The sequence below is a fragment of the Anguilla rostrata genome, chromosome 4 (genome assembly GCF_018555375.3).
Source record: "Anguilla rostrata isolate EN2019 chromosome 4, ASM1855537v3, whole genome shotgun sequence".
Taxonomy (NCBI): domain Eukaryota; kingdom Metazoa; phylum Chordata; class Actinopteri; order Anguilliformes; family Anguillidae; genus Anguilla; species Anguilla rostrata.
In genome coordinates, this window is record NC_057936.1 from 4,583,222 (window position 1) to 4,636,477 (window position 53,256).

The 53,256-nt window shown below is 45.6% G+C and overlaps 1 long non-coding RNA gene across 1 annotated transcript; it reads left to right on the forward strand.

Moving 5' to 3' along the window:
* Positions 1-8,064: 8,064 nt before the first annotated feature.
* LOC135252268 (uncharacterized) lies at positions 8,065-49,515 on the forward strand. The gene is made up of 2 exons (XR_010329378.1): positions 8,065-8,355; positions 48,763-49,515. It is a non-coding gene; the product is annotated as an uncharacterized LOC135252268 (long non-coding RNA).
* The last annotated feature ends 3,741 nt before the right edge of the window (positions 49,516-53,256 follow it).

A 53,256-nucleotide genomic window follows, 5' to 3' on the forward strand; every position in this document is an offset into this window, starting at 1 on the left:
TATATATATATCCGTATGTGTACGCATGTGTATGTGTGAGCATATGCGTGTGTGTCAAAATCTCTGTAGTCAAGATCCTTTTGAAAATTGATCAGTGCACGACGACGTCACTGATGGCATTCAGATTGATGGCGCTCACTGCAGTCCAAATGCCTACCCTGTTCTCCGTTACACAGATAAACCTGCTTGTGTTTGCTCTGACATTTGAGTGCTCTAGCAATCCATTTACCTGACGGGCTCCGAGAGACCAGGGGCTATTTGTCCTGTTAATTGGACTCTTTGGCTTTTTATTGATGGCATGGAGGGGGTTAACAAATGGCACTACAAACTAATTAAATGGCCAAGGCTGCAAATGAACGAGCACCTCTTAATGAATTCCTGAAGACAACAACTCCCAGCAGCTTAAACAAACACAAAAAAGTAATGCCGTGTGCATTCTTCGGTTTCTATTGTACGCATCACAACTGCGAGTACGTTGTTTTTTCTGATGTTCAGCCAAGCGAGGAACCTGAAGCCCCCCCCCCACTTCACGTGCCAAATTATGAAAGACTTGTGACTTGTGCCACCCGTTGAAAGTGAGTCAACTATGGACCCCAAATCTGACTGGTTAGTGGAACGTTTCGAAAAAAACCCCCCAAAAAACTATGTTTCAAGAAGGCCATAGATAAAGACAGGTGTAATTGGGACCAGGGGGAGCAGAGGTGGAAGATGTCCATATATTCCACATCGCTGGCTCCACCCCCTTTCACAATTGAAAATGGCCGCCACATCCTCACTGGGTACACCGGTCTGTCCAGGATTACCGCTCGTCAACGGACCATAAGAGAAGCTGGGAGGTGTGACAGTAAGGAGCTGCTTTTTCGCTTAATGAGAGCTTGGAGAGTTGGAGCTTTTTGGAGTGACCATTGTTTGACACACTGCCCGATGCCAAGCCTACTGTATTGCCAGTGTGAGTAGCCCCTTTGAGCCCTGACCATGGCCTGCCTCCTGCCCACTCTTTTCCCTTGATTACATTTTTACATTTTTTTTTTACAATACATTACATTACAGAGACATTTACATTATCCAGAGAGACTTACACAACGTTTTTACACAGCTTTTAAATTGCATCCATTTATACAGCTGTATATATATACCGAAGCAATGCAAGTTAAGTACCTTGCTCACGGCAGTGTCCTACCCGGGAATAGAACCTGTGACCTTTCGGTTACAAGCCCAGTTCCTTACCCATTATACTACACCGCCGCAAGTTCAGTCCCTCTCAGTATGCTTTGTTTCCGTTTGTTTGTTTTTATTTTTCCGTTCGCTGCTCCAGAGCCCTTGAATTCCCCCACTGGGAATGGGGATTTTCTGTGCGCTTCTCAGAAATATCGCGCATGTCACACTCTCCCCCAGCTGGCCATCCTCTTGCTGCGTTACAACACACACACACACATGCGCAGACACACACACACACATGCATACACACATGCGCAGACACACATACATATGCACACGCACACAACCGAGCACACAGCACACGCACACACTGCTATTTCATGCAAGCCAGTAACATCCCAGGAATTACTTGTTTGAAGGCTTTATCAAACACACTCTCGGGCCTTCCATTGTATTTTAAGGTCATAGCTCTGCTGCTTGATTTGTAAATAGCATCCGACCGGTAGCTCACTCAAACTCCTAGGTTTCCAACCCTCTGTACCTCTCCAATAGAAACCTAAAAGCTTATCAGTGCTAACCTACCGGCAGTGGCAGACAGAGAGGGGGGGGGGAGGGGAGAGAAAAATGTTTTACTTTTTCACTTACCTTCATTATTAATAATAATAATAATAATAATAATAAGAAAGATTCCACAAATCCCCAATACTGATGCACAAAAAAAGTAAAATGAAGGGAGGGGAAAGAGTGAGAGAGAGAGAGAGGGAGGGAGGGAGGGAGGGAGGGAGGGAGGAGGAAAGCCCTTCCTGTACTGCAAAGACAAACATTAAAAGGGGCCCTCCTCTCTCTCTCTCTCTCTCTCTCTCTCTCATTGCATTTCAAACCTTCCATTTTCTTCCTGCTACTTTCAAAAAAAAAAAAAAAAAAAGAAACCAGCCTCCCTCCTCCGTTTCTCTCTTTCCCTCAACCAAGACCATGTATGGTATTGGGACCGAGAAAAGGGAGGGGCTGCAGGGAGCTGTCCGACGCCCCACAGTGGCAACAACAAAAAAATTAACTTGGGAATAACTGTTTACTCTAAGGAGGTGACTAATGGCCAGTGGGGGGGGAGGGCTGAGGGGGGGGAACCGGGCCAAAATGAAAGAGAAAAATAAAAACTGCTTTTCCACCTACTCATCTCAATCAGCGCTGGGTTGGGTCCTCGACCAGAAATCCCCGCTTGCCCCCCCCCCCCCGCCCCGACACAGCCGTTATTTATAGAAGCTAGCTTCCACCAATGGGACGTGACGTGATGCGGCGGTTATTTTTAATATCACAATAGGTGGAAAGCGTTTGCTGGCAGTTACCCTGAATGCCTTGCAGCAACAGGAGTTGGAGGCCATACGTGCTGTGGGCACATACCCGGCACCAAGAAAAATCATGTAGAAGCTACGTTCTGTCAACATCTGCCGAAATCAGGCATATTCTGTGTTTCTCCGGGTACAGATGAGGGCTTTGTTAGCCCGGAGGAAATGCCAAGGTGCACAGGTGCAGTTTAGTCGAATAACTGAAATCTAAACGCGACTTTGGCATTCGGTACAAGAGAGATGAAAATGTATGGTTTGAAGCGAGTCATGATTAATGAGTCTCTTAACATAGTTTGGTTACGACAATAACCTTCACAGTTTTTGGGCGGGTATTCCCCAGTCGTTTTATGGGATATATTTTATATTGTCCTGCAGGCACTTTAAAATAGGCAGTCTACCGCATTCAGGAGAATAGTCCATTTAGTAGTACTAATGAAATGTTTTAGTGATATGAACCGAGCAGTATCACAGTATTAGTTTTTTGTTACCGTTATCAGATTAAGAGCCATTTCCTGTTTTGAACAGACACGGGACAGACAGCCTTACGTCGCACTCGCTTGCAAAAATTAACAAACGACATCGACCAATCGTGGTTAGACTTAAAGAAACTTCGATTGGACTGGATTGCGTGAGGACAACGGGTTTCTCCACGCGAGAAAAACCGCGCGTTTCACACGCGAAGAGAAACCGTTCGCCGGAAAAAAGACCAGAGGGAAGGAGCCTCCCCTGGATTTACGGAAAGCTCACATTTTTAGGAAAGTCTGGAATGCCGAATTTCTTGGGAAAGCGCGAGGAACAGGACTTGTATGGACATGAGCCGGACCACAACTTTCATTTGCATTCCTAGTCCTCCCACTCTCCACCGTCTGCAAGCCCAGAACTAGGCCTTGGGTTGGCTTAGCCTACGCTGTTAAGTTTTTTTTTATTTTTTTATGGGCGTCTCCCTTTAGTTTCCTTCCCAGCTAACAGCTAAAATGTTCTCTCAGTGTTACTGGAACGTTTGGTCAGCGTTTTTTTAAAACTCTACATTGCCACTACATTGCAGCAGCATTGTGAGGACAATTTTTTTGCGTGTGTGTTAGCTGTGTCGCTATCTCCCTTCTCTCTCTCTCTGTCCCTTCTGTAATCCGCAAATCTTGTCGTAAAAATAACGTTCAACCTAACGGGCCCCACAGCAGGGAGACCGGCCGCCTCTCCTGTCCTACGGCAGGGTGTCAACACCAACCCAGTTTTCCCTCCAAAAAAAAAAAAATGGCTAAAAGGGCTAATGGTACACGAAGCTCAGGGAGTATGTATAACACGATAATGCCTCTGGTTTGTCTAGTACCAGGTAGGACCCCCTTTTTGCCTCTAGAATAGCCTGAATTTGTGGCATGGATTCAACAAGGGTGCTGGAGATATTCTTTATGAATTTTGATCAACGCTGACGCTGTAGCATCACACAGTTCCTGCAAGATTTTCTGGCGACACGTTTATACCGCGAACCTCCTGAGCGCCCCCTCATCCCAAAGGTGCTCTACTGGATTGAGACCTGTGGACTGCGCAGGCCATTGGAGTAAACTGAAGTCAGTGTCATGTTCATGGAACCAGCTTAACGATGATGCGTGCTTTGTGACGTGGCGCATTGTCCTGCTGGAAGTGTCGATTTGAAAAAGGATAGACTGAGGCCATAAAGGGATGCACACGATCGGCAACAATGCTTAGGTATGCTGTGCCAGTCACATGATGCCCAAACTGGTAGTAAGCGGCCTGAGGTGTGCCAAGAAAACATTCCCCGTGCCATTACACCACCAGCAACAGCACCGTTGACACAAGGCAGGATGTACCCACGGATTCGTGCTGTTTACGACCAGCTCTGACCCAACCGTCTGCCTGTCGCGGCACAAACTGAGATTCGCCAGACCGGGCCATGTTTTTCCAGTCTTCGTCGAGTCTTCGAGTTCTGGTGATCAAGTGCCGACACGCTTGTTCTTAGCCGACAGGCGTGAAACGCGGCATTGGTCTTCTGCCGCTGTGGCCCAATCCGCTTCAACGTTTTAGAGGCCCCCCGTGCTTTCAGAGATGCCCTTCTGCACACCACTGCTGTAAACATCAGTCATTTCAGCATCTGTGGCCTTCCGTGTTAGCTTGAACAAGTCTGCCCGTCCTCCCCTCCGAGCTCTCTCTTTAACAAGGTGTTCTTTTCACCCACAGAACTGCTGCGCACTGGATACTTTTTTTGTTTTTCTTTTTTCGTTTATCGCACCATTCTCTGTGAACTCTACAGATATGTAGTGACCGAGAGTAAGGTCAGCTGTTGATGAGATGCTGGAACCACCACACCTGGCATCAACAATCAATCATACCATGGTTAAAGTTGCTGTACAATTGCCAATTAACACACCACACTGCCATAAACACAAATTGTTATGAACCTGTTAATATCAAAACAAACTCCAGTCATTCCACGCATGCTCTATCTTTCGAGTTGCAGGCAGATGTCTTGAGGAGCATGCTATTTGCGTTATAAAGCCGATGTACCTAATAAAATGGCCACTTAAGTGTATATATTTATTTAAGCAGCTCCCGAGTCGTATGTCGAGGGTGGTCAAAACATTGCAGAAAAAATGGACCAGCAAGAAAACTATTCGGGAACCGCACAAGACACAGTCAAAGCTCTCGTCTAACCAGCAGCAGTCCCGATCCAGTTCTGGATGGCGTTCCGCGTCTTAGCTTTAGCTTTGAGGCTGCAACAAACGCGCAGTGTCAGATTTCACTGCCCTTGTCTCCACCTCGGTCCGCCATTTCACAATGCTGAGAAGTCGTCTTTCGCATGTCCTGTCATGGAGGAACAACAAACTGTCTTTGTTACACTGTTGCAGCCGAGAGGGGCATGGTGGAAATGGACGCGCGGCGCTTTCAGGCGGTGGCGCCATCAGTGATTAATGAAATGGCTGAAACTCCATTTTGTGCCTCCGCTCTACCCCCTTTCTTCCTTTACCTCAATCTCTGTATGACTGCTTTTACGACAAATTTATTTTTACTTTATTTTTTAACGACCGAATATTGTTCAGATTTTTGTCGTTGTTGCGCATGTCTAAATTATTAAACGCATATATGAACGGATATTTTACATAAGACACGGATAGTCTAAGTGCAATTTTGGGTTGACAGCGAATTTAACAACATTGTTCACAACTGTTTCTCCAACCGAATACGGCTTTTTGATGTAGCTAATGCGCTTAGCCTATCACTTTTCACATCGACTCCGACTGGTTTCCTGCATTACACCACTATAGCCTATTCATCGTCCGTGTCGTTTCCAGTTTAATATTTGTATGTAGGCTAGCCGATTTAACGTTCTATCTACAATAGAAACACGGATACCAAATTACTTGTTTATTAGTGCAATTAGTAACTAGCACCAGCCCTTTCTCACAAAACATTTTACAAGATATCAAAGCTTTTATGCAGTATATCAACAATGACACGAGAATTGTTTCCACAAGTGTCAAATTTCATTTTCGACAAGTTCTGCCTTGAATTGCCTTTGGTGAGCTACTCCACAAAGAAAAAACTGCAGATTCAAAAAACACCGCCTTTTCCGTCCCAGGGTCCTCGTTATTTGGGGAACGTTGGCACCGGGTTTGTGGTAGACTCAATGCACTACTTTATAAAATAAAAGTCATCATGCATTCACCCTAAGTAAAATAATACCTTACTTTATCGAAGAAAAGAAATGTAGGTATGAAGCGGTTGTTTTCCGACCAGCCATTGCTTCTGGGGTTTTTTACGCACTCATGAATTCTGGAAGTTTTATTAAATCTATACAGAAAAGTCCGCGTCAAATTTGGTCGGTGAAGTCGTACATAAACGTAGCTGTAACATGAAAGTTCGAGAAATGATTTCATACTCTTCAAAGCAGTCCAATTAGTAATACGTACTGAATATGATCGTGTATAGCCTACGTGTATGGCTGCAATTTTGATCGCGTAAAGTTGCAATCCATTCCTTGAAATATTCGTAGCCTATATCATTCATTTGCAATCTCATTCAAATGGGTTAATTTCCCTTAACTGCGTTTCAATGTCTGTTAAAGCTACAATGTGCACTTTATCATAAAGTTCAATTGGATAAAACAATCTGAAGGAGATTTAGCTCATTTGTTCCCAGACGTGTTGGTTAAAAGCTCTGTAAATTCTGACGCTAGACCACAGACGTGTTGCGAACACTGCAGCATACTGCAGTATTCTTTTCTTTCCAGAAAGAAATGTGTGCGGGGGGGGGGGGGGGGATCAGCGAGTGAGCCGCAAATACACCCACACGTTACAGAAATAACGCTAACGTTTGAAGTGGATGCGGCTTCTGACTACAGTGCGGAACTGCCCGCCCGTGTTTTTTTCCACAAGAAACGATTACATTTTATTCATAATATAATGAATCAAACGGCGTGTATGTTCGATCTCAGTCCCAGAGATGAGAGTGCTGATTATATTTTTAGCACAATGAAGTAACTACGGGGTCGAAGCGATTGTGTAGCCTATCGCTGTGTATTTGTAGGGTTTATTGCAGAGTTCCACCACCAAGCCACTGTTGTCAAACAGGTGAAGTGTAATGGTGCTAAAAGTGGATACAATTTGACGCGTCCTTGGGTGGTGCGTAATTATGTACGCCACATAGGTAGGGTTTGATACGCCAAAAAAAAAAAAAAAGAGAAAAAATCGTGCAAGAGAGGAAACGAGCCCGCTGGAAACAATACGAGTGATGTTCACGGAAGTGCTCGCCCGTTTCCAAAAGTTTTTTTTCTTTTTCTTTTTCATAGCAATCTAAGACCGCCGCCCACAAGTCGCGGGGTAAACAGATTAGTGAAACTGGACGAGGTCATTTGCTTGCTCATTTAGACTGCTGGTTACAGACGTTATGGAAAATCCTGCAAAACAAAGTCCTACTGTACGTAAGGTTTGTGCCTTTAAAGTCCGGGTCGGAAAAAAGGACTGCGCCGTTAGGTACGAGGCAGGTACACCATTTTTATTTGGCGCCCAACTTCATCATGAACAAATCCTTCAAAACAGTTGGATTTCCCGAAACCACACCGTACTGAAAATGCATCTCAAGAAAAACCATAGTTTATTAATGCACAGTAAAAAGCGTATAAATTGAAATAACCATACTATTTAGTGGTAACCAATTTTCTGTTTTCACCCTTGGTTATCCAGTGCAACAAAGCTATTCACCAGTTGCCGAAATCACGATACATCATATGTGCTGTTTGTTAACCGCTCGGGTCAGTAGTCCAGTTTCGTGATTACAGCCTTTCATATTAATTTTGACAGGTAAATGCAAACTAGTGTTTTTTTATACGATGGAACCCTGGTAACCTCATCTGCTACCAGTGTGAAATCAGAGGGTCCCATTAAATATTTGATATTAATTATGAGGTCTGTTTTGACTTTATGGGGGCCTGCAGCCCTCATCCCGAAGAGCTGTCGACTCTGCTCGTGTTCACCGCTCCTCGGCCTTTAATTGGTTAATTAATGCAGTTGATCACGCAGCAAACTCGCCTCACCTGGTTTGAAAGGTGAAAACGAAATCAAGCAGACACCGCACCATTCAGGACCCAGAGTTAAGCACTTCCCCTTCTTTAGATTGGAGCGGACACGAATGCTCTTCATTGTTTGATAATGCATGTCGTTTATGAGTGCCCCTTTCGTTAACACGGTTCCAAAAAGGGCTATACAACGAACGGAGGAAACTGTGCGTGATAAAACAGGCGACGGTGAAAGTGTACTACGTGTTTAAGCACTGTTCATAAACACACGGAAGACAAACAAGCGCGTCGCATATCTTCTGCTGCCGAAGGCCAAATGGAGATGAGGTACGCGTTTACGCCAGTCTTAAATGATGTGAGAGGCTGGAACGGTTTCATGTGATCTCAGGAAGTGCGTTTCACAGACTGGGAACAGAATACATTCTCCCTTTTGAGTGCAGCCTGGTCCTGTGATTGGGTCCGAAGGCTATGTAGTTGGGGTGGAGACATTTTACGCACCTTTGACTTTCCATCAATATTCAGTAACATCTTATGATGGAAGCTGGTCAGTTTTATATGTACGCGCCCTCAGTGTTTAAAAATTATGAAATTAAAACAAATTCCAACAGGTGTAAGAAACCTAATTTCATCAAGCTAATCGGTGCAATGAGAGCATCGGTCTAGCTAGTCTGGCATCTTGTGTTGGCCTATATCATAGATCTGTGGGATTTCTCGAAACCGCAATTTGTTTTCAGTTCTGTCTGGCAAAGTTTGCCGATATTCAGCAGTCTAGCAGTCTGACCTAAAATAATGACACTCTCGTCCAGACAGCCTGTATGCAGTTTTTCGAGCTGAAGTTGTTCAATAATTTTCAAGCTAACCTGAAGTCTGAGAGGAAAGCAATGTGTTTATCTATTTGGAATGTGAGCTGACGACACCATATATTGTTCATTTTGCATATTGGACAGGAAAGGGTACTTTGGTACAAATGTATGTTCATCAGAAATCATTTCAAAACTAAGCCTGCATTAGCTAGCCAGTGTATTACTCTAATAGCACTTTAGATCTCCTGATTGTATGTGTTTCCCCCACCTCTTCATTTACATTGAAAGCAAATGTGACTTCCCGAAAACAAGTGAGCTCAAAGACCCAACCTCTTCATTTCTCTCTGTCTATATATATATGATAGTGTGCAGTATATAAACTTTATACTGGCCAAATTGACGTTAAGGGAGAGGGGTTAAAATAGCTCGGAACGTATGTGTGTAATCTGATTTGTGAACAGTAGAGGGCGCTAATGGTGCAGAGTCTGCTGGGAACGTGAGCCGGCGTTGTCCTACAGGAGGTTCAGGGCCACACTTGTATTTCCCAAGGTTCGCAGCTCCTGGGTAATTTCTCGTTGATCTAAATATTTTGTCGCTGTGGTGTGGCGTGACCATTTATTTACATGAATCTTTTCAGAAACTATCCAGTCAAACTAAGCTCATTTTACTGTGAAGTGCATGCTGCAAATTAGGCCTATACATGGTTTTGGGCACGTGAAACCTTTATTCAGAATGCTTTGGCATTGCATTCGAGTTGCAGGAACAACCTTACGTTCCATCATCGGGCAAATTTGCCCAAGTAATGAACAACATTAATAAAGCTTTCAATGTAAGCAGCTATGGCTAAGAGTTTGTATTTGTACCTGCTTACCACAGACTTAATTTGTGATGGCAGTGTTATCATGTATGTTATTTCATGGATTCAGGTCAATTGCAGGTCTTAGTGGAGTCTTATGTGGTTATCGTACCTTGAAACATACACCCCTTTGACTCTGGCTTATTCAAGTAAATCAAGAATTGATCATGGATCAAAATATATTGAGCAGAATTTACAATCCATACACGCGTATCACTGGAGAAACTTAAATGACCCTCTCAACGTACTAAAATAAAAAATCAAGCTCCTTCGTCAAATATATCAATATGCACCAAACCATTTCAAATATGTTTAATGGAGGATGTTCTGAATACTAATATCCGCAAATGAATTGATGAAAATGTTCATTTTACGGCACTTCTGGGACCCTGGTCTTTCTAATACAAGGCCAAATTCCTCCATTACTTCGGCAATCTGCAAGACGTTATCGATTACGTAAAACGATGAGATTAGAGGATTGCCGATATCCTCGTGATAAAGCAGTAAATTATGGGGAAATGGTCCTTTTACCTTGGCCAAACAACACTAATTGGGCATTAGTCGAGTCCATATTAAGTGTTTATTGCAATGTAGCCTGTGAAACACTAGGTGGCAGCATGTGACTGTATCAACTGTTTTTGTTTGTTTTTTTCCCCCCGCAAGGTTTCAACCTGGCCAATTCATCTTGAACTTCTTTTCCTCGCGGACACAAGGGTGTTTTGTTTTAGTTTTGCAATATTAATGTTTAACAGAAGGGGGAGGAAGGGGAGGGGAGGTGGTGACAATGGTCGTTTTCAGTGTTCGGCTTGGTCATCTCAATAAGAAAATCCAAACCGTTATGCAAGTATTTGCAGTAACAGCGTTGCAATGTCTGTTTTGAATATTTGTATTTCTTCCGCCTTGTTTACACGTTACATGTACATACCCTATTCTGACCAATGACACTATAATTGTTCAGGAAGATGTTTTGCTATCGTAGTGGAATCCATTACGGCGTCCTGTTTCATGTTTGATCTTCTGTTTAAAGATGGCAGCGAACATATCTCTGTGGTAGATAATTAATCGGAATATTCGCATTGCTGTATTTTAAATAGCTGCATTTACAGTTTACATTTTTGCCCACTCTATAGTAGGGTACACTGCAAGCATATCCCTTTGTGAACGTGACTGAAAAGCTGGCTCGTGCAATTTGTCAGTGAAGCGGAGCCTGTTGTAACGATAGCAACTTAAAGAGCATCAAAACCCTGACAGCTGCCTCGCTGAGAAACGACTTTTAAAACCGACGTTAGACAGCGTACCCATTCTGTCTTGTATTTATATACGTGTCCGTACGCATTTATGTACTTAATAAATCTATACGCACGTACGTATGTTACATATTTGCCATCATAATATGACTTGAAAGGAAGAAGCAAGGAGGTTTTGTTCAGTTGCGCTGTCTGCATTAATAGTAGATTGAACGTGTAACTTATTTATTCATGAGTCGTTGCCAGAGTGGTTGCCATGACGGTCTGCAGTATCTCGATGACAACCATCTATGCCAGAGGATTAAAGTGTCTCGTTACCCACATATGACAGACACCTGTGAGTAATCTGATCATTACGGTACAGCGGTCTGACTAACGGGGGAATTAGTCCTGTCGTCTCCTTCCATTGCAGAGCATTGCGGTTTCAAAATATTCACGGAGTGTTATTCCTGGAGAGTTATGTGGCGTGTCTGCTTCTTCATTTACTGAGCTCATGTTAGAAGGCGGGTAATAAAATAACATAATAAAATAAAATCGCTGTTTGAGGCCCAGTCTATGAAATGCCGGGTTTTATTGACCCTCATTGAATATTCTTAAACTGGCTGAATTCTATTGTGAGGAAGTAGCATTTTGGACAAAGAAATTTAACATTTTAAACCTGGCAATATATTTGGAAGTAATATAAAAGAAAGTGTATGACAAAATGGCTGCAAACATTCTGACAAAAGTGTCCATTATGTGGGTGCCTATCACTTGTAAGTAGCAAGTTTTCGCTTGAATTTGAAAGCACAAGCATCTTGATGAATGTCTAATAGCCCACCATATTGGCTGCAGTTTTATGGCAGTCCAATTCATGTAGCCATTCAGACTGTCATCTTTTCATTCGGTGAGAACAAGTATTGGTCGCACCTGCTGACTCTTGAGACTGTTTGTTAAATTCCCATCTGTTTGTCTGAATATATATTTAGGCTTCTGTTGAAGCAATGCACCTTTCTCTGGGGAATTTGTGTACCTGTTCATATAAAATGTTCCTGTTCATATAAATGTTTGTTATAATTACCAGGTAGTTCAGAAACCATGGGCATTTCATGGGTAATTTGCAGTAACGGAGATTCACTCATTCAGGGTTTTCTGGCCTGCCATGTTTCATCTCATATGTTGCAAAAACTTCTGTGTAAACTGAATCTTTTTTTCAGTTCTAATAGTTTAGAAATGTGGTCCCTGTTGGACTCCTAGGCTCTGTCATACTAACTCAGACCCATGAATAGGCATGCTGTGTGTGTTCATTTTGGCAACTTGGAAAGGCGGCCATACTGGCAATGGTCACTAGAGCATTTCTTAAAGATCCGCTTATCTGTAACATTCTGGAACACTCTTGGTCCTCCTCATCCCCTTGAATATTTTTTTGACTGGTCATTTTGGGGGGGGGGGGTGATGGGTATTAGTTTGTGGGTGCAAGGAGTGTGCCCTGCTATGGAAGGACAAACAGTCCACAGCATATGCCTGCCTCGCGCCCAGTGCATGCTGGGATAGGCTCCAGCCCCACCCACCACCTCCACCCCCATGACCCTGGACATGAATTAGTGGGTTTAGATAAAGATAATGGATGGATGGATGGGTCAATTTGTGATATCTGGTATTTTTTTTAATTTATTTTTTTTAATGACGTTCCTGTAAAAATACGTATTAACCTGTTGACATTAGTCTTTCTCATGCTGCTAGATTCGATGATTGGTGTCTTTGCAATAAAATGCAATCCATTTGCTGCCAGGGGTGAAATTTTGGTCAGGGAGTACAGTGTGTGCTCAACACAGATGGTTCTTTCTATGAAAAAATGGCAGCATTTAATCGGACTGACTCGGTTGGTTAATGATCTTTAAGGCCCACTTGAAGCTTCGAGTTGACCTTTCTTCTGTTGTAAAATGTTTAATTTAAGTGATCATTGTTGAATCCAGCAAGAAAGATATTGACTGCTCAACACAGATGGTTCTTTCTATGAAAAAATAGCAGCATTTAATCGGACTGACTCGGTTGGTTAATGATCTTTAAGGCCCACTTGAAGCTTCGAGTTGACCTTTCTTCTGTTGTAAAATGTTTAAGTGATCATTGTTGAATCCAGCAAGAAAGATATTGACTGCTCGAAAAGCTGCTCGTTTGCCTGCTCGGTGCAGGGTTTTGACTGTTTTGTGTGTTTTAAGATTGAGGATGACACCATAAATAATTATTATTTTTTAATTGTTCTGTCAGTCTTCGGGTCGACTTAGCAGTGTAACGGGGTGGAATAATCACACACAGAATCCTGATGAGACATAGCTCAGGAGGTAAGACCGATTGTCTGGCAGTCGGAGGGTTGCCGGTTCAAACCCCGCCCTGGGCGTGTCGAAGTGTCCTTGAGCAAGACACCTCATCCCTAACTGCTCTGGCGAATGAGAGGCATCAATTGTAAAGCGCTTTGGATAAAAGCGCTATATAAATGCAGTCCATTTGATGACTGACTGTTGATATCTTTACAGATATTTTCATACATTATGCAGACAATGATTGACACTTTGGTATGAATCAGTGGTCAGTCTTTTTTTGCCAAATCCATGTACGAGGATTGTAATTGTGGGCAGGGCTGAGGTGTCCTGGTTTAATTTTAAAACCAGGCCCACGTCATAAATGTAGTTGGGGAAAGGCCACCTTTGAAATACGTCATCTTTTTTCTCTAGTATATCATACTCTCTGTCTCTCGTTCTGTCTCATTCACACTCACCCACACACACACGCTCTCTCACACACTCACACCTACACACACTCTCACACGCTCTTACACACATGCATACACACTCTCTCTCTTGTGCACACACACACACACACTCACACGCTCTCACACACAAGCATACACACACACTCTCTCTCGTGCGCACGCACACACAGTGTATTTTTAGTGCCTGAGTAATCACAGTTCAGGTGCCCGTGTTCCTCAGGTGCTGCATTAGCGGCTGGTATTCCTCCTCCCCCATTAGAGCGAGTCTCTAGCGCTCTGCGGCACCGTGACTCGCGTACGGCTCCGCGGTTGGCTGACGGCGGGCGAGGGGGGGGGATTGGGCGCTGGGCGCTGGAGGATGAGAGTGGGGGGAGGGGGGGCCCCTGTCACGCTGCTCTCGCCACTAGAGGACGTCAGAGAGTTGAGAATAAGGGCTCTTGCATCGGGGGCCTGGGGCAGAGCCAGTGTTACCACGACCACTCTGACAAGGCGACCGTGACTGACTGCATGCTGTGCTCGTCTAGAGCCCCAGGCGAAAATGACCCCAACCGCTCTCACAGAACCCTGTTACCATAACCATCACCACTCTCCAGAACCCTGTTACCATGCCCACCACCACTCTCACAGAACCCTGTTACCATGACCCCAACCACTCTCACAGAACCCTGTTACCATGACCCCAACCACTCTCACAGAACCCTGTTACCATGACCCCAACCACTCTCACAGAACCCTGTTACCATAACCACCACCTCTCCCACAGAACCCTGTTACCATGCCCACCACCTCTCCCACAGAACCCTGTTACCATAACCACCACCACTCTCACAGAACCTTGTTACCATGCCCACCACCACTCTCACAGAACCTTGTTACCATAACCACCACCACTCTCCAGAACCCTGTTACCATAACCGCCACCACTCTCACAGAACCGTGTTACCATGCCCACCACCACTCTCACAGAACCTTGTTACCATAACCACCACCACTCTCACAGAACCCTGTTACCATGCCCACCACCACTCTTATATATTCAGGAAGACAACCCCAGTAGAGGCATTTTGTCTGCTAAATTTGTTCATTTGTGCCAAATTTATATTAAAAAAAAAAAAAACAGTGCCAATTCCCTCCAAGATTTGGAATGTCCAGTTTGTCCAGAAGCCTCCCTGCTTCTCTTCATACCGCAGCCAAAGTGCAGTTTAGGCAAGCAGACCCTGGAGCACCTGATCGGCCAGCAGGGGTCGCTAGAGAAGGATTTAACACAGACCCCCTAAGCGAAGGAACCTTCCTGTCCCGGGGCAATGAAAATTACCAAGTGCACGTTGCGGCCACAGTCCGCTCTGGCACTGTCCGCTTGTCATCTGTGACCGTGTGATGTCATGCATTTCTAAAAACCGAGCGGTTACTCTTGGGGGAGACATAGCTCAGGAGGTAAGAGCGTTTGTCTAGCAGTCGGAGGGTTGCCGGTTCGTTCCCCGCCCCTGGGCGTGTCGAAGTGTCCCTGAGCAAGACACCTAACCCCTAACTGCTGTGGTGAATGAGAGGCATCAACTGTAAAGCGCTTTGGATAAAAGCGCTATATAAATGCAGTCCATTTACCATTGTTGGTTCTTTTCGGTTGGGCACGTTAAGACGTTGGGTTACGGACGTCTCAGTCTTGCGCGTTTCTGGCGGGTGGCGTGTACTTGCGTGACATGTCTGTCGGCTCGGAAAGCTTGCAAGCTTGGATCTGCTGCCATCGTAGCGTTGGCGTACACCAACCAACCAACCAGAGCGGAATTGGTGTTCTCCCAATCTCCCCCCCCCCCCCCTCCAACCTTTTACCTGCCCCCTTCTCTCTGTTCTCCCTGTGATCTGTAGGGCAGCCCCCGCCTCCTCAGAACCTCAGAGCAGCGTCTGGGGGGCAGGTGAGACGGAAGGCGCTTTGCACTCTCCGATCCTTTGAAGGGGGGGACGGAACAGGCCTGAAACGGCAAATTAAATTTAGTGCCTGCACAAAGGAAGGCCGTGGAGAAAAGGCGTCGGTTTTAATCTGTCTGCACACCGCGGTGGAATCGCCGGTCTCTGAGAGCCGTTTTCTGCCGTGCGAGGGGTGGCTGGTGGCTGCTGTTTGAATGCTAGCCAGCGCTCTGGAAAGATCTCGTCATTGTCCTTGACACATTGCGATACCCTGAACATCCAAAAAAAAAAATTTTTTTTTTTTTTTTTTTTTGGCGGGCGTACCATTAAATGCAGTTATGGTTACTGTGGAAGGAAGGAACTCATCATGGCTTCTGTGATGACATTACAGGACTTTGAGTGAGTTTCCTGTGCATTGTTCGCCTGCTGCTCTTTGCCTCCACGTTCCCGTTTTTCAACTGCAGGAGATGCTTGGATGATTCTTAAAAACAAAAACAAAAAAAATTTATTTGGAGGTGCAGAAGTAAAAAAAAAAAAAAAAAAAAAAAAAACATTTAAAGGACTCTGTGTCTTCAGGTTACAGTGCACTTGTTGTTGTTGTTGTTTGCTGTATATTTCCCCTCCATAACATTCCACTAATATTGCATTTGGGGAATGTCTTGAAGCGACATACAGTACTGCCAGAGACAGAGGCATGCTGGGATACGTACGCTGAGCCTGCTAAGAACCGTTCGGCGTCAGGCGTGACCCTTTATTACTATTCCTAGCTGTCCTGCCACCCGTCTCTGCATCTCACTGAATTTAAATAAGGTGGCAGGGTGGTACAAGGGTTCAGGAATGGGACTTTTAATGCCAAAGTTGCAGCCATTTTGTCTTTCAGCAAAGCACTGGACCTGAAATGCTGCAGAAGATATTCTCCTGTATAAATGAATTGCCGGGGGGTGGCGTGGGCGGGCGGGGGCAGGGTGCAAGCTGTGTACTGTAGGTCCCTCTGGATAAGTCTAGTACATGCCTAAAATGTAGGCCTGAAATGTCAATAAATGTAGGATTTATTTTTTATGAAAAAATGCTGCTGCTTATGCTTGATGTACATTTTGGCAACGCACATGGGCAGATATACTAAAATGAAGCTTGGTTAGAGCTTTTTTTTTCCTCCCCCAACAAGTTTTACTAAATATTTTGATTTGTTCATAAAGCATCATTTCTTCAACCTGGGTAACGGACAGGGGAGGTGGCATGGAGGAAATATTAAATCAATGCACAGGAAACTCTCACTCAGGCCTGTGACCTCATCACAGAAGCCACGATGAGCGTCTTCCTTCCACAGTAACCGTGACAGTTTTTAGTGGTTGGCCAGCCAAAAAAAAAAAAATATTTTTTTTGGCTGTTCGGGGTATTTCGTGTTTACCGTTTGGCCTATCTCAAGGACAATGACAAGATCTTTCCAGAGAGCTGGCGTGCAGTCAAACACCCACAAAAGATGTCAAGACCTTTGTGTGTTTGCTTTAAAAAAATAAAAAATAAAAAAAGAGCAGCAAGGTTAAAGTTCTCCTCAGTTTATTTGGCAGTGTGATGCCTGAGCGTGGTCGTTCCAGTTCGATCCGGCCTGCTTGCGTTTCCACGGAAAGGTCAAGGGTCAACTTGCTCATCTGCTTGCCAGTGCTTATTATTTTCATGTTGAAGTGAATGGAAGGTTCTAAGTTTGGGGTCACTTTGTTTCCCCCATGTTATAACATTGCAGAAACGTTGTGAGAACCGGTTTTGTGCTGACCGGGTCACCCATTGCTTATTAGACGGGGGAAGCGCACCGCCTCCAGAACTGGCTACAATACTAAATTTCATCTGCAGTCCCTGGGCAGGTTACATAAGAGACAAGATGCATACAGACATCAGCACAGTGATTAGGACACTGAGCATCTTAGTCATGCACAGTCATTACACATTATTCAAGGTTAAAAAAGCTCTTTCATATCTGCATTGCTGGTAAGACTAGGAGAATCAAAATGGTCAGCTGATTCCCGACCCTTTTTTCAGGCGGGAAATTAATTTGGGGTCATTTTGCCAGCTCCCCCTTCTCACTCTCTCTCACACTCGCTCACTCACACATGCTTGCTCACGCTCACACACTCACTCGCTCTCTCTCTCTTTTTCTCTCTCTCTCTCACACTCACAAGCGTGCGTGTACACACACACACACACACACACACACTCGCGAAAGGTAAGAAGTCAACACTGCACCTGTCTCCTTTTGTCGTGGCGGAGCTGAGGGCCTGCTTTAAAAACACTCAAAAATCAAAGTAACATCTGTACCGGTCCTCCTCTTCAGTGAAGGCCTCGATGTCCAAAGGGAAAACGCGTGTGGGATGAGGGCCATTAACACCATCTTGCACAGAGGCATGCTGGGAAGGAGCGTGATCTAACTTTCATTTCCATTTTTGGCTATTTGGCAGATACTCTCTTCTGTTCTTCAGAGCTTCCTACACAGCTTCGCGTTTTTATTTATTTAATTTTTTTCATGCAGTCCACTTATACAACTGGGTAGTTACTGAAGCAATTTAGGCTAAGTACCTTGGAACGACTAGTGCACCACCTAGGAATTGAACCTGCAATATCGGTATTAAAAGCCCAGTTTCCCAGCCGTTATGCTACGCTGAGCTAAAAGCATTTTAAACTGGTGAAATGCTGGTTTGGGACTGCTGGAAACACAAACTTTTTCTAAACTTAAGTTTGGCTTTTTTTTTTTGCTGGACGGCAACAGCGGGGACAGCCCTACAAATGCGAATGTCTGTGACTGAGTGATGAAGTCACACCATTGGTCGGCCGGATCACGTGTGCTAGGTCCAGCCATATACTAGGTTTTAACCTGGTCTTGTTAATCCCAAAATACTTCCCCACCTGGGGGTTTTCGACGAGCCAATGAGAACGTAAGGGGAGCCCGTTTCCGCCACTAGCGGTGGTTTTTGGCGAGCCGCGTTCTGTTTACTGTACGGCCGTTTGGCACGACCAAACGCCAAAAGACTAGCCTCAAGCGGCTTACAAACGTGCGTTTCACACGGTGCACAAGTGGCACCTGAGCTAGAGAAAGCAAAGCTCCAGTTGCCATTTTAGAATCACCAGACGGGAGCGTGCCTAAAGACGTGTGGGCGACATAGCTCAGGAGGTAAGAGCGATTGTCTGGCAGTCGGAGGGTTGCCGGTTCAAACCCTGCCCTGGGCATGTCGAAGTGTCCTTGAGCAAGACACCTAACCCCTAACTGCTCTGGCGAATGAGAGGCATCAATTGTAAAGCGTTTTGGATAAAAGCGCTATATAAATTCAGTCCATTTACCATTTACGTGTGAAATAAAGGGAGTTTTTTTTGTTTTGTTTGTTTCTGTTAATCTGGTTTCCTGGGGGATGAGAGCAGAGAAGGGCTGGGGGTTGTGAGAAGTAGCTGCTGGATGCTCAAAGATGGGAAAGTCGGCCGTTTCCTGTAGAACCAAAACGAGCCGTTTCCCACAGAACCCCACGGCAATCAGTTTCTCAATCAAGAAACCACAAAGATAATTTCCTGTAGGAACCGCAAGACGTTTAATGTAGAACCAAAGCAATTTCCTGCAGAACCGCAAGCCTGTTTCCTGTAGAACCAAAATGAGCTGTTTTGTGTAGAATCCAAATGATTTCGTTCAGAACCAGAACAGCAGGTTGTAAAAAGCGAGACATCATATCCGCAAGACCCAGGACCCCGAGGTGAGTAGATGCTTTTATAGACTCAAGACGGTGTGGTGACTTCACTGTGGTAGTGACAAGTGGCAACAGTGGCCATCACGGCTAACAATGAAATAACTACAAAACAAAATTTGCTGGGCGAGTTGTCTGAAATCATACACCATTATATTTGAGGAGGGGAGGAGGAGGAGGAGGGGGGGGGGCGGGCATGGTGCGAGAATGGCGGACCCCGTCTCAGTTTTCAGGGACTTTTCCAGTACAGCATTATGAGCCAGGCTGACACACGGATGTGAGAACTCCACCCACTTTTCCAGATCGACCAATGGTCAGCTCCTGCTTCTGATCAGTGGCGATCCAGTGGGCGGGGCATCAGTCAGACGAGCAGTTTCGATCGAGTTCAGACGCTGACCTGTAACACACATTCTGGCTAAATCTAGCAACAACCAGTCTGACTGCTGTATAAAAATCCAAGCATGGCCTCAGTCTAGCATTAATACAGTATTTCTTTTTGTATGTGGTGTGAGAAACTCTGCATGGGAACCTATTTTTATTTATTTTTTTAATTTTCTTCCCCCAGGGACCATGATAAAGATTTCCATTTATGATCTTTCATGTGGTTCAAGGCAGTCCTTTGTTTCTCTCTTATTAAAATTAAAAAATTTAAAAAAACCCTGACTTGCATGAATGTCATCTCCTGAAACCTAAAGATAATTACATGGCCTTAAAATATACACTGTAAAACAGGCCAATTTCACAGTATCTATCTGGAGTTTCTGACAATCTGCATCTTCTTAACTGCTTAACCGGTAACAACTACTTGCATGAATAAGGAACTGAAAATGTTATTGGCAATGGGGTAATGTAATCAGATGGTGGTTTATGCCGGTTCAATTCATAAATGTAATTCAGCAATAATTTGGAAAAATTGATATGCAGACAAGGTGTTTAACTTCCAGGCCTGCTTGAAAATGGGGAAATGAATATGAACTCATTCAAATGTGATTTTGTTTTGCTATCTTATTACTGTGGTTATACAATTAGAGTGGGCGATTTAACTAAGCGTCCTGCCATAGTTTTACTGTACGGCAGAAAGGTTTGAGAATGTATTTCATTGTGAGGGCCGCGACCTAAGGATTTTAATGATTACAGGACATTTAATGGAGTTCTTCAGAAGCGAGACACTTAAAGGTTTTTTTTTTTTTTTTTTTTTTCTCCTGGCCCAATATGCTTTGTGTGGTAATAAAATTGATCTGGTACCATTAGTACTCTGCGTGTTGGGAGGATGGTCTGATGTTTTTTTTTTTTTTTAATGTGGGTTTGAAACGGGAGTGCAACCTTGCTGCTGGATGCGCTCAGCCAAGCCGAATAAATTAATATTTAAACGGGCCTGATGGGTTCGGGACACTGGGGACGTTTAAAACCAACCCCTGGCACAGGTGGCTGAGGTCAGCTAGGGTGACTCATTGGTGTGTGCGTGCGTGCGTGCATGCACGTGCATCCACCCTGTCGGCAATGGGGTTGTTAGGGTTTGGGGTGCTGTGTGTAACTGCCCGACGATATTTAGCAAAAAAAACCGGATGGGGCGGGGGGTGGGGGGCCTCCCCCTCCCCAGGGTAGGGTCGCGAAGAGGCAAATCCTCGCGACATTACGAATCACCGCAGCGCTATCGACTCGCCGAGAATAGGAAACGAATAGGCTGAGGTGAGGAAACTGGTATCAGGTTTTTCGACATGGCAAACACCGCAACGTGATTCATCAGCTAAAAACAGCTTTCCCCTGATGCGGTCTCTGAACTCAGCAACATCGTTTACGACCGTTTTTTTGTGGGTTTCCGTACAGGTCTTAAGAACACTATCAATCCAGTTAATCCCGCCACTCCTGAAATTAAAATAGCCTACACGGACATAAACGTATTCAGATGCAGAAGATCGCGTCATTTTTCGGTTAAAAGGGGCTATAGCGATGTTTAATCATAAATCACCATTATAACGCCGGACGTGCTTAATGATTACCGTGCCCGCGAATGAACCGTCTTCAGAAGCGTTGACTTTGTCCCGACGCCGAAGCCAATGAAGAAACGCAATGGAGCAACAACCATTCCAAACCCCATCTAGACCATAATTCAGCCGGCCTAAACGGCCGCCGTAATTGCGCCAAGCAGCTTGATAACTGCGCGTGGACCAGAGCGAACAGCTGTCGAACACAAAAGCTGCGACGCCCAGTCGCGCGCACATTTCATCGCATAGCCTTCTCCTGGGAGCGAGGGAAGAGAAAATCGGTGCGCTCTGCATGACCAATACCTCTCGAGAATGTTGTGTGAATCATACTGTAGCTTGTTCGTTGCTGGAATTACAAGCTTGTTTTTTTTGTCGTCAAACAAGCACATAAACACTCACAGCATACTCGCTCACGTAGGTGTGATTGGATGAGCTGTACAAAACGTCAGTGCTTTTTTTGAGTGGGCAAAAAAATAAAATATTAAGTGTAACTCTAGGAGTCTCTGGTTCAAGTCTTGGAGGGGCCACAACATTGTCTGTGGGAGTTTGTGGCCCTTTTGATCAGAGGCCAATCTGAGCCTCGGAAAAACGAGGTGGTGTGGATTCTGGCAACCGAAATGACTCTCGTTGTTCTCCGAAAACCCGCAGGCACTTGCGCCTCCCCCACAGGCAGCGCTGGTATCTGACATTCCTGGAGTAAATGGTTATCCGGGTCTGAGTCAGTGGACCCTCCTCCTCCTTCCAGTGCACTACAGTATGGAAGCGGCGAGACCGGAATCCTGGGCACTCAACCTTCTAGAACATTTATCAGGTTCCTCCTCCACTGGCTCCGCAGCGCACCAAGTGCTTGCCCATCCCCCCCCCTTATGCCCACCAGGGTCGAAGGTCAACAGTGCACTGTGAGGTCTTTTTTTATTTATTTTTTAAGGGCCTAACTATCTTGTCATATGCTTTGCTAGGATTGTTTTCCAGTTAGGAGTTTGAAAGCTACACCATGTTGTCTCCGTTTGATTGTAACAAGTTGACAAATCATTGACGAGAAAGTCCAGGATTTGAGGAAGGTTGTCTGGATTCAAAAATCTGATCACTGCTGTCATCATTTTAAATAGAATTTTTTTCCCCTGTGATCTTGCATTGCCTGGCATGAGCATCTTCACTTTTTCATCCTCTAAGTTTTGCTAGCATGAGTCCTGTACTAATGGTAGAAGTGGGGGAGAACAACTGTAGTGAAAAAAATTGTTATGCATAACGCCTATTTCTACAACCGATGAGCTTGCACAAGTGAGCTTGCACAACCTCATGAGTGCACACAAGCTAATGCACTGCACTGCACTCTGTGTACTAACAGGCTAAGCGGTTCTTCTGTGGTTCTTCCTTGTGTCTCCAGCCTGAGTTCTGAGGTTTTAGGCAATGTCTTTATTTGGTATCTGGTGTCACAAACTGTACAGAGGTAGTCTGAGATTTTCTTTGTTTTTCAAGTGTTTGATATGGTTTTTAAAAAAAGTCACCTCAACAGGAAGTACTGTCTGTCTTTTTACATCAAAGGCATTTTTAGGCAAAAAAAAACCCAGGCAGGCGTCCCATTTCTTCAGTCCATTGAAGTGGCTATCAAAAACATTGCATGTTCGGTCACATCAGCTCGCTTGCTTTGATCCTGACAAACCCTATCAATGCCAGTGTTCACGGGTGGCCATTTTAGGATTTTTAGTGCAGAAATATTATGTTCAGTGGCTTATTTGAGTTTCAAGGTTAACAACGAGGTACTTCTAAAACTGTCATAACTTATTCTTAATGGAGTTGTTTATGAATCAGCCTATTTTATTTATTAACCTTTATTTATACAGATATATCAAGAAGATAACAATGAAGGTCATGGAGTTTCAAGAATAAGCAAGAACTGCATTAACTTTTTTGGGGGTTTTTTTACCCCATTATTTCATGTTTGTCATCCTATGGCTGAAATGTAAACTGTAAAAATCTTCATAACAATAGCACAACTGCTTACCTACCCAAATAAAATATAGAACAAAAGAGACCTTTTCAGAATTAACTGCCAACTTGGTTGCTAGGCGATAGAACACTCTCTGAATTTCATTGTTAATGAAAGGAGAACATTTTAATAAATCAAAAGGACAGAAGCACTGAGCCAGTTCTGTAGTGGTGGTAATAATATATTTTATTTGTACACTGCTTGTCTTTTAAAGTCAAGATCACAGGTTTGTAGAGGCAAGTAAATGAAGTAATAAATATAGCTAAAACAACGATCCTGTTTATCTGGAAGAAATTCAGATGGATACATCAGAACATCATGGCAGAACAACCGCGGAAAACTGGCATATAAAATATGGTGAAGCAGATTATAATAAACAGGTAGTCTTAAAACTGAGCGTTAAAAAAGTATAGGCAGAGAGTGTGAGAGGGAGAACAAGAATGTTAACCGAGTGCAATTCCCGCACTGAAGGACACGGAAAAGTTTGGAACAATTCGACTTCAAAGAGGGGTGATTTCTGAGACGGAGAGGAACTGTTCTGGACAGGAAGCTAGGGCCGCGGCTAATTGCAGCTAATTACGGTTATTTAAGCACTAAAAGTGTAACCGTTCCCACTCGTTTCTAGAATTTCGCTGCCAGCCAGCGGAACAGGGGCGACAGCCTACGCGGAAGCGTCCTGTTTTTGAAGTTGTTGCTGGAAAGGTTTGTAGGAATCTAACTGAGCTGTGCATCCGTAGCCGTCCTGGTGGAGCTTGAAAAAAAAAAACGTGGAGAAACAAAGCAGAGAGGAGGAACAAAATTTGCTCAACCTGGGCATGTTTTTATTTTATTTTTTTAAGCCAGGGGCAGCTCTGATGAATTACAATCCTATGTGGACAGGGCTCCAGGTGTAGGCAGTAATTGTAAACCAGTAAAAAAAAAAAAAAAAAATTATTGGTCCTTAAATGTGTCTAAGTAGCTATGCCTTGTCAGAACAAATCTGATTGGTTCCCACTAAAATTTCCTACTGGAATCTCACAAACTGTAACTTCCCTTTCCCAGAAGTCCCGGAGGAAGTGTCAGGGGTTGAAGCGTGTCTTTGCTGGGTCTTGATATGGCTTCCAACGAACCTTCGGTTCACAGTCCACGCAGATCGGTGCAAAAAAACAGTCCTGAGCCGCCATTTTTAAGTGTGCCGAGTGGACAGTTTTAGCATCGCTCTGATGTCCCTGCGGAAGTTTCCGGTTTATTCTGGCCTAAAATGGTCAAGCTGGCTTAAGCTGTGTTTTCAACACTTTCAGCTGGTCAACCAGCTGTTTGCCAGCTGACCAGCCCAAATAGTCAGCTATAACTTCCCCCAGTTGACCACCAGCTTACTCTACCAGTTTAATGAGCTTTCACCAGCCACAAACTAGCTACGACCAGCAAAAAAAAACACAGCTTAATCCATCTTTAACCTGTTCAGAATCCCAGCTGGTCTTAGCGGGAATTTTCAGCGGGGCTCAGCGTTCCGACCCAGTGGAGCACAAAGCTCCTAGGCTTCAAAGTCAAGTGGTTTTTCTTAGCAGAGAGGTTTTTTTTAAGCGTCTGGGCTCTTCCGGGGTGCAGGTTCACGCGCGGAGTTCAGTTCTGGGGCCCCTGTTTGCTCAGGGCCACAATGGCCCCTTTCATAAATGTAAACAGTATGATAGCTGTGCTAATCCCTTGCGGGCCCCTGAGACCCCTGCCAGCTCACTCATTGTTATTTATGGTCCATTTGCGCACGTCCATTGTGATGTCATAAAGGCCTTACTGTGGAAACAGAAATGATATTCCGGGAGAAACCCCCACCCCCCCACCCTGACCTCCCCTGCCCCAAAACAAAAGGTCCTTTCCCTCCTTTTTTTTTTTTTTTTGGTAAAATTTTTTTCTCTTTTGCGGGAAGAGAAAAGTCCGTTTGTTGTGCGTTTGTTTTTTTTTATACGAGGCCTTGCAGAACACACGAGCGTTATACACAACGTGTCTGGTTGTTCATTGACAGTCGAATCTACATCTGTACTCAAAAAACTCTGCATTAGTTGCATGGAAGCTGGGCAGTGCTTTGCGTCGTGGTGCAGTTTTAATTCAGCGTTTAGATTAAGATTTTGATGGTTTAGAAAGCGTGGAGTGTTATCTGTAACAACAGATATAGGACATGAGATTAAAAAAAAAAAAAAAAAAGACTGTTTAAAAAGATGGTTACCACAGTTACTGTTACTACACTAAACATTCAGCTGAGATTAAAAGAATCTCTCTACTTTTTAAAATATTGCTTATTAAACGCTGTTCCCCTTTGGCTGTAGAACGGTTAAACAGCCAATCAGAAGGAAGTGACTGCTCTTTCCGTGATGTCAGAGGTCTGCTATTCCAGAGTCTTCGAACTCCAGTTGTACAGAGTCCCAGTGTTCACAAGTTTATGTGAATTCCTTTCAGTTCGCAGCCAATGTAGGTCTTTCTGCAAAATTTTGCAGTGCAGTGCAGTTTTTCTGTGTAGAAGTGGTTCAGAGGAAGTGATAATAATAAACTAGTTTTTAATTTTGTGACTCTCTTTAGCCAATCAGTGAATTAACCCTTTAAGGTGCAAGGTCACACACACGTGTTTAGAATCTTCTTAAGTGAACATTCTGCTGCTGGTGAAATTATCCCTACTGAAACTGAAAACGGAATGCAATGGAGTTCTAGAACAGTGACAGAATTTTGAAATGCATTCCAATAAAACGTGCTGTTCAAAAGTTTAAAGGGAACCTGCACTGCATGGAAGGGGACATTAACTCAAAATGCAGGAAATAGTCAATTTAGTACCTCTCATTTTGTTTAAGATTTTTTAAACACAAAATTGTTTTAAAATTAATAGCCAATTTTCAAACAGAAACCTGATTAGAGGTTGTAAATTTACCTGCATTTTGAGTTAATGCATTTCCCCACCCAGTGGAGGTTGCCCTTTTTAAAATGAATCACTTGAAGTGCTGAACCACACCCAAAAAAAACAACTGAAAAATAGGTGGCAGTGATACCCTATTCTGTGTGAGCTTCCGGAAAGGTCATGACCCTGTTTTGCGTGAGTGTTCTGGGGCTCCTGTTGATTTCAGGTATATGACGACATTATGACATTTTGCAACTTACCCCAAAGCTGTGTTCCTTTTCTTTAAAAACCTCTGACTTGCAGGCCTGTCGGTTGTGGTGGGGGGTTGTGACAGAAATGTGAAACGCGGTGAGTTTTCCAGGGGAACCGGTTGCCTTGTCTGACATGTGGGCCTGTGGGTAGGAGATGGGGGGGGATGGGGGTGTTGGAGGTCTGTGTGTGTGTGTGTGTGTGTGCGCAGGGGGAGGGGGCATGGTACAGTGCAGCTGGAGGCACTGTGTATTGAGTCTAACCTGAGCATAAAGACAGGCCTGTTCGCCCCGGACTGAACCTCAGCAGCATTCATATAAACGCCTGAGCTGGGTTTATGGGTGCCCTGTGACATCACATCTGTACTCCAGCCTTCTTATTTGGGGATTGTTGCTACGGTTACTGAAAAGCACTTGCAAAGACCTGTTCACATTTTATGTTGATGGAGCGGCATAGTTTTATCCTTTCAGTAGGGGAGTTATGGAGTTATGGAGATGGTATAGCAGTCTAGGGTAATGTAGTTTCAGCCCAGGAAGGTCAGCTGAAACTACGGAGCTTTTGTTTCCCGCCTTCTGATTGGCTCCGCAAAGTTATGGGGACAGTAAGCCGGCTGCACGCAATTCACAGCACGCAATTTCACGACACACATCATGTGCATGCTGAAGGGTTCTGTGACTGCCCTCTTGACTGAGTAAATTTTGTCTTTAGGTTGGGACGCGGTGAGGTGGGGGTGGGGGATGGGGGGGGAGTACAAACTGAAGTCCTTAAAGACAGTGCTGGAACAATAGGGCCCTTTTCTGTGTAACTCATGTGTTCCCTTTCTCTCAATTTCAATTCAATTTCTCTCTTTCACTTTATCTCTTGCTTTCTCACTTCCCCCTCTCTGTCTTACTCGCTTTCTATCTTATTTTCTCTGACCCTCTGCCCCCCCCCCCCGTCTCTCTCTCTCTCTCGCTCTGTCCTGGTCTCTTGCCCTCTCTCTCTATCTGACTTGCTCTCTAGCTCTCTCTCTCTCTCCCTCTCTCTAGCTCTCTCACTCTCTCTCCCTTGCTCTTCCTCACTCTCTCTCTCTCTCCCTCTCTCTAGCTCTCTCACTCTCTCCCCCTTGCTCTTCCTCACTCTCTCTCTCTCTCTCTCTCTCGTGCTCTCTCTCCCCCTCCCCCTCTCTCTCCCTCCCTCCCCCTCTCCCCTGCCTCTTGTCCGTGGGTCCGTGATGCTCCTCCCCACACGCTGCACTGTGAGTATGCTGCAGCCCTCACGTGTCCCATTCTGAAGGCTGCACTCTGCATAATATCCATCAGCGCCGGACCAGCGCTGCGCACGCTAATGCGGCTAAAGGCTAATCACCATTGCCCTCCCGCTGGGGTCAAGTACACTCGAACCGTCGGACGGTAGCCAGAACGCCACGCCGCCCCTCGCTCACGACCCCCCCCCCTCGCCCTCGCCTCACCCCCCCAACAATCAAATCAGATGCCCTGTGTTCAAGGTCTACTGCCAAAAACCCTGCCTCTGTTTCAGATACAGAGTGACAGAGTGGGGGGAGGGAGGGAGGGAGGGAGAGAGGGGATGAGTGAAAGCGAGAGAGAGAGGGAGGGAGAGATTGAGGAAGAGGCTTTTTACAAAGAACAATTGATGCAGGGAAAGGAAAAAGAAGAGGAGGGGGGGAGGGAAGGAGGAAGAGAGGGAGGGAGAAGGGATTAATGAACATATGTTGAATGCAGTGAACAGGCTTGGGTGGGGGGTGGGTAAGGCTCACAGAGGGGGGGGGGGGGGGGGGTTTCTTGCTCGCCAGCCTCAGCCCCTGAAACAGGTTTGATACCCTCCCCATCCCCCCCCCCCATGCTGAATATCGACTGGGCCTGCAGTCCTGTCAGGGGAAGTGTCGGCGTCGGGGGGAGGAAACGTCTCGCTGGTCCCCCGCTCCTGACCTGCCGCGATGGTCGCCGCCGCGCCCTTTCGATGTCCGAATATCGATTTCAGCATAAATTACGAACGCTCGGAGAACGGAACGCGCCGCTGCCCCGCGGAGAAAACCGGCGGCTTTCCCCCCCCGAGGCGGTGGCGCGGAACGGCCGTTTGAGCGCCGTTAGCACGTTAGCGCGGCGGGGCTAGTCTCCGAGCCCCTGCTTGCTCACGAACGGCGGCAGGACGACGACGACGACGACGACATCGTCTTTGGATTAATTTTTTATTTATTTTTTTTGGTCCCTCGTCGACCTCCAGGATAAACGGAGCTGCAGGGCTCTCGTCGGTTGATATCGTAAGAAAAGAAGAAAAAAAAAAAAAAAGGTCAGTTTGTATAAAATTCCGCGGCGTTCTCTCCTTTGGGGCGAAGGGACGTTAAACCAAGGGTCCTGACTCTCCGTGGTCATTAAGTATCTGATGGCATTTTGTAAAACAGCAGGAAGTACTAACGACAGTATCCTGGTCAAATTGGCAATAAATCTGGCTCTCCACGACTGGCCTGTTGTTCATCCAATATCTCACCGGCTACACAACCCCTTGTATTCCCCGCACACTTTGACTAGCAGGTTGCCACTAATAAAATAACGCATTTAGTTGACCTAGCTGGTTAATTAAAGGTAATGCAAATAAATTATCATCATCTTCATAATGGAACCGTCCTGAATAAACACTGCATATATTAAAGCCATAGCAATGTTGAAATTGCGGTTGTTTTGTTTGTTTTATTGCCGGTGCCCTGTCAGCTCTGCTAATGTGCGGCCTACCTGTAGATCAGCTCGCACGTTCCCCATAGTCACTGGAATCTGGGGGTGTTGGAAAGAGGGGTGCGCCCAGTGAATGGTGCAGGTCAAATATCTCCCAGGAGACATCAGGAAAAATCCGTTGACTGCATATAATTTACTATATCATGTATAATACACTATGTATGTGTGTGTGTGTTTATTTATTTATTTTTTTTTGGGGTGTGTGTGAGTGTATATGGTGTGTGTGCAAATGTCTCTGGGTGCACGTGCATGTGTGTGTCCGTGTGTGCGTGTGCGTGTGCATGCATGCATGTGTATGTGTGAAAGAGAACTGTTACACGTATGTGTAGTACATGTCCCTGGGGCCCATGCGCACACACAGCACATGCAGCTCTGTGTAGTGGGACACTGTCTCCAGTAGACCGCAGTGCATATCATGCCTGTGGCCTACTGGGAGCATGATCGCCTTTAACAGCTCCGTCTGCCTTCAGCAAAAAGGGGTCAGCGCCTTCTGCCACACCCCCTGGACATGTTGTGCATGAGAAGATTGCCCCTGTACACACTCACGCTCCGCTGCACCCAGGCTGGCTCCGTGCTCTTAACAGGCATGTGTGTTCTTTTATTTTATTTTTACATTTTTTATTCTTTTCCGAATGAGTGTCGCGGCAGTGCGGGACAACGTTAAAGTGCACTTCCTTGTCCGTGTACTTGCTTCTCGTGACAAGCTTACGTCACGGGTCGCGAACGTTATGCGCTGGCGGGGGAACAGTTTCACTTATAGCCGGCGCGGTGTGACCGCAGAGCCGCATGTCTCGCGCACATGTAGCGGAGCTCGCGTATTTAAGCGAGTACCGAACGCAGAAACGCGGGGGGCGGGGGACGTCTCCGTGCGCCCGCGGCTGCTGTAGGCAATTCGGCTGTACGTGGGAGCGTTTCAGTTACTCGGCGTGCCTGTACGAGTCCGCCAGTAGAATTGGCTGACGTGGATTTTGATCAGGGGTCAAACACGAATTTTTAAAATACTTTAACTCTTTAGATGCTGGTGAGAATGAGTAAAAAAAAAAAAAAAAAGAAACTGCTCCTGTGGATCCCTATGAATTTTCAAGGAGGCATGCTGTCAAGCAAAGCATGCAGGAAAAATGTATGAAAGAAGCATTTTGTTCAGAATATAAATGAAAATATATGCTTTATTTAAAATGTCCGCGTTCGGCAGGAATTGTATGGGTTTAAAGCATTTCAAATAATTATTCACCCCAGCCATAGATTTTGATTATAGGGAAACAATATTCTTCTGCGCAATGTGTGCCTACCCCCCCCCCCCCCCAAAAAAAAACCCTTCAGAAAATTGCTAAAGGAAAGAGGTTTTCTGCATCTATAACAGTGTGTTTCCATTAACACACTTTACTTCCTGTGCTGTAGTGCATGGTTGACGTTATTATACCTTTTTTTTTTTTTTTTTTTTTTTGTCCTGTTGCCATGCTTAAGTGATGGGTGAAAAATTGTATGTTGTGGCTACTGATGATAAGAGAACAGTGTTTGAGCGCACTGGAGGTGGTGGCTGAAAAAAAGCTGGAGGATCTGAGTGCAGACGGCCCTGATTGTGTCCTAAATTACTTGAGAGCTGAGTGAAAGGCTCCTTTTTCCTTCATTTCGCCATCATGGCACACACTCTGGGGCTTTTACGAGGCAAAGTCAAAATGAGCCTCCTTTCCAGATGGTCACAAAAAGAGTGTGTGTGTGTGTGTGCGCGCGTGTTTGTGAGTGTGTGTGCACGCGTGTGTGCATGCACGTCCTGGTGTGTGTGTGTGTGTTTGTGCACACATCCATGTGCATATTTGTGTGTGTGTGCGCGCATGTGTTTGCGCGTGTGCGTGCACACGTCCGTGTGTGTGTACGTGTGTGTGTGTGTGTGCACGTCCATGCGCGTGTTTGTGTGTGTGTGCGTGTGTGTGTGTGTGTGTGCGTGCGTGCGTGCGTGCGTGCGTGCGCGCGTGTGTGTAGGCCACAGGGGTGAAGGGTTCTTTTTCTCTCTTGTATAACAAAAGGCCATATTGGTGGGGGGTTGGGCTGGTCCATCACTTCGTTTTGAACTACTGGTGTTTTTCTCCATTTTCTTATGCAGAAAAAGAACTGCACTCCCAAAATCTCTGGGATTCACTCGTTCAAAATGGCTGACATCGGACTAGATGTCTCTTGCAGGAGGTCACGGGTCCTTTTCGTGGATTCAGAGCTGGCCTCGGAAATGTCCCGGGAGCTTTGCGTTTTGATGGACATCACAAAGCTCTGTTCCATCCCGGGATTGCATTTTTAAAAAAAAGTTACGCAGCAGTAGCATTACTCTGTGAGGATACAGGCTCTGTTCATGTGTGGGTAGACATACGCACTCCATAGGCTTTAGCCGTCTAAGGTGTGACATCACAAATTTGTAATTTTGAATGGCCTGAACTGAACATTCTAATGCTGTTGTAACGGTCACTGCCGGCAGTTTGAAAGCAGTGGGGTTCTAGAACACTGACTTGTAATTTTGAAAAGGAAAAAAAAAAACTATTGTTCAAAGGGTTAATGTGTCATCTCATTGCTTTAGCATATGCTAATGACAGCATGAGCACTACACTGGGAATAATGACACTGTTAGAGCAGTCGTATGGTGTGCCTCATATCAGAAAACTTATGAGCACACGAACAGGGTTCATTTAAGAAAAGAAAAAAAAATAAAGGTCCTTAAAAAGAGCTACTCACCTGAGGCCGTTTCAGGTGAGAAGCTGAGATGTGGAATTTGCAAAATTATCCAACATCCCCTTTGACCCCCCTCCCCACCCCCCTTCTGTACTCATCGTTTAAAACAGTGGTGGTTATTTGATAAAGAGCGGCAGCTCTTGAAAAGAGAGTGAATGGGACAGAGAAAGAGAGAGAGAGAGTGAATAGGGGGGATGGAAGCGTGGGGGTGGAGGGAGGGAGTGGGGGAAGGGTTGAGGAATGAGAGGGAGAGGTAGGGAGAGTGAGAGAGAGAGAGAGGGAGAGAACGAACGAACAGGGCTGATGGGTGGATGAGAGGTAGTTGGAGGTCTGACGTTATCCAGGCAAACGAGTCATGAGAGGCCGGGGAAGTCTGGAGGGCAGGAGGGGAGGGGGCAGGGTCGGGTCGGGTGGAGTAGGGAAGGCTGGGGGGTTTGGGGGCGGGGCCTCTATCCACCCACCAGCTGGTGCTTGACAGCTCTGCCAGGTCCTGTAGCGGAGGTGCGGACCCTCAGGGTGTTCCGGCCCCAGTGCTGGACGCTCTGTAGGCTGCAGGTAAACGGACTCTCGCACACACTCCCCAAATCTGCAACTCCGCCTTCCTTTCACACACATCTGCCTCTCTGTGTGTTTTTATTCATGTCTTATTTGGCCGTGGTGTGAAGCCCCTTCAACCAGTGTCCTGAAAAATGCCTTTTTTTTAAATTGAAACATTTTTTGCAGTAAACTTATTCTTTCACATACTTATATTCTTATAAAACAGTTCTACTGTATGACATGCAATAGTACAGAACAGTAGTTCTACAAAATGTGGGTCTCAAACTATTGCTATGCTGTGTGAGTGAGGTTGGTTTGCAAGAGAACGTTACATGTGGGTAAAAATAAGGATAAGCCTTTGCAGCCTGACTCTAATTAGCTTGGTGCACTGAACCAACATTTTCATACTGTATGACTGTTCTTGTAGTATGTGTTGGGGTAGCATTGGCTTTTTCCTGTGAAGGACAGAGTGCAAGTATTTGTGTGCCTTGATAATTGGGAGCAAAGAGTGTGGGAGGTGATCTTGCTTATGTAAAGTTATGTTGTGTATGTTAGTAATTGGGAGTAAAGCGTGTGGAGAGTGATCTTGCTTATATGAATTTTTGGGTTTGCAGTGTTCCCCCTCGCTGTCCGTCGTGTCCACAGTGCTCTGTGTGTGAGAGGTTGGGCCCCTCAGGTCAGAAAGAGCGGAGGGGAGGTCTCTGTTTACTGTGTGTGAGCTGTGGGCTTGGAGCCCTGCCAGGCTGCTCAGACAGAGCTGGGGGGGAGGGACGGGGGGGGACTGGGGGGGCTGGAGAGGGGGGTGGGTGGGCCTGACACCAGCAGGGGGCGCCAGATCCAGCTTGCTGCCTCGACCAGGGAGACGCAAAGACAGATAAGCTCTGACCGAGGCCTGCTTAGGCCCAAACCAGGGCCCGTTTGTGGAGTTATTAGGGCCTGTTTTTACAGTCCAAACCAGCGCCTGTTTAGGCCCAAACCAGGCCTGTTCATGCCAAAATTGAGGCCTGTTTTTACAGTTCTAACCGGGAGCTTGTATAACCCCAGCTGAAGCATGTTTACACTCAGATGAAGGCCTGTGTTTACAGCTCCAATCAAAACCAGCGTGTATGTTTATGGGCCAGAACAAGGCTGGATTTTTTAACCAAATGCCTGTTTACCTTCAAACCAGTGCTGTTTCCACCCCAGCCAGGGTTTACGCACCCCCCCCCCCCCCCCCATCGCCGGGTCCTGCGTCCCATCATGCCCGGCGCTTCAAAGCCTGGTTTTGAACTGTAGAGCCTGTGTGAGGAATGTCAGTGTCAAACACACACCCAACACACACACACACTGCTGACTGTCACCCAAGTCTCCACACAGGCAACCAGAATAAACACAAACTCACACAGGCACACACACGCGCGCGCACACACACAGCTGACTGTCACCCAAGTCTCCACACAGGCAACCAGAATAAACACACAGGCACACAGGCACACACACACACACACGGCTGACTGTCACCCAAGTCTCCACACAGGCAACCAGAATAAGCACACACACACACACACACAGCAGAGAGAGAGAGGGAAAATATCTCTGAGGCTGTTGTAAAGAATGTAACACATTTTGTAGTTTGTGTGCGGAGGAGTGCGTGTGGATGGGTGTGTCTCTGTGTCTGAAAGTGCATGCGTTTGCGTGTGTGTGTCTGGGTGTGTGTCTGTGTGCTCTCGATAAGAGGCTTAAGGGAGGAGCCACAAGACTAGTTTTATGGGCTGAAAGCATCGTTTAAACTCTGCTGTGTGTGCACGTGTTTGTATGCGTGTGTCTGTGTGAGTGTGTGCGTGTGTGCGTGTGTGCGTGTGTGCGTGTGTGCGTGTGTGCGTGTGTGCGTGTATGCGTGTATGCGTGTGTCTGTGTGCGTGTGTGTTTGTGCATGTAGGGGGCGAGTTCTGTTTGTGTGCGTGTTTGCGTGAGTGTGTGTAGGGGGCAAGAGTTTCAGTTGAGTGAGTGAGTGCGTGTGTGTGTGTAGGGCTGAGAGTACTGCAAGTGTGTGTGTGTGTGTATGTGGGTGTGTGTAGGGGGTGAGTTTAGTTTGAGAGAGCGAGTGTGTGTGTGTGTGTGCGTGCGTGCGTGTGTGTCTGTGTGCGTGCGTGTGTGTGTGTCTGTGTGTAGGGGTGAGTTCTGTTTGAGTGTGTGTATGTGGGTGTGTGTAGGGGGTGAGTTTAGTTTGAGAGAGCGAGTGTGTTTGTGTGTGTGCGTGCGTGCGTGTGTGCCTGTGTGTACGTGCGTTTGTGTGTGTGTCTGTGTGTAGGGGGTGAGTTCTGTTTGAGCAAGCGTGTGTGTGTGTGTGCGTGTGTGTGCTTGTGTGTGCGTGTGTGTGTGTCTGTGTGTACGTGCGTTTGTGTGTGTGTCTGTGTAGGGGTGAGTTCTGTTTGAGTGTGCGTGTGTGTCTGTGTGTAGGGGGTGAGTTCAGTTTGAGAGAGAGAATGTGTTTGTGCGTGCGTGTGTGCATGCGTGCGTGTGTCTGTGTGTAGGGGGTTTGAGTTCTGTTTGAGCAAGCGTGTGTGTGTGTGTGTGTGTGTGTGTGTGCGCGTGTGCCTGTGTGTGTATGTGTGTGCGCGTGTGTCTGTGTGTGTGTATGTGCGTGCGCATGCCTCTCAGGACTCTGAAGTGCATCACTGATGCAGCTGTGATGAGTGTCCTCTCGAGTGATTGCTGTGTTATTTTTGCCGTCGGTGATGGAAGCAGGTCTGTAGCCAGGAGGAGGCGGAGAGCTCGCCTCTAACCCAAACGTGTCACCCTCTCCTCACCCTCCTCACCCCCCCCCCCCCCCTTCACCCTCCCGCAGCCGAAAGAGCTGGCAGCGTTCCCTCTCCGCCTGGCCTGATGAAATTCTGTTTCGGGCGATCACAGAGAGCGCCAGGCATTAGCAGCCGAGCCGCGAGCGCAGGGAAGATTGGTGGTCCTCAGAAGACGTCAAACCAATCAGAACCTTTGAGAACCGGTGGGCTTTGATCTGTCGTTTCCTCTGTAATTAGTTTGTACAGAGAACCCTCGGCTTTGGTGTAACACAAACAGAAATGTACCCCAGGCACTCACACACACACAGACATACACACACACACACACACACACACACTACACCCACACACACACACCACACACAGCTCACACACACACACAGCATCTACACACACACACAACCTCAGGCATTCACACACTACAACACACACAGTACACACACGCTCACACACAGACATCACACACACACAGTGCACACAACACAAGCTTCTCTACACAACACAGACAACAGTGTTAGCATTCTCCAACAGACATCGTACAACATCGAACCTCTCTTCTCTCGAGTAAGCTGTCCCCCCAGACAGGCAGTAATCAGACTGCATTACACAAGCATTTACACAATGTGCACTGTTTTGGGTTAAACACGGCAGATAGCTCAGATCAACATCTGAGCTATACACAGCTACCCAAATTCTGGGACTGCAGAAGATTGTGAAATGAGAACAAATTGTTCAACCCCCCCCCCTTTTTATTTTTTTTTGTTTTTTTTTTTTGCACAAGTGCTAAAACACTTGCCTCTCGCTGCTGATTGGAATCGGTTCAATTGTCGAAAACATCCCAGGAAAGTATTTTACGCAACAATGGGTCTTTTTTTTTTTTCCCCCCATCGGGCGTGTCTGTGTCTCCGCCGTCGCACAAATATGGGAGTCTGTTTATGGCGGTTGCTCAGGATGTGGGTCATTAGGCGATGAGACCGCGATCGTAAAAGGTCAGTTCGGCTCGGCTGTGCAGTGCGGCCGGGCTCTTCCTGCCGCGAGTGGACGGACCCTGCTGGGCGGGGAGAGGCCCCTGTGTGTTTTAGTCTCGGCGTGCGAATTGGTTTAGCTCTGTTGGTACACAGCTGTGCGAGAGCCTTGCGCTCTTTTTTTGTTCGCCGATCGCAAAAGACCAGAGGCAGCGCCTGTGAAGGGAATTAAGATAACGGCTCCTTTGATTGACAGCTCCAGAGGCACAGTAAAAAATAAAACAAAAAATGCACGCGTGTGCACACACTCACACGCAGACGCACATGCATAGACAATGCACACAGGTATGTGCATATACACACACACACACACATTGACAACACACAGGCATGCACACACGCACACGCACACACACCAACACACGCATAGACGATGCACACAGGCATGTGCATATGCACATGCATATACAATGTACACAGGCATGTGCATACACACACAGACACACACATTGACAACACACAGGCATGCACACGATCACACACACACACACTGATTCACAGCCATAGACGATGCACACAGGCATGTGCATATGCGCATGCATAGATGACACACAGACACACACACACTGACAGATGCACGCGCACAAACACACACACACCAGAAGTTGCCAAGTGCACTGAAATGTCCGTAGCTGTTATATGCAGTAAGCAAGCAGGGAACTGACCTGCTGGCCAGAACTGAGTTTAAATGACTGAGTTTAGGTGACATGTAAAACAAAGACAGGACATTCCACTGTGGTGTGGCAGCGTTTTTGGACGTAACACAGATTTTCCTTTTAGCCTCTTGTGTGGATAGCGCTCGCATGGGGAAGAATTCCTGGCTTTCATTTGCCTTCCTGAACCTCCTGTGAGTGTCATCTCTGTTCAAAGTACATATTTGTTTTGTTTTTTTTTCTGTTCTACAGTTTTTTGTATCATCGAGGCCTGATTTGGTCCAGGGGATAAGGAAAAGATGTGCAGCACTTTAAGAGGTAGCACACAGGTACCTGTTAAACCATTTCCAATTATCTTTGTATGCAAGCAGGCAGAAATGACAGACAATATAACTGATATTGTTTTGCCTTTAGGGAAAAAATAATAATTATATCATTTCAGTCTCACCACTGATTTAAAAAAAAAAATAAAATTTTTTTTAAATCTGTATTGATACAGAAGACTGAATAAGAGGTATTCAGCTACAAGCCCATGGACATGCAGTAGTTTATAAAAACTATTAACTAGAGGGAACGAGGGTTCCCAGTGAATTACTGCATGAACCTGCAGCATAACATCAGTGTACAGTCTAATATTTCCACAACAAAGCAGTAAGGTCTTCAGAAATATAATCATGAGCACAAATTTTGTTATTTTTCTTAATGCTGCAGTGTCAATAAACCAGTGTTTTCAGTCGATGTGCTTCTGTCTGGATATGTGGGAATATCGAGAGGACTTACCTGCTTATGGAATAACCACGCTCAGCCATCTGATTCCCTCGATTTTTAAATAGTCCTTTAAATCTGGCGCATGTCTTTCCTTTGAGAAGCTTGTACTTACCTGTACAACAGTGTGGAGTGAGCCTGCCTTTTGCTGTGCTACAATTTTTGTTCTGCCGTCGAGCTTCTGATACTCTTTGCACATCACCGCCACCTAGACACCAGAGTCGGTATTACACTAGAATTTTAGCTCTTTTTTTTGGGCTGAATGGCTGAAAACTGTTATCAATGCGGCGATAACTCACTGGATAGCAACGCACGAAAGGAACAAAGTAAATAGTCAAATATTCGGTAAACAATAGGATTTTTTTTTTTAATTAATAAATAAAAACGAATTGGACTATACTGGTTAGTGCTCTTGTAGTGTGCATAATTTAACATTTGAATAATGTTATGTAAAAGTAATAGGACCTTGTTGTAGTAACTGATAGCTCACCATTTTAAAAGCTAAATTAGGAAGACAAAGGACATCTCTTGAGTGCTCCGTACGCATCGCAGTTGAACAGAGTAGCATACGAATAAAGGGCTTAGTCTTTAACATTTAAATTAGCCTAAGTCAATGGCTTGATGTTGCCCTTTAAGTATTGTGGGCTGGTGTATTACAACAGCCACAGTGCGGTCTTTGTGTCCGGGTCCTGTACATGAATAAGGAGCTAACCAGAGACTGGGAGCTAACAGGGGGGCTGTGGACTATCTTCTCTTGACGATCTGCAGTAACTGACCCATGCTGGCAGTTTTGTCAGTATTATTTTCCCGTCACGCTTTTTCATAACGTAAAGGAAGCGGCGACTCCACGAAGCCTAGCTCACAGCGGCTAGCTATCATCTCGTTGTCCGATCTCCCGTCTTCAAGTGTTCAGACGAGCGATTCGCAAACAGCGAGCAAACAGGCGGCCTACTGTAGCTAAACCGCTGCCCTTCAAACGGGAAGGAAGCGGTTCTGTCGCATCCCCGCAGACGCAGCTACTTTCGATTTATTCTTCAAACGGCGCTTGGAGCTAGAAGTGTATCGGCCTTTAACCCTTCGAACCTGCAGCGCCGTGTAATAATATCAGCACGTCCACAAAGCCGCCCAGATGGAACTGAGGACATATCGCCATTTTTTTTATAACCTCCTCAGAGAAACCTCCAGAGAATTCATTCCGGGCCCGCCCCTGTGCTGATAGCTTTTGGAAGCCGTTATCCATCAGCAGATGCAGATTACTTATTACTGTTGAGCTTTACAGGAAGCTGTGATTGAGTCTGCCCTATTACAAGTGAATCACACGCGCGCACACACACTCAGCACACGCTCGCACACACACACACACACACAGAAGACGTGCACACGCTCAGCACTCGCGCACAGCACACACAGGACACAAATGCACAGCATAAACACGCACACACACACAGCACTTGCGCACACACACTCACAGCAACGGACACGCACAGCACACACACCATACACAGCACACACACACACAACACATACACACCAACGCACACAACACATGCACACAGCACGCACACACAACCACAGCACTGCTACACACACCACAGCAACGTCACACACACACAGTACACATGTACACAGCGCACGCACACACATTCACGGCACACAGCACACACACACACAGAGTTAAGGTTAAAGGGTCAAGTCCTGCACGAATCAGCTTCATTGATTTCCCTCATCGATCGGCGCTGGAGGACTGCATGCCTAATTTATGAGGCCGCGCCACTGGGCAGGAGCTCCTGGGGTAGAGGAATGGGGGGGGGGGCTCTGTCACTCGGGCTGTCCGTCTCATCCGCATCCTATCCAGCCACCTTCCCATAACCCCCTGCTCTGTCTGCTCCTCGGTGCATCCCCACATCGATGCACTTCCTGTGCACCACTGCACTTCCTGTGTGTGTGTGTGTGTGTGTTCATGTACCGCACTCAGCTGCCATTGCTTGCTTTTTAACCGAAACCTTCTGCGTGTAACTGCCGGGTGCCTCTGCCAGGTTTTCCATTAGAAAGGAGATGTTTATCTCTGGTAAGACTTGCCGATTAAGGGAGGGGTAAGTGCGCCGCCGCTGGCTCTATCTGCACGCTCGTGAGAGAGGCCCCGACTTTTATTTTTGGTCGCTGCGAGTTGTCGTGATTAGCTGGGATATTCCTGGAATAACCTGTGATTTCACAAGCTATTGTGGAGCGGGGGTTAGGGGTGGAGGGTGGAGGGTGGAGGGGTGGAGGGGTGGTGGAGGGAAACAGCTGCAATACAGCATTCCGTCAGATTCGAGAGTTGGGTTCCAGGCCGGTTTTCGAGACTGTGGGAAAGGCCCAGCTAGCTGCTGGAGGGAGGGAGGGAGGGAGGGAGAGAGAGCTATATTTAAATAAAAATGAAAAATGAGAGCGGGAAAGGGCAGGGGCCTGGCAGAACCTCCGCTGTGCCGTTTGAAGGAGGGAGGGAGAGGAGGAGGGAAGAGGAGAAGGGGAGGGAGGGAGGAGGAGGAGAAGGAGGGGAGGGGCTTTGTGTCATCTGCTCCCGAGCGATGAGAGCGCCTCCCCCAGGTGCCTCTGACTGTCCCGGTATGAGGGCGTGGCCGAGGGTGACCTCTGATGAGGGACGTGACCCTACCACACCCCAAAAAAAAAATTGAGACTGTCCCCCAGAAATGGCCTGGCGGGTGTTACACCGTGGCAGAGCCTGCACTGCACTTCCAAATCTTTGCCCCCCCCCCCCCCCCCCATCACAAAGAAATCAGCAGCACCCCAGAACCTGGAAGCCTCCTGCGTGCTCACGCTCCTTTACAGACCTGGCTTCTTAAATCTCCTGATTTAAAACTAGCCAAAACAAAAAAACAAAAAAACAAGAGGAGGGCACAATCCAGTATGGGAATTTCCTTCTCTTTTAGCCAAGCAGAGGCGAGGAGATGGTCCTAATTATTCGTATTCGGTTTTGTTTTTTTGCTTTTGTTTGTTTTAAAAGAAGTCGATGTTGAATTGCTCATGCGCACACACACACACACACACATACACATATGCACACACATACAGAAGTACACACACACACACACACATATACACATGTGCATTCACACATACACACACGCGCACTCACACACCCACACATACAGTATACACACGTGCACGCACACACTCATATGCACTCACTCACACGCACACACACACACACACACGTGCACGCACACACTCGTATGCACTCACTCACACACGCACACACACACACGCACACACACACGTGCACGCACACACTCGTATGCACTCACTCACACACGCACGCACACACACACACACACACACACACACACAGGGGCGAGAGCTGGGGCAAAGGACAGTGTCTGGTCTGGAGGCGGGCAGTCGGCAGGCCCCAGGCTCGGAGCTGCAGCAGCAGCGGCAGCAGCAGCAGGAAGTGGTGTGGTCACGTGACCTCCACACTCCAGGGCAGGCAGGGGGATTTCCAGAGCAGGCGTGAGCCGTGAGGCAGACAGGAAGTGGGACAGGAAGTGGGCTGGCTGCACGCTGCGTTCAGCCCGAGGGCAGGGTCTGTCCTTTCAGACCCAGGTCTGTTTGCCAACTCGGCGGTGGTGGTGGGGGGGGGCTGTTCTGGTTCTGCCACAATCCTACCATCCTGCCCTTTTCAACTCTTCTTTCTTTAAGCCATATTAATGACATAAAAGCAGAACATTTTTTTTTAAAGGGAGCTCAGCAGAATGAGATGGAAATGAACTATATTACAATACATCTCCCATTTCTGCTGTCTGTGGGTTCTCTCGGTGGTGATTTGCTTCAACCTGTGCCCCGGAAGTGCCGATGCCGTGAGCAGGAGTCTGATTGGCCGCTGAGTCTCTCCTGTTGATGGGAGCTGACTTCAGTTTCCCATAATGCCTGAGACCGACCTGGGTCATGTGCCACAGCTTACATTACATTACATTTATTTGGCAGATGCTTTTATCCAAAGTGACGTACAATAAGTGCATACCGAAGGTCACTGGAGCAACTACAAAACACAGGTCCGATAAGGTACAATACTCATTATGTGACAGTTATTCATAGCCATGAACACATTTTAAGTCCAGTTCATGCAATAAGCAATAGGCTAGGTCAGAAAGTTTATGGTAAACCAAACTAGGAGGACCGACAATGAGCTACAACATCAAGATAATAATACAAGTGCAATATAAGTGCTGGGTGGAGGTACAAGTGTGTTAACAAGAAAGTGCGACAGGAACAAATTAGAAGGACACAAGTGATAAGAGCGATCCTAGATTGGCAGTGCAGAGTATTTGTGGTTAGTCCAGGTACAGTCCTGAAGAGATGCGTCAGAAGGCTGAAAAGAGGCGTTCCGGCAGGTTCCATGGGTCACGCTCGCAGTCTACACGTGACGGCGCTTGCGAACCCAGCCCCCACCCACCCTCGCTCTCGCGACGTGAGTTTTGATTGGCGTCTGTCGCGCGTGTCGCTGTTCCCACCCGGCTGCCGATAATGAGGAAGAGGAAGAGGAAGCAGAGCAGTGGTTTTGCGTCCGTTAAGACTAGAGTAGGCTACGCTACAGTTTTCCGCCGCCATTGGGGTATCAGAGTATCATCTTCAGCAGATGTAACATGCACCTGACTACCCCCCACCCCCCCTTCACGTGCACACTGAGGTCTTTAGCAGGTACTCTTATTCTCCAGAACCTACACGGGTTACATTTTAGCGCATTTACGATCCGTTTATACAGCTGGATATTTAATGAAGCAGTTGAGATTAAGTTCCTTACTCAAGGGTACGATGGGTGTATTCAGCTTGGGCATTGAACCTGCAATCTCTCAGGTACAGCCCCAGTCCCTTAAAAACATTACACTACTACCCCAGTGATGTTACATGTTTATATCATACTAACTTAAATTTGCTTTTAATTCCAGGCATAAGTACACTTGACATAACGTTTTGTGTCAGTATTCTTTTCATAAGGTTTTAGTTTATTACATTTCTGATTATCATGTTTATTTAATGGCACTTGTCTCGTGGTATCTTTAAAATATGAATGTCAGTATTGTCCCGTTAACCTTATATTTTTTTCCGTTGAGCTCTCTGCAAGTTCCATCAATGTTTCTCTAACCAGTGCTAAATTATTTGTAATTCATGAATCCCAACATACAAAGACAAATTAACTTTTATACCACAAAGAACGGAAGTGGCAACGGTTCCTGATATTTTTAAGATAGTGATGAAAACCTGCCAAACAATATTCGCACACAATGTAGCCTACTACAGAATATGTTACGGTTGTTGCTTTCTATTCTTCCATAGGCCCATTTGAAGGTAGGCTGCATTAAAGTTATTATATCGTAAGTTTTTATTTTTATTTTACTTGCACTTGATAATACGCGACAAGCCCATTCACTTTCTCTGTTGCGCCGCGCGTTGGTGGGTTTGCATTCTGACAGTTCATTTGCATGTGATATCTGTCACAATGTTTTGTTTTGTTCAGCGATATCAAAAGCGCGATGCATTTAATTTGGTGAGATCTGGCACGTTGGGGGAGATCATGTATATTTATGATATTTTTTTAAAATACCGCCTTCAGTTACCTACCATCAAAGAAAACGTCTGAGATGGTAGCCAGAGGAATAGCCTGTCTTCAGCATCGGGATAAAAAAAAAAGTAGATGGCAAGATTGTGTACAATAAAGCCACTTCTCTCCCAGCGCCGAGCAAATCCCTCTGTTATTCGTGTTGCCTGGAACAGCGGTTAGTGCGTATAGGCTACTCTTTGCACTTAGAATCTGCTATAGAAAGACAGCTTGAATCCAACGAACCTGGCAACACGGGACTTCCTTTTGGAATTTAATTAATCTCTGGTGAAATCGTGGAGATGAAAGCAATATGCATCATAATAGCGTTTTGGATGGGGGGGGGGGGGGGCACCGTAGGTGTCAGGGAATATTTAGAAGAGAGGAGCAGATCGCGAGAGCGGGAAGATGAGAGGGGGGGGGGGGTGTTTTTCGGCGCGAGGCGGATTGCGCGTTCTATACCTTCAACCCTTCAATAACGTGTATTATAGGTTTTTTCCCTTTTAAACAAATTACAACGGGGGACAAAGAGCGCAGTGTTGGACTGGTGATTCAGCAACACAAAGCAATACACTGCAAAATGAAAAGCTCCACAGTAACTGACGTACAGACTACAGATTCCAGTACTGGCAGTGGGAAGGGCGGGGGGACACAACTGAACACTTAAGAATTGAATTATTGCTAAACCGTCGGGTATTTTATAAGCACAGCAATTTAAGTGAGATTTCCCTCTTCGGCGTCCATATGTATTTATAGATGTATTGTGGTTCTTCGGTAGTGCTGAGTTGTCTCCGCTAAGTGTATGACTTGTACCTGCTCCTTGAAGCTGAATGTGAGTTACGATTGAAAGACCACGCGCATATTGCGCCTGCGAGCTTTGGCCACGTTTAAATCGTATTGATCGTTTAACTGTCGACTGTAAAAAGTGTCGTCAGGGTTACGCAGCCGTAGAGGTGTTCATTCATAGACCCGTACCAATTTTCCCGGTCTGTTGCGTCAGCAATGTATTGGTTTATAGGCTACTGAAAGCTGCAACGTGATGCGTAGGCCCGATCGTATGTGCCTGGTCGCTGGTGTGAGAATTTTGACGGATGTGGTGTGTGTGTGTGTGTGTGTGTGTCAGATTGGACAACAAGCTGAGTTCGCGGGAACGATGAGAATTTGATTGCTGTCGCTTGCTGGCGGCGTATTGCATGTAGGCCTACCGTAGTGCGCCGCAATAGTGTCAGTAGCCACGGTCTACTTTGATCCGGGACGTGTGTTTATAGATAAATTCTGTACACCCATACCGTTCCCGGTATTCTCTGGTCTCTGACGTGATTGAAATTAGTCACGTGATGCCCCTGTAATCATGAGGAAAAGGGAGATCCAAACCGCGACTGAGTTCAAGGTGACAGAGTGCGTGCATCTGTGTAAAACCGGTTTAGTGCACAGCGTCAAAACATTTCAGCACAACACAGAGATACTGATGTAATCGCTGGAAACCAAGTATTTCAGAAGGGGGCATGGATTAAATGCACGGAGTGAAATTGAAAAATGAATCGTATAGCTATTTGTTACATCACCTTTACATGTTGTACTTTACATGATGTTGTTGTTGTTGTTGTTGTTGTTGTTGTTATTATTGTTGTTGTTGTTATTGTTATTATTATTAATATAATAATAATAATAATAATAAAAGTTTTGTTTATAAACCCCTTCATACAATTGTGGGCCAACGTGCACATTTTGTTTGCGTGTAATTTTGTGGTCAATACATATATCTATCTAGCTGGAAAGGTATTCATCTGGAAAAATCGAGTGAATAACTGCAGTGTATGTACGTATTTGCGTAATTACGTAATTACGTGGCTGTGTGCCGCAGTTAAGTTCGGAGAACCAACAGGAAAACGCCCTTGTTGCGCCCGGGCGTACCCGGCTTTTTCTCCTTTGGCCTTTCTTGGGAGGAAAATGTAGCCCACAGTGCCTACGTACGTCAGGGAAAATAGTCATACTCGCACTGCGCCACTAGAGGGCGATAGTAACACATTTTGTAGATGAGAGAAGGATAGCTGAGTGACGACGCATATGATAATCATTCTTTCCCATTTTAGTTTTTTTTTTTTTCTGTGTGTGTCATTTCCGCGCCGTCTCATTGAGTGACTAAAGCTAATTGGCCATGCGTTTTTATCAATAAGCTGAATATAAACTGTGAATGCATGTTGAAGAGAACCACTTTTGCTAATGATAACTGGAGAGACCTATAATACAGTCCAGTTAAGTTCTTTGTCCATGTAAATATTGTTTTTTAAATTGATTTATTTGATTTCCCCCTCCTATTTTTTGTGGTTATTAAAGATCCTGTGGCCCTTTTCAGAAGAGTAGGGGTACTTACCCTGGTGTCCTACACAAATTCCCACAGAAACGGTCTCTGTCTGGCTACCTAATCATGCCCTAAATCTGATTGGCTGCCCAATCCCTTGCACTCCTGGTCCTTGTTGACTCTCCCACACTGAGAGCTCAGTTCCCCCGCCAGATAAAATGAAGGCAAGTCAAAAAAAAATGTAGATTTTATTTCTCTATTAGCCCAACTCTGATATCAGCGACAGAAGAAAAGGGGACAATACTATCAAAGCCCCAAAGAAGCTGAAACTTACCTTTTGAATTCTGATTTATTCTATCCTTTAGTAAAAACAAAGTTTGTTTCAGACTGAAATGAAGACAGATATTGTGTAACCGCTGTAATGTAACACTGCCTTAAATGTTTGCCTGGTATGAGACTTTAAAGTCGTCTGTTGTGTGTAACTGTGTATGTAAATGGTAAATGGACTGCATTTATATAGCGCTTTTATCCGAAGCGCTTTACAATTGATGCCTCTCATTCACCCATACACTCACACACCAACGGTGCAAGGTACCAATCAGCTCGTTGGGAGCAATTAGGGGTTAGGTGTCTTGCTGATCTCCTGAGCTATGTCGCCCCGTGTGCATATGTGCAAATGTGTGGGATTAAACCACACTGGCTAATGGCATATAATACTGGCATTAGTTTTGTGGGAAGTTGTGAAGTTATAAGAATTGCATACGCTGAAACACGTGTTATTAACTGCTCAGCAGTGAAGATACACGTCTGATAGTAGTAATTAAAAAGTCAAATTTAAAGCGGAGAAAGTGCTCATTAATAGATGGCGCACAGTAAACTATCCAGTGCTGATTCGACTCTAAATAGATAACATTTTGCTCTCGCGTTCCCGAGTGGCACCAAACGTGATCTGACAAGAGGTGAATTAACACTGTCAAGAGTTGAAGTAACAACTGGACGTTTTACTGTGTGTAACTGGCCCATCTCCCTGTCGCTTCACGCTGGAGTAAAACGCAAGAGGACTGTGCTGGGGCGACATAGCTCAGGAGGTAAGAGCGGTTGTCTGGCAGTCGGAGGGTTGCCAGTTCGAACCCCGCCCTGGGCGTGTCGAAGTGTCCCTAAGCAAGACACCTAACCCCTAACTGCTCTGGCGAATGAGAGGCATCAATTGTAGAGCGCTTTGGATAAAAGCGCTATATAAATTCAGTCCATTTACCATTTTACCATTTGACTGTGCTGACGCAAAGTCTGCGATGCCGTAGCGCAGGTTTATGTCTTCATAACCAACCCCCGCTCCGGGAGGTCCAGCGTCCTGTAGGGTTTTCACTACAGCCCTAATTCGGCACCCCTAATTCGGCCCTGCTCGTTCTGCAGCTCGACGAGATCTCCGGTTGTGGAATGAGGCGCGCTTTCTTTTTTGTCCTGTGGGGTTTTTTCATTTTAACTTGGCACTCCTCATTCTGCAGCTCAATGAGATCTCTAGCTGTTGAGTGAGGTGTGCTGTTTTAGGGTTGGAGTAAAAACCTACAGGGCGGTAGGTCTCCAGGAACAGGGTTGGGCAGCCCTGCTATAGCTGCTGAATGAGGTGTGCTGTTTTAGGTTTGGAGTGAAAACCTACAAGGGCAGTAGATCTCCAGGAGCAGGGTTGGTTACCACCGGTGTAGAATATCTGCAGATTCCAGTATCTCCAGATATTCAGCTCCTTCTGCCCTCCCTATTAACTGTACTATAGAGCAGGGCTGCCCAGCCTAGTTTCTGGAGATCCACCGCCCTGTAGGCTGTCACTCCAACCCTAACAAAGCCACACCTCATCTAACGGTCTAGAGATCTCGTTGAGCTGCTGATCGGTGGAATCAGGTGTTCCAAATCAGGGTGGAAATAAAAACATACAGGATGGCAGGTCTCCAGGAACAGGGTTGAGCAGCCCTGCTGTAGGATGTGCTTTTTGGTATCCGGAGATTCTTGCTGCTCCCCTCACGCGTCCCACCCCACCCCCCCCCCCACCCCCCAGTATATTTTCATAAGGTATATCAAACACGGCACAGAATTTTCAATGTACATTCACCGGCCACTTTATTGGGTACACCTGTTCAACTGCTTGTTAATGCAAATATCTAATCAGCCAATCACATGGCAGCAACTCAGTGCATTTAGGCATGTAGGACATGGTCAAGACGATCTGCTGAAGTTCAAACCAAGCATCAGAATAGGGAAGAAAGGAGATTTAAGTGACTTTGAACGTGGCATGGTTGTTGGTGCCAGACGGGCTGGTTTGAGTATTTCAGAGACTGCTGAGATTTTCACGCACGACCATCTCTAGGGTTTACAGAGAATGGTCAGAAAAAGAGAAAATATCCAGTGAGCAGCAGTTCTCTGGGCGAAAATGCCTTGTTGACGGGCAGAGGTCAGAGGAGAATGGCCAGACTGGTTCGAGCTGATGGAAAGGCAACAGTAACTCAAATAACCACTCGTTACAACCGAGGTATGCAGAAGAGCATCTCTGAACGCACAACACGTCGAACCTTGAAGCAGACGGGCTACAGCAGCAGAAGACCACACCCGGTACTAGCAAGTACCTAATAAAGTGGCCGGTGAGTGTACGTATAGTGTACATTTTGCAGGAGGACGTATTTGAATTGCGCCTGTCTGCACACCCCTAGAGGAGAACCCAGGGAAGGAGAACGCTTACGACGGGACACGAGTACTCCTTACGTACTTTCACGCGAGTGATTAACGGTCAGCGATACGCTTTCCTGTAACTGAGGCGGGGTAGAGTCACTGAAGGGCCCCTGTTCTGTACGGGACAGTCCCCTCGTCCTGAGCGTCGTCCTGCAATGACAGGCCGCGGCCTGCATTTTAACTTAAAAAAAAAAAAAATTCTAAACGTCGCATCATTAGTAATCTCCTCACCGGCCCACAAGCCTCACTTCAGCTTTCTCTCACGCGCTGAGAATGGCATCGTATCGCAGCGCTTGGCAATATATGGACAGATATGCAAATTACTGCAGCTTTCAGATATGACTGTGTAAATAGAAAATAGACACTGCCTCTCTCTTTTCTCCGTGATTTTGTGTGCCCAACTGTATACATTTTGGCACTCATCAGTGCAACCCACGCCATCGAACGAGAGCGCAGAAAAGCATGCACCCCCCAGATGTACGTGATGTCACCCACTGTTTCTTTCGCTCACACTGCAGTTGAGTCAGAGGAAGACTATTTTATGTGTGACTCAACAGTTGGACTTGCAGGCACCTGACCTGGCCAGCAGGAGGCGCTAGCGCGTGGGGCGCTGGCACCCAGGCAGACTGGATCCCTCTGGATCCCACACTGGTGAGCATTTCAGTGCTAACGGCTAATTGTACATCACTCTCTGGGGCTACAAGGCTAGCCAGTCCATGAACGGTAGGGATTGGATTTGATACCAGACCATAGGGGCCCTGGCCATTGGCTACCAAATCAATGCCTTAACACAGCGGTGCCCAATCGTGTGTCACGGACGGGCGATAGTACGCAGGTTTTCATTCCAACCAATCACTAACACCTGCTGATGTCACTAATTCGTTCCCTCCTCTCGGGTGTTAGTGATTGGGTTGGAATGAAAACCTGCGTACTCTTGCCCATCTATGACGTGATTGGGCACCACCACCTTAACAGGATGAGCTGTGTGTCATTTGTCATTTTAAATTTTTTAAAAATTCCACATGTAATTGACCGCACTGCATCGCCTTGCTTGATTTTTCCTGCATTTGTGGAGTTTGAATCTGGTCATCCTTACAATATGCTTAAGTTTCAAAGAAGAGCTATAATTGCTTTACTGTCCTACTGTGCCTCTAGTGACAAAGCACTGCACATTACCTGTGGAGTAGGGCTCACCTTAAATCACCTCCATACACTGCCTTCTGGAAGATAATGTCCTGCTCCCATTGAATTATGGCCACTGACTTCCAAAATTTGATAACGTCCTTCTGAGACCTGGCAGAACATTTTTATGTTTTTTTAAAATGTTCTTAACATAATACAAGCGTAATGGGTGCCAAAAACATTTTTGGAGTGAAAATATTGCCAAAAAAAATTATTTATTTATTTATTTTAATGTGCCTTGTTGTGTAGGTTTCGGCCTAGCAGAGTGATTGGTTCTTGAGATTAAGGCCAGAGACTTTTGTCCCCTAGAGGGGACAAAAAAAATGAATTGGCAGGATTTCAGGAAGATGTGCCACCTGTGATAACTCCACCATTTGGCTATGAGTGCCCCCCCTTTTTACATCAGCTGGCCTGATGAGGTCCAAATGTGGGGGGGGGAGGGGGGCGGGGGGGTAGCGTGCCTCACGCACCCAGAATAGTCACAACCTGTGGAAATGCAACTATTCAAGGCCTGGAGCTGCACTTCCTGTCTTCACAGCCAGTGAGCAGGAGTTGTCTGAAAAAGTTTTGAATGCTTGCAACCAATCACAGCGTTCCATTAGTGCCTCTCTTTCCCCCCCCCCAGCTCAGTTGTCATGTGAGCTGTATTTTATTTCTCTTTTCCTGCTGTTTATTTTACCATAAGTGTGTCAGAGTATATGAATGCCCCGTCCGCTTAAATGATCATGATGTTTAATTTGTTTATTTTTTCCCTTGACCCGGCCTGACATTGTGCTGGCCTCCACAGTGGTATCTGTGGGCATATACATATCCTGTTTTCAGAACACAACACTGACTGAAGGGGTATATATATATATATGTGCATGCGCGTGTGCGTGTATGTGTGTATATACAGATGGGTGACAAATTAAAGGAATAACCTGAATAAATGAATGGAGAAACATAACGAATGCAGATGCTTCCATACAGGTGTACTGCATGATACAAACAAGCAATTAACATCCTATCATGCTCTGTGATATGTATACAAATGCTGAGCAGGCCCAGTTGACCTCGATTTTGGATAAAGATTGCAAGAGGAAAAGATCCAAGTGACTTTGAAAGAGGGTTCATTATTGGGGCAAGGATGGCAGGAGCGTCAGTCACAAAGGCTGCTCAACTGGCTAGTGTTTCGAAAGGAACAGTGACTAAAGTGCCATCTGCATTTAGATCTATGGGGAAGACATCAATAAATAGGGTCCAAAACTTTGGCCAAACGTGCACATTCAGTGACCATGATGCTCCTGCTTTAGTGGTGATATGTGAGGAGAAACAAAAGGGCAACTCCTCGTAGGAGACTGAGAATGGCCTTCGCAGTCACCAGATCTCAACCCAGGTGAACACATGTGGGAAATTTTGGACCAGAGTGCTAGACAGCACTCTCCACCACCATCATCAAAACATCAAACAAGGAAATCTCTTTTGGAAGAATGGTGTTCCATCCCTCCAGTAGGGTTCCAGAGACTTGCCCTGGGTGTGTCGAAGTGTCCTTGAGCAAGACACCTAACCCCTAACTGCTCTGGCGAATGAGAGGCATCAATTGTAAAGCGCTTTGGATAAAAGCGCTATATAAATGCAGTCCATTTACCATTTACTTGTAGATTCTGTGCCAAGCTGCACTGAAGCTGTTCTGGTGGCTCATGGTGGCCCAACACCTTACTAAGACACTTTATGTTGATTTTTTTCCTTTAATTTGTCACCCATCTGTGTGTGTGTATATAAGAAAATACTACATGCTCCATGATCTCATAGGACAGGAAAGAAAAGGCTTCAGTATGTGTATGATGTGTCTATTCATGATGTTTGTATGCATCTTGTGAGCTGAAAGTACATCACTTTGAGCAGAATGTGATTCCGTCACATTCTTGTGAATTTAATGCATCAAATGAATTAATAGCATCAAATTTCATATTTTTTTTTTCCGTTCCATCGATAATAAATTGAAATTTTCACTTGTGTAAAGTTGTAAAAAAGTTCATTCCTAACGTTTCCTCGAATACTTAAGACATGCCAATGCTGCAGTTTGTAGTTTTAAACATGTTTAAACATGTGTAGGAGCATCCGAGGTAACCTAATAGTTGTCTGTCATACTTTCAGTTTAGCTGATATTTTCCCATTATGTTGTATGCATTATGATTGTAACAATAGTGAGCATTATTGTATAAATACTACTACTAATAATAATGATAATAATTATAATTATTTTTTTCGCTTTCACTAATTAAATCTTTTTCAATTAAATGCGTAAATATTAGAACAGACGAAAGTTAGTGAAATGGAATGGACCACCTCACGTGCTCTCTCTGGCGCCTCCATTTAATATAAAAGCTCGAATGCGGCAGGTGGAGCACGTGCACAAATAAAAGATAAATACGGGGAATTAAAATTAATACGTAGCAGTTTAATAATTACCGAAAAAACTTTCATGTCACCCTACAAATTGAGGCACGTTGATTTGTTCAAAACGACTGTAATTGTTTGTGAAATTCTTTAATTTGATCAAATACAACACCAAGAGTAGGCTACAATATAATTAAGAATGAATAAACGAACATATGTCAATGTCTGGGGTTTTTAAAAAAAATTGCACTGCTTATATTTATAACGTTGATAGCCTAACAGCCAAAATTGAAAAACAGTTTTTTCCCCAAAATCTTTCATGTTTATTTCATAATCTTCGATTTATCCTGTATTTATTTATTTATTTATTTTTTGGTTTTAAAATGTCCTGGAGTATTACTCCTGTAGGTTCCAAGTGAGTCTTTTTGACGTGTATTTTCCCGATCCGTACAAGAAATTATTTTCCATGTTTTAGGTGTGCCCAGGAGTAAGTTAAATTGATAGACTTTAAAATTGTCCAATCAATGGCCGCAAAGCGTCAAGTATGTGTTCGCTCTGGTTACTCGACCAATGACAAAGGTTCTTTACCAGACGCATTTACAACCAAGGCAAATTTTGTTCTACGAATGAGCCATACTGGTAGTGTAAAAGATATTCCTAACCCGTCCAAATATATTCATTTTTCAGTCCTCAGAGTATATGTGCGGCTTTGTTATTCACATTTAACTATCATGTGAATTAAGATTCTCGTCAGAGAGTATCTTGTACATGGTTTTAACCGAGTGTTGAAATCGTCGTATGGTTTCGAACTTCCATTTTTGTTGTGGCTTACAGCTATTTTTCAAAAACATTTTTTTTGTTTTGTTTTTATATGTCAATATATACGTTATGTTTGGATAATACTTAATTGTTTTGCTCTTATATTCACGGGCACAAAAAACAAACTTCGAGTTTAACAACGTTAGCCCTTTCGCGTTCGTGCTTAGGTGCGCGAGCGCCGTCGACCTTCACTTTTTTTTTCTCGAGCTGAGTCCACAAACTAATGTACTTGAACGCGACATGCGCACTTCTCGGCGCACTAACATTTCAGACGGAGAAGCGGAGGAGGGGCTGTAGCTGTCAATCTGTTCGGGGGAGGAGGGTATGGGGAGGGGGTTTTGGGGGTGTGAGAGTAACACTTTCTAGATGCCGCAATGTTTTTCGATTATTGAAATCGCGAAAAGAGTCGTATGGATATCTGCTGAGGTGAACGCAGAAATTATGCTGAAGAAGTGACTAAATTATGTTAAAGAAGTCACTAAACAGAAACGTGCGTGAATATGTCTGGCCAAAGTTTAGCAACAAACTCTGGGGAAAACCACGAGTGCGGTTGCACCAATGAGCATTTAGTTTGCCGGGCAAATAGGTGCACCATAAAAACCTTTACCTCAATTTACTTTGCCGAAATGTGGAAAAGGAACATTTCTTCATTGCTGAAACAGAGACAAGCT